Genomic DNA, 72,089 nt, shown 5'->3' on the forward strand with positions numbered 1-72,089 from the left:
CTTGAGTTTACCAGACTTGCTCATACGGAGAAGTCCCCTATTCTGTGAAAGGTCACATTGAATTAGGTACTATTCATGCATCGGGGCAGCAGAGTGAGACCTAACATTTGAATTGTTTAGTTATCCAACATTAAGCATTAGTCTGCAGGGTAGCAGTGTTCAATGACCTTTATAATCAGTTCTTCATTCCTCTGAGCGCTAAAGTTGGGCTTCTTTATGTTTGGGCTGCAAAGACCCAAACAGAGACAAATGTTTTGCAGGCCTGCACTGAGGGAGAGCAAAAACAGCAGGAAGCTTAGAAACAATGGAAAGCAATAGCTAGAACAGGCTGCAGAACTGAATTCTTATGTGAGAATGCTTTGAGCAGTGCCAGTTCAAGTGCTCTAAAAGGGTAACTAAATAAGAGAAAAGATATTTCATAGAAAGATTTGTGCCCAGTATTATAAGTTTACCTTACTGATGCTTTGTCTTACCTATATTTTATTGATTTGGCACAATCACTAGTTAACTGCTTTCAGCTTTACATGTCTCCCTCAGCAGCAGAAATGTCAAGGAATTCTGAAAAAATGGGCATGGCAAGAAACAAACCAGTTTTCTCCAATACACTCAAGCATGATCTGCTTTTCTTCCCTGCAAATCTTACCCCTCACGGCATACGAAGGGCCTGATTCTCACCTTCTGTATGTTGGTGTAGGCCAGTCGTGACTCTGTCGAGGTAAAACTAGGGTACACGTTGGGAGTTTCTCAGTGGTATTGATTCTAAGTAGATACAGGTGTGGTAAGTTTTGACATGTTAAAATGCAAAGAAAAAATCCTTTACAAAAAAATGTGAGGCTCTTTCATGATATTCCGTCATTCCTTGTTTAGATCCTAACGGCAGTGCACAGTCCTCAAAGGAGAGGGGCTGGAAAGGGCAAGAGTGCATCTAAAACTACCTCTACACCTCCCCCAGTCCTGGTGCTGGTGGTGATTGAAGCTGGTGGTGATGCAAGCCACAGGGCCATTCTAAGATAGAATAGATAGAAAAGCCTCCTAGAGACGGTTTCACTGGCCATGGTTGGGTGGAACACATTGTGATTCAGCTCTGCCTCTTTTCACGTCCAGAAAATACCCACTTGGTCCTGAGTGGCCCTGACATCTCAACAGCGGTGGAGGCAGTAGGGACTACATATATAGTCAGCTCTACCAGCTTTTGACAGCTTCCTTAGGAGGAGACAAGCATAGTGAGGGATGGCACTCAGAGGGAAATGGACCTGCCCAACATTGTTTGGGGGTGTCCTCAGCTGCCCTTTGAGAGCAGCTTTAGCTGAGTAGAGAATCTGACTTGGCGTTTTTGTCCGTTACGACGGCTTACAAGTGAGTTTCTTTTCATCCTCATGAACGGTCAATGGGCCACCGGTCTGTAGTGTCTGAGCAGCAGTCACTCTCTCCCACACACAATAGGTCCTATAAAGGTCTTGTCTTCACTTCTAAAAAAAGGTTTGTAATAGTTACCCTGAGGTAAAAAAATACACGAGACAATGAAAACCAGGCAGTTTAGTTTTACCATGAGGTAAATTCATTGAGGTCAACCCCTGGAGGAGTAACCAAACAATTAGTAAGCCTAAATGTGAAATTTCAACAACAAATTAATGAATTAATGGCACAGCATCTATCAGCTGTTGCCACAGGGTGGAGGACAGCAGTAGAGGTAAACTTGCAGTTAACTCATTGGGCAGGGGACCTGGTGACATGGGTAGAGGATGGCTTCAGAAGACTAACATGGGGAGAAGTGTGCGTAGGTATTCAAAATGCTCAGTTAATAATGTTAATGGATATTATGAGAGATGCTTGGTCAGAACAATGGCCTTCAGTATTAAATTGGGAGGCTAGCCCATATCTATCCACAATTGCAAAAACATACCCATCTACCTGGAAAATAACATCCCCGACCTGTGGGGAGAGTTCTTGTGTAATTGTTACTATGATACCATGGGAAGGAAATGCAAATAAGGTGGTTCCCTTGAACCCTATGGGAGTAAGTAGGGAAGGGGGAGCACGTTGGGAGCCACTAGGGAATAGGTGGGGGGGATGGAATGGGGTAAACTGGACTGTCATCACATTAAGCAGTTGTATATCCAGAGGAGGAATATGGATGTGCCCCTCTCCTATGACTATGGAGGAGCAGGATCAATGGCCTATTGCAAAGGGGGGGCATTTAGGGGTAATGTATATGGGGTACGGTGTATTCTGTTGGGAATGTATGCAATCCTGCAATATGACACTAGGAGGCAAAATCCTTCCAGTGTATGACAAAATTATGAGCTTCTATACACTGCCACCTGGACTATGGTGCACCAATGGATCAGTGGACTTAATCGTTGTAAACATTCGAACCAGCACCTACTACCCCATACCGTACCAAGTAGTTGAATTGGTTTGGACAATACCAAATTTCACTGTGGATATTCAATGGACACACAATATGGACAAAAGTACACAAAGATTACAAGAGCAACTTGCTGCAAGTGCCAACAGTTGGACACACTTACAATCCACACTACAGGATGGCGCTGACAAAATTTTAACCTTATCAAAGGAGGAGAAGCAGTGTTTTTGGTGGTGGCCAGGATGTTGGACCATACTGCAGTGGTCATGACTCTCGGTGTTGCTGTGGATTATCATAGCAGCTGGTATATTGTTAACTATATGTGTGTTACATTGCATATGGAAATGATCAAGGGGGGCACAACCCCCTAGAGAACAGCCACTAATTATAACCTATAAGTAATGTAGTAAGCCCCCCCAAGTGTACTAGACAACCCGGACCCAACCTTCTCGGGCCCACTATACTGGGAAGTCTGGAACACTAATTGGAATAGGTGTGGTATGCCCGTACGAGAGAAGGTGCAGGGCATGGTACTACACAAGGGGCAGTGGGACAGATGGAGCATCGACACCTTCCACCTTGATGCCTGGCCCTATCAGGAAATGTGTCGCCATATGTCCTATGCTTTTCCAGGGATACCTGGGCAGGAGGATCCCAAAAGAAAAAGAAAAAAAAAAAAAAAAGGGGGTGGAGTGTTAGGATATAGATATTCAGGCCTGTCTGTAAAGGCCTGTACTTTAAGAATTTAGGGGTATTCTTATCACTTGGCTAGTTCTAGAGGTATAAAAGAAAGAATCAAAATCACTGTCTGCTGGTGTAAGGGCCTTCTCTTACTGTGACAGTTTGAGGCCCTGTTCTTAGGCTAAGGCCTTTGGCTAAGCAGCAGAGGCAGCCATAAGCCAGGAAGCGAACAGTCACATCCTCACATTCCAAACTAGTCACATTGAAAGAAGATGCTAGTGGGCTGTTAGGAATACAATCCTGTCCTGAATACAATCCTGTCCTGATAATTCCTATCACCTCCAGAGAAAGGGAAGTGCCTAGAAAATGTAAAAGGAAACTTAGTTTGATAGCATCCTGTCTGGCAAGAACTCACTTATCAATAGCTGGGATGTGAAATCCTCACTTCTGGATTGTTTTGTCATTATAGTTCCCACTTTGCTATTGTTCGTCTGTATAATCTCTGTCTGGTTCTGTGATTGCTTCAGTCTGCTGTATAATTAATTTTGCTGGGTGTAATCTAATTAAGGTGGTGGGATATAATTGGTTAGCTACTCATGTTACAATATGTTAGGATTGGTTAGTTAAATTTAGTAGAATGATTGGTTAAGGTATAGCTAAGAATATTACTATATAAATTAGGGGCAAACAGGAAGTAAGTTGGGATTCGAAAATAAGGAAAAAGGAACTTGTATTTAAGCTTGCTGGAAGTTCACCCCAATAAATATCGAATTGTTTGCACCTTCGGACTTCGGGTATTGTTGCTCTCTGTTCATGCGAGAAGGACCAGGGAAGTGGGAGAGTGAAGGAATAAGCTCTCTAACATCGGGCTTTTTACCTCAACATAAAACTAAAGTGCCTGGTCTTCATTGTATTTTTTTAATGTCTGGATAGCTCATACAGGTTAGTTGTCCCAAGATGTGGGGTGGGGGAGAAGAAGAGAAAAATCACACCTTTTTAATCAGTGAAGACAAGGCCTAAGACTTTGACCTGGTGGGACCTATTTTAGTGAAATTTCTCTTTCTAGCAGAGAGAGAGAGAGAGAGAGAGAGAGAGAGAGAGAGAGAGTTTACTGAGACTGAAGATGTTCCATACACCCAAAAGCTCAAAGAATTTGGCATGTGCAGCACAATTATTAAAATGCCCAGAATAATCATAAAGACAACCATTATCACCCCTAACTGTGAAACCTGAATCTCCTACTGGTTCACCAGCATAGCCATTTTCTGCGGGCAGTTGCTCTTTTCCAACTTGCGTCCTTATAACAGGGTGGGCTGTTTAATCCGGGGGCCTAGTGTTCCAGGCCTGACTCCAGTCTGTCATATTGTCACAGGGTGCTTTAGTCAGCTGGCAGGCCCGCTGGCCTTGGCGTCCGACTCCAGCCCTTCTATTAGTCTGAAGCAGGGTTGCTTGGGTGGTCAGCAGGCCCTTTGGTCTGGGCCTCCAACTCCAGCCTTTAGTTCATGGTATCCCCATCCACTGCATGAAATCTTAGGTGGACTGGCCTCTTTGATGGGAACCCCCAGCCCTTTCCTCCTTGGGATCAGAGCTGTAGTTCTAGGCTGGGTAGGGGGACCTGGGCCCTTCCTCTCCACCAGGTCCTGGCCCAGCGCCCCGAAAGTCAATCTGCATGCACCAGCCTAAGTTCAGATGGTCCACTTAGTCACCTTCCCCTGGGCCACTTCCAACCACCCCTGCATCTCAGTTTTGGGGGGTGGTCACAGTGCACTTCCAACCCTCCCAAACTATGGGAGAAGGCTGCAGACATCAGCAACTCCTGCCCTTGACTCTTCCTCCCTCTTGAGGAATGTCTAGAAGGATGTGGGAAACTCACAGTCAGGTCCCCACGATAGAAGCTTACTCTCCTGTTGCTACAGAGCAGAACTCCTCCAGGAAAGGGCCACCACTACCTGGGAAAAAGATTTGGGGGTCACGGTGGATAATCAGCTGAACAGAAGCTCCCCATGTGACACCAGCCAAATGAGCTAATGTGATCCTGGTTGCATAAAGAGGGGTGTCTCAGTTAGAAGTTAAGATCTTCTTTTACCTCTGCATTTGGCACTGATGTGATTGCTGCTGAAATACTGTGTCCAATTGTGCTGTCCAGAGTTCAAGAAGGATGATGATGATGAGTTGGAGAGTGTTCAGAGAAGAGCCATGAGAATGATAGATGGTATAGAAAAAACATACCTTCTACTGATAGACGCAAGGAGCAATCTATTTAGCTTAACAAAGAGATGGCTTGGGCTGACTTGATTAAAGTCCATCAATATCTACATGGGGAACAATTTGATAATGGGCTTTTCAATCTAGGATTATGTTGTTACACCTTTCTTTACAATGGTTGGAAGCTGAAACTACACAAATTCACCCTGGAGATAAGGCCTAAATTTTTAAGTGCGGGTAATTTACTCTTGGAGCAATCTCCATCACTGACAATTTTTAAACCAAGATTGGATGTGTTTCTAAAAGATCTGCTCAAGGAATTATTTGGGGGAAATTCTATGGCCTTGGTTATACAGGAGGTCAGACTAGATGATTACAGTGGTCCCATCTGGCCTTGGAACCTGTGAAGAGGTTAGAATTGTATTAGGGATAACGCCTCATGCTTCAAGGCATGTTCAAGCAGGCTTCTAAACTTGCTCCACCAAATGTTGTGTGCTTATTCAGGCAAACAGGCGGTATATGAGTTTAGAGGCTCATCTGAAAATCTGGTACTTACTGTCTATTTTAGTATATTTCACTAAAGCACTCAGCAGCTTTCATGATGGGTTTCACAGCTTCTGTCTCAGAATGTGATCAACAGTCCAGATGCTACCTCCAAGCAGAGAGAAAAGGTAATTGTTCTTAGGGTAGGCTGGGAGCAGGTTCTGATTTGCATGAATATAACTGCAATCAGAGTCTAGCCTTGTGTTTGATAGATGGGGCCTGATCCTAAAATGTGCTGAGGAACTGTAAAATTTGAGAGAGCTCAGAACCAGTCTGGATTGGTCTTCATATGACTACAGAGTCACTCCCTCACAGATGTTGGCAAGGAAGTTTCTTTTTAAATCCATCCTCTTTACCATCCTAACAGGCACATTCAAGCTTTGTGAAAGATGTTTTCTTCATGGGAAAATAGCATTTAATTTGTGAACTTTGACAGGATTGTTTTCCACAGTTTGCTGTAGAGGTGAACAGTTCACTGAAGCTTTGATGCTCACCCAAACGCAATTATGCGGATTACTAACAGCAATTCTTAATTTTTAATTGTGTGCACACAAACCGTGCATTCATGTTTCACCATAGATCCAAGACAGAGAATAACAGAAATTTTTCAGATCCATGAAGCCCATGCAGGGTTGGAAAGGTCAGAAAAAGCTAGATTTTTTTTCCCCACACAGCAGATTCAGATTGACTGTAAAAGAGGTGGATTTACTACAATGACAAAAGGACCCCTTCCACTGATGTAGTGTTTTACACTACAACGGCACAGCTACAATGCAGCTGCTGTAGCATTTCTAGTGTAGACATGCCCAAGAAATTTACAGTCTAAGATGCCCAAACTTGCACTTTGATCCCTGTGTCTAGATCCCTTTGTCTACATAGAATCCCACTGTGGTCAATGGGGCTGCAGGGGTCAGGCTTTTTGGATTAGATTGCAGAATTGGGAAGTGTGTCAGACAAGAGGCAGTGGAGGGGTACAAAAAATGATGTGAAGCAGTTATGGGAGAAAGTATAAGAGCTAAAGCAATGAGGTTAACAGAAGCTAGCGTGGTGGGACACAATTTAAAAAAAAAAAAAAAAGATCTAAAATGCCTTTGTTGACTCATTTCTTGCGGGTATCCTGGCAAACAAACGTGAGACATACTTGAATGAGGAGTGCATAGTGGGAAGAGGGCAGGGAGGCTAGTTAACAGATAACTTTTGCTCCTTGTATTGGACTACAGTGCAGAATGAAGAGTCACTACATACTTTCTGGGAAACACCCTTTTCCTTACAGATTGTAATTGAATAAAATACTTTTATTGCTTCATCTTAAACTATCCATGATTGAAACTGACTGCATAAGTATCCATTTTAATCCAAACAATTACCTTTTTCAAATTAAAAATTGCCAATATATTTAGCAATATCTTCATACTAAGAATATCTATGTGGCTAAAGTGATCTGCCACATCAATGTTTAATATGTGTGTGTTTATCAGAAGCACAGAAGTACATCTTTTGGTTTACAGTATCTTTCCTTATTATTAGTATATTGCCTAATTGCATATGATTGATTTTATTGTCCTAGGTTATGCAAGGCATCAAGGGCAGGAAGACAGGCTGTGACTCTAAACTACTCCCATAACTATGCATGGACAGACAGCTGTAGCTCAGTTACAGCTCAATTGGATACCATTAATTGAAACTGAGAAATCAGATTATCAGCAGAAACAATTATAAATAGAGAGACTTAACATAAAGTCCTTAAATATTTTGTGTTATACTACACAAACTAATTGGCAGGAGCACACACACACACACACACACACACAACTAAATTTAGAAAAGCACAGAAACCAAGTGATTTACAGCTTGTGTGTGTGCACAAACAAGTCCCAGATTCTGCCCAGAGTTATAATATTAGGTTTCAGAGTAACAGCCATGTTAGTCTGTATTCGCAAAAAGAAAAGGAGTACTTGTGGCACCTTAGAGACTAACCAATTTATTTATGCTCAGATAAATTGGTTAGTCTCTAAGGTGCCACAAGTACTCCTTTTCTAGTTATAATATTGTGATTCCTTGACTTCAGTGGAGCTCACTTTCTCTCCCTTTCCTCCTGGGTCTCAGACGCACTCTTTCTCCTTGCAATCACAAGTTGGTCAGCTCCCCACTCCCTTTGCCTCTGCTTTCTCCCAGTTGAACCCCACTGCTGCTCCAGAGGTGTGGGCAGAGAACTATACTGGGGCTGTGCTTGCACCATCACTCCTTGGGGATACCCCCTGATTCTGCCCCAAAGAGGAATGAGAAGGCAGCCAATGTGCATGTGCCACTCTTAGCACTGCTGTATACTTTCAATGGAGGGAGGAGCTCTCAGGGACTGGAGTGTACTAGTCCTACTTGCTCCTCCATTCATGGACTGCATTTTATGGTACTAGTATATTGGATATGCTAGGAGAAGAAGTCAGCCCCTCCTTCTCCAACTGCATTCTATGGGACATATTGAAGGGGCTAGAATCTGTCATTCCTCCTTCCACCCTTTGTTGTACTGCTGGTGAGGAGAAAGGAGCAAATTGTCACCAAGGGGTTTTCTTTAAAGAAATAAAAGGGACTGGATTTAACAAGTGGGGCTTAGCTCCTTGTTACAAACCACCACCACCACTGAAAGGGGTGAATTTCACCCTTTAAGGTGTATTGTGGTGATGCAACCATGTTGGTAAAAATATCAGAATATTTTTTGCAGACCGAATGACACTGAAAAGCCCCTCACCAGGTTTCTTACACCATAGTGGTCACAGTAGACTCAAAGCAGTGAAAAAATATTTCAGTCAAAACAATTCATTAAAGTCACTTATGAAAAACATCCAGTTATTAGGCTCAATATAAGGCAAGTGAGTGCTATTCTATGGCCTATATCAGAGTAGATGATCTAACAGTCCCTTCTGGACTCAGGTATAGGCATCTCTTAATCTCTTCATTGACTATGATGTTTTACACCAGCTGATGATTTGCCCCTTTGCCTTTGGTAGAGCTGAGCAAATAATTTCTTGGTTTCATTTCCCCTTTGTTTGTGAAGAGTCGAGAAGCACCTTATGATTGTCTCAGATTGATTTGCTAGTCAGTCAGATCAGAGCTAAGTTTATTCTTGAACTGGTACGCTGTACTGTGAGCATTTAATATTCAGGAGCAGAGCTGAGTGGCTGGTCACCTACATCACATGGCAGGCACCTGATCAGAATTTAAGATTTGCCTTTTGTGATCATTTTCCAATAATTGTTTAGTTGTCTATTTCCAAGAATATTCCTGCCAGCAGACTTATTCACTAGAATATTTTCAGAAAATGAACATAAAAGGGATGTGTACACCCCCAAAGTGAATCTCTTGAAAAATATGAATATATGCTTAGCTCTAACTTTATGCTAACAATGGTCTCATGTTAAGGTACTAGTAGCTGAAAGCCTGTGCTGTTGCTTGGTTGTGGTAGTTGGGCCAAGTAATCCACCATTTCCCTCATACAACCAATGAAATTATTGCATGCAAGTTAGCTATAGAGTAAGGGTGGTGATTGATTGAGTTACCTCTGATATCAGAAGGGTCTAGAACTCTTGGCATGGAATAGATTCCTGCGTTACAGAAGTACACCATGGTGGTGTAATTTGAAAGCAAAAATGAGAGTGTTAAAATTGGATGGCAATAGATAAATCCCAGTAATGATCGAACCCGGTGATATGCTGAACAAAGAGCTCTTAACCATGCTTATACCCGTTTCCCTTACTTCACAGACTCTGACATTCTAGGCTTCAGAGTGACACACAGACAGGTATAGAGTCTATTAGGAATATTTCTCCTTTTATTATAGGCAGAACTAATAGAGACACCTGTAATGAAGGCTGCCCTACACTTCCATCATAAGACACTTTTCAATTGCTTACAACTTTTGCCAGAATGTAACCATTTGGGCTGCATAAGGGGCACCATCCTCAAGTGTGCCCTCTTATGGCCCTGAAGGCTTGCAGCTCTCAGCTCCCTCTGGCACCTGCAATCCTTTACTCAGAACCCAGAACAAGAGGCCCCCTTTGTGAGTGCTAATTTATTAGCTCCTTTCACAGAATACAAAAGACCTCCTTGTTAGCCCCCCAAGTCCCTTTTTCTGTCCCTAGGCAAGTGACAAGTTCAGGAATCTCTAGATTTCTGCCTGGAACTAGGTTATTATCCAAAGTCTCAGTCTCCATAATAATCATGAGTGCCCAGAACTGAATGATGCTTCAGACCAGCTATAGCACCCAGTCAGCTGCTTCCTAACCAACCTCTTTTTACTCACTCTTTTTGCCTGTCAGCTTGGCAAGGGGCAGGGGAATAAGCCTCCAGATTCTCTGCGAGCTCCTGTCCTTAAGAGCACTTCTCTCTTAACCGAGCACTGGTGCTCTTGAATAGGTCCAGGTGCTTGTTAATCAATTAACTGCCAATCAGCCACTTAGTCAATAAGTTGTTTACAAGTGGACCAAGATGCACTTGTTCCTCTTAATTTAGCCCACCACAAGTAGACTGGGCCCTCGCTTCTCTTAAGGGGGTCAGCTACCTGGTGGCAGGCTGAAATTGTCCATGCTGATGTCTACTTAGGCTGGGGTTTTCTGGAAAGTTTCAGAAAAAAAATCCAGACATTTCTGAGTGAGAATGGTGGGAAAAAATTTTGTTTTGCCCATGTTAACATTTTGTTTTTATAATACTTTGATTGATAAACTCTAGCAACTCTGTGCTTTGGAGCAAGGATTTGAAATTTGGCAGAATGGTCCCCCTGGTGCCTTTTGCTGTTTCTATGAAAAACTGCCTAAATAGAGACAAGTTAAAAGCCTTTGAAAAATCACAGTTCACATATGCTCAGCAGAGACTGTTTAGGGTTTGGCAGTTAAATTCTTGGAAAATTCCATCTGTACTGAACATACTCCAGCCCAGGGCTGTAGGAGCTAAGCAGAACTCTGTGCCATTGCTGTTCCTAGCAGCCATTGTGGCATTGGGCACCAGGACACAGAGCAGTGAGGCTGTTTCTCCATACTCCCACTGCTGGCATCCAGGCAGTGAGGAGGAGGAAACACCCTGATTCAGCTCTTGACCTGATGTAGGGGAGAAACTGGGACTGAGAGCTGGTGGGTTGGGGGTGGAGTCTGGGACTGGGAGCCAAGAGGTGAGAAAACAGGGGAAAGGAAGGCTAAGATCGGAGGAGGACTCCTCTAGGGTCAGAGGAGGAGAGTGGGACTGGCTGTGCTAAGAGACTGGGAGAAGGATCCTGGTGAGGAGACAGGGACAAAGAGTTGGGGCACGGAGACAGGATGAGGAGCCTGGGTGGAGGGAGGGAAGAGACTTGGACTGGCTGGGCAAGGAAACTGGAACATCGAGTTTTTTTGGGGGCAGACTGTGATGAGGATCTTGAGGAAGTGGGGGGGGAGGGGTGGAAGGATAGCTCAGTAGTTTGAGCATTGGCCCGCTAAACCCAGGGTTGAGAGTTCAATCCTTGAGGGGGCCATTTAGGGATCCGGGGAAAAAAATTGGTGATTGGTCCTGCTTTGAGCAGGGGGTTGAACTCGATGATCTCCTGAGGTCCCTTCAAACCCTGATATTCTATGATGTAGACAGGAATAAGAAGCCAGGGTGAAAAGAGATTGGGATTCAGATGGAGAGCACTGGAGGGAGAATGGGACTGGCTGGGCAAGGAGGCCAAAAGTGGAACAAGAAGTCTGTGGGATGGAGACTGGGACTGGCTAGGTGAGGGTACAGGGACTTGGAGCCACGTGGGTAGGGGGAAAGAGACAGGAATGGGACATGAACAGGTTGGAGGGAACAGGGACAGAAGGGTCTGTGGTCATGAAAGAACACTTCCTTCCTGAACCTGGAATGGAAACCAAGATTCCTGACTCTCACCATTTCTCTGCTGTGAGCAAATATTGATGAAATACACTGGCAAACAGTGGGTCTCATGCCCATCTAATGGCTGGTCCACACAGAGGATGACAATCTACTACTGCTATCAATTACTTTGTTAAAGTGCTTCCAACTGGTGATTTTATCTTGTGTTGTGATACTTGTTTTTGTTAAAGCCTCAGATATAGTAGTCATGGCATTACCTAAGAATCTCAGCTTTCACTTAAAAAAAAAAAAAAGTTTGTGGTTTTCCCTCCCAGTTATATAGAAAAGCTTGGAAACATGACCTGAGTGCCCTGCAAAGGCTCAGAAAACAGAAGTCAAATGAAAAGAACCCCAAATGCATTTAAAAAAAAACAAACACAAAACGTGATTTTAGGACAATCTCTTGATTTTTTGGGGCCCTGACTCATGCATTTTGAACACTTGAGGATGGCAATTCTGCCATTAGCTTGGTACCAGAGGTCTGACCTGTGGATCTAAAATTCCAGTCCTGCTGATGACCAGTGTGGGTATCATGCCACATAATGGCATTTCTATTTGCTTTTCTAAAAACCTAGAAAAGCATGTCCAAAAAAGCTACATTGAAAGAATTGTAAAGTTTCTAAGTCAAGCATTCAAAAGTGAGGAAATGCCAGCATTAAAGGTTGTCCATGCATATGCATTAACATACAGTCTTTAATTACATGATCATAGTTTATTTTCATAGGACTCTGCCTAGCTCAGGATGGACCAGCTGTGGGGACGAATCAGAGTTATGTAGTGAAGGAGGCTGTTGTCTGTAGGACTTCTGCCTCCTTTGTTGCATAAGTTGGAAGGTTTCTAGTGAATGAGCCAGGAGAATGCAGGAAGGGAAAGGATGGTCCCCTGGTTAAAGCAAATGATGGCACCTGGATAATTGCCCAGGAAATGCCAGAACTAGTTGCCCATCTTTGAAACATTGACTTTGCAACCTTACTATTTTAACATAGTTTTCTGGGTGTAATTGAGATATACACTGGGGCTGATTCTGCTCTCACACTGATATAAAATACTCTTAAAGTTACAGTATGTTATTCCACAGTGAGAATGGAGTAAATTAGATTAAGATTATATTATACAAACATCTCATAGACCCAGTTCTTCCTTGCAGCTTGTTCCAAGTGAATGCAGGGTAAATGGAAAACACTAACACTGGTGTGAGGTGAAAATTTTGGTTTGGTAGATTTACACCCAGATGCAAATGACTACATAGTGTGTGGGGCAGTGAAGATTCGAGGCCAGAAAGAGCATTTGGTTAGGATAGCATGCTCCTTCTTCTTCGAATGATTCATGTCAATGTTTTTCTTGCTAGTGTCAGTAAAAAGCTGTTTGTTTTTACCCTAGTTTCTGCCAAACTTCTTTTCCTGTCTCCTGCCTTGACTTTAGTTCAATGTTTTGCTTCTGTCTGCTGTTCCAGCTGGTAGGCTGCAGTTACCTCAATGAAAGAGGCTCTCTTCATACGCACATTACCTACACCCACAGCACTTTCCATGCACACACATGCTGTGGAACACAATAGTTTTACGTACAGGATGCTCTGCATCAAGAGGGCAGGTCACACAACCAAGGGCCTGGCAGAATCAAGTGTATTGCATGTTTTAAGGAGTAAGTTAGTTGCTATCAGTAAAAATCAGTATCCTGGAAAAGGAAACCATAGTCCCTACTTCAGCAGCAGGAAGGAATCTCCCATCCTGAGGAAGAAAGATTACATTCTCTCTGTGTATGATGCCCTGGAACAACTTCCCAAATTACAACGCATGAAAAGTTCCCAATTTAGTATGTTATCAGGGTAAGACTATTGAGCTGCATGCAGAATAAAGAACTCACATTCATTATTATTAAGAAGTCTAATTTTAGTAACAACTATTCTACTTGACTCAAAGGCAGAGCTATGTTAAAATTGGATAGAAAACTGAAGAAAGGTCATACCTACCTATGCTTCTTTAGATATAATACACTGTAATAACAATGTGATTAAATAAAATGGCCTGTGTTGATGGAACTGGGAGTTGAGTACATTTCTCTCTCTATATATATATAGATGTACACACTAATATGCACGTGTGTTTATGATTGAATTTTACAGGATATTTTGATGACTCTCAGTCTTGTCGATGATTAAGTCATGTATGAGGAAGGTAGAGACACCAGCCTCCTCTTTGGTAGATAAGTGTCAGAAACCCCAGCTGTCCAGGCTGTGGAGGTTGTTGAGAGAATAATCATGGAGAATAATCTTGGGAGAATTGTTCTGGACAGGCACCGAAAATAAAAATATAGAAACAAAGGACCACATGATATGAAACTCAATGGCGCTTCTGAGAAGATATTTAGGGGGATGTAATCTGGTCACCATTTTTAAAGGTGTCTTCCCAGGTTTTGTATTGTCATTAGGCCTAAGTAAAACAAAGAATCCCCCCCCCCCCCCGCTGTTCCTCAGACGTTCTTGTCAACTGCTGGAAATGGCCCACCTTGATTATCCCTACAAAAGGTTCCCCCCCGCCCTCCTGCTGGTAATAGCTCACCTTACCTGATCAGCCTCCTTACAGTGTGTATGGTAACTCCCATTGTTACATGTTCTCTGTGTATATAAATCTCCCCACTGTATTTTCCACTGAATGCATACGATGAAGTGAGCTGTAGCTCACGAAAGCTTATGCTCAAATAAATGTGTTAGTCCCTAAGGTGCCACAAGGCCTCCTTTTCTTTTTTCTGCTACAAGAGCTCAAAGTCTTTCATATAGTCTTTCCTTCATTACAGAAATTGTCTACTCTTTCTGCCTAATTTGAGAATGTTAAGTCAAGCACTTGAAGATGGAAGGTATATACCTACGGCTTGTAACAAAGCCAATGACTATTAAGGTTGGCTGATTAAAGCCATGGTTCTTGATGATAAATGGCTTGGAGTGTAAGATAAAGCAAAGGTACTTCCAGTGAAATCTTTCATGCCATAGAAGAGGAAGCAAGATTGGCAAATTTCAGAGAGGACATAAATGATAGTTATTGGATGCTATTTATAACCAATGGCACAGGAAGCTAATTAGTTGCTTTTCATTTGCACTCAGTAAGCTGAATCTGATAAGACATACGTTCATACAAGGTTTTCTCAAAAGATAAATAGAAAAAGGAAGCATCATCATCACCGACATGTACACTACCTCTAATGTCAATACTGAGTGAAGTCAGAAAGGGAAATTAATTCAGTTGCCACAAACTATACAAATATCTATTGGAAAAATCACTGCATTTCATTACCTTCGGAAAAGAAATGTGTTCTATGTAGGAAAAAAAAAATCATATATTGGATTCAAGGTACCCTGCAATATCAAATGAAAAAAAATTGGACTTTCCAGAAGAAGCAGTGATTATACACTGTTGTAGGAGAAGAAAAAATAGATTCAAAATTTTTACTTATGATATGAAATGAGAGACTGGAATAGAAATGCTATAGCAAGATGAATGAGAAGAGGTGCAAAAAGCTTAGATAGGAGACTTTCTTCTTACAGTTTTCATGCATCAAATTACTTTTTACAAGAGAAACTGGTAGGAAATACATTTTCTGCTTATATATTATGTATGAAGGTAACATACATCTGTTGAGTATATTTGATTCTTCACTGCCTGGTGCCATGCATTGTCATTTACATCTATGCAGAGTTTGCATAAAATGCTATCTAGTGCAAATTCTCCACTCACTCCCATCATCAGTAGCATTTTGTACCTACTATGAGTAGGTGTAAATGACTACACAGGATTCAAGGTGGTAGATAATCAAGCCCACATCTTCTCTTGTCCTTCTTGTTTAATATTAGACTAGTGCTTAGGAAGAATTTTCATTACTGGAAAATGGAGGCGAGTTGGTCTATGCTCCTGAAGTAGTTCTGTTCTTTATGAGAGAGTGGGTCACAAGCCCTGGTCAAGATTTTCACTGAATATGGAATGCATCTCTACAGAGAATTTCAGTCTTATTTCTCTAGGCAGCTGTCAAGAGAAATGCAGCCACAGCGTGTCCCAAACAAATGAATGCAAAGCATTTTCCTCAAATTTCAACTGATTTATGAATGCATCAGTGAATTTTTAATGTCATTAAAGATTTCAGATGAGAGAAGTCATTCAATAAATCAGAACAACAAAACGATTCAAATGAGAACATTTTGGCTCAAAAAAATGTTATTGCTTTTGATGAGATTACATTTTAGCCTTTCACTTCAGCTAACATTACATTTTATTCACCAGGATTCTATAAACAAAATGCATTCAGTTAGGATGATGACTAAAATGTAATATTTAAATCAGCACAATCTATAACAGATCCCCCATAATAAAATATATTATCCATCTCCTTTAGCAATATGCAGAAGCCAACATAAAGCAGCTGCAAGAATTAATTTTCTGAGTTGGTTGACATTTCTGAGCTGACTGCCTCTTAGAGAAAATGATCTCATTCTCCAGCAGACTAATGACAATTGCCAGACTGACAAAACACACTCTGGTAAGATTCATTGCCCACCCAGCCCTTCCCTTTTTGTTGCAGTTAGAAACTGACCCAAACAAAATCCTGTATCAGAATATCAAAATCTGTGAAAATTCATATTTGGACTTACATTTTGGGACTATTTCTAGTGATAGTCAGTGGAGATACTGGTAGATTTCAGTGGAACGCATTAGCATTTTTGTGTTGCTTTTTTACAGGAGAGAATTTCACTATGTAGAGGGCCCACACCACGGCTATGCACTATTTAAGGGCTTGTCTACACAGTCAGTTAGAGCACAACATCCAGGGTGCATATCTACAGTGCTCGAGCCTGCCACGGCCTAACTAGTCATGTGAAACCTGCTAATGTGCACTAAAAGTTCTGTAGCGTGCTTGGACTTACTGCTGTTTCAAAGAGCAGGACGTCAAAATGCACTACAGAATTTTTATTGCATCATAGCAAGGACACAGACTTACTGTATGGCAAGCTAGTCTGCTATGCAGTTCAAAGGAAGCTACAGTGTGACTAAGTCTCCATGTGGAGAAGCCCTCTGTGCCGTTTACATCCTCAAAAAGGGGCTTGTGTAGGAAATAAAGTGGCGCATAGGCCACTTTATTAACAGGAGTGGATTGCATTCTTACTGCACCATGAAAGGGACAACAATTTTTGTGGGGAATCAGCATAAAATATTTTTCTTGTGTTCCAGACAATTTAATTCCCCTAAAATTTTGCTTTTCTGCAAATTTTGAGGAGGTTACTCTTTTGCTTGGTAACAGGCAAAAAGCTATTTTCCACTGAATTTTGTGCTTGTGTAATTTTGTGTGAAAGTGGCTTATTTTTTAGTTCTCTTTTTATAGGGATTCATGAAAACAAGTTTACAATGAGCACACAGGACACTAGGTAGACAAAGCCCCCATCAGACACCACACTGTTTCTTAAGGCATGTGTACACTACAAATTTAAGTCGGCTTGTGTTAGGTCTACTTACAGCCACCACAGTTGTTCATGTCCATGCTGCCTTCCTTTTGTCAGTGGTGCATGTCCTCATGAGGAGCACTTCCACTGAATTAAGAAGGGCAATGTGGGGGGATTGAGGGCCCAGGCCCTCAGCTCTGTGCAGCTCCCTGCCGGCAGCCAGGTTCCCTCTCCTCCCCACAGGCTCTTGGCTCCCTGCAGGAGCCCAGCAGCTGCCTGGGTTCCCGATGGGAAGCTCCGAGTCTGGGCACAGGGAATCAGGAGCCTGAGGGGCAGCTGGTCTCTAGCTGGAGCCTACCCCAGGGTGACAGCCCAAGCTGTAAGTGGCTTTCTTGTTAATTTCATGGCTCCAGCATGAAGGTATGAAATTGATAGCTACCAGCAGTTGTAAGTAACCCACAGTGTCTACATGGGCACTGTGTCGCCCTAACTACATCGACAGAAGCCCTACACCTCTCATGGAAATGGAGTTATGTCAGTGTAGTACGGCACTTACATCAGCAGGAGCATGGCTGTAGTGTGTACACTGACATAATTAAGTCTACGTAAACTGCCTTATGTTGACCTAACTGTAGTGTAGACCAGGCCTTACTTTGTGGCCTAAGGTCACAAACTCAGGGAACAGTGAGTAACTGGTCAACCATGCATCTGTTGTCTCACTCAGCTCATACAACAGATTACATGAAATGGGCCAGATTGTCCCTAATCAGAGGCCTGCATTAGGGATTGTGTGGATCGGTACAATCCCAGTAGGAGCTGGGCAGGGTTGTGTTTTAGGAGACAATAATCCCTCCCTGACATGGGTGGCGCAGAGAGCACTATCTCAGAGAATGGTGTGAATTGTACCCCTCACTTTGAAGCCAGCCAGATCCACTGACCGATCCGGAGGATAATCAGAGATGTAAGGCTGGAAGTGACCTTGAGAAGTCATCAAGTCCAGGCCCCTCTGCTGTGGCAGGACTAAGTAAACCTAGACCATCCCTGACAGGTGTTTGTTTAGCTGGTTATTGAAAACCTCTAGTGTTGGGGATTCCACAGCTTCCCTTGGAATCCTTTTCCAGAACTCTACCACCCTTGAGGTTAGAAAGTTTTTCTAATATCTAATCTAAATGGCCCTTGCTGCAGATTACACCCATTACTTGTCCTTCCTTCAGTGAACATGGAAAACAATTGATTACCAATCTCTTTATAACAGCCTTTAACATATTTGGAGACTTATCAGGTCCCTCTCTGCTGTTATACTCAGCTGGCTAACTCCCTTAGTCTCCCAGCTGCCTTTGTCTCACCAGCCACCTGTCTGGTGGCTCCAATTCCTCTCATCTCCCTGTTTTCCTTGAGTTGGAGTATGTCCTCTGTGGGACAAGTGAAATCTTTGCACTCCCATGAGTGCAGTAACTGATCATGCACCCTGCCAGGCAAGGTCCAGGTGTATAAAGTGGAATGGGTTCCTTGTGCCATACTCTTCTCCCTCCTTTGCCCTACAATGAGTGGCCAAGCATAATCACATAGAAAATGTGCAGTGCGGCCTTGTGACAGGGTTGGGGCTCACCACCACGGCACCTTCCGTTGATAACTCTGGGAATTAACTCAGTCCATGTGGAGCGCCCTCCACTGGTGGTGTGCAGTCTCTCGCCCTCTGTTGGCATCCAGACCCACGTTGCTCCCTTCTTGCGGCATCCTCTTCATCTCACTGCCCTCCGGTAGTGCCCCCTAGTCCACGCTCACCCCCTTCCGGGGGCAGGGTTAACAGCAGACTTTTTGCTTTACCCCAGCCGCAGTGGTCAACCACATCCCCAAAGTCTAACCCCTCCTATCAGGGGTCGGGTGCAGTCTGCTATGGCCACTTCTAACAGACAGGTGTAGTACAAGGGGGTAGGGGGGAAGACCCAGACCCACTCTCTACTCAGGGTCCCAGCCCAGGGACCCTCTGGCAGCAGCCTCCCTGCCCTCCTTCGCTCCCCTTGTCCGCCTCTCCTCCCTGGACCACTTCCCCTTCAGCCCCCTTGCGGGCCCCAGCCCCTTCACTCAGGAGACAGACCTTCTCCCTTGAAGGTGTAAGAGAGACTGCCTGCCTCTTGCCTGGGCAGCCTTTATATAGGGCCTAGCCTGGCCCTGACTGGCTGCCTCTTGCTCAGCCCTGATTGGCTCCCCACAGGCCCTCTCTGATTGACTGCCTGCGCAGCTGCTCTGGCCTGCTGTAGCACAATCTGGCCTGGGCGTGGGCACCGCCCCACCACAGGCCTCCTGCTGAATATTGCTGCTGTTGCACTATGGCAGTAGTACCCCTTCTCCCTGTTCAAATTTCAGCTCTGAAATCTGGCCCTGTGGCTGCTGACACATACAAGATTAGAAATCATCCAACAACCAGCCCATATGCTAGGGTTGTGAAGTGAATTTCCCCCCACCCCCCACACAATCCTTCCTACATCAACAAATAAAGATGGCAGTAAATTGAATACCAGCATTCCTGTTGGTCTGCCAATAAACACAGGGTCCTGCACAGGGTCCTGAGTGGGTATAATGGAATTAAGATCAGGCAAGACATAGTGATCAACAGGATAACTCTGCTGCAGACAGCAGCTCCAGAAGGATGAAAAGAGCATGCAGAGATTACATGAGAAGACATAAGTACAGTTTCACAGACTGAACCAGAGCAGCTCTTCAGGGAAGTGGCTATGTCTTCATATATGTTTGTACAGTGGGGCTGTAGGCTGCTGGCATGTATCTCTAGCCCAGGAAGGATTAAAAGCTCCTCCTAGATCTCTTTCAGGCCCTTCCTGGAGGATACAATTCAAACAAAAAACCCTCACAAAGTAACACAGAGCAAAGCTATTCTGTCCTGACCCACACAGGCTCCAAGGGCCCAGAGGCCTTTCACTCTGTGCCTATCTCTCTACTCGTTGGGCAACCTCCCTCCTGCAGCTCTCTTCCCACTGTCTTCTTTCAGTCCCTTATAGGGATGTTGTGAGCCCTACCTACCTGGATCTGACAACTGGATAGGGCTCACTGGCCCCCAGCCCTTAAGGGGCATACCACTCTGTTACAGGGTGCTGTTCCTGAATGGGGCCTTTGGGCATTATTGCAATAACTATAAGTACCAGGAGGGTTGGACCCTCCCAGCATTGTCCTCATGAAAGATTGCACTCTTAATGGAAGCATCAGTGACCTGTGCTTGGCACTCGGTGAGTGGAATGAACAGCTGCCACTACATCAGCAATGATTCTGAGAATGAAAAGCAGAGAAAGAGAAATGGCAGCAGTAATGTCATCAACACGTGTTTGAAGGATGTGATGCTGCTGGTGCAGTTTTTGCTCTACCTTCTCAGTAATGGACGTGTCTGCTGTGACATACAACAACATCTGGGTAAGATAGATTCAGCTCTACACCACCGTTATGGGTCCCAACTCCTCACTGTCTCCCTCCTCCTCCATCTGAACAGCCCTTGCACCCCCATTTTTCCATATTAGTCCTGAATCCTCAAAGGAGATACTATCCAGCTTTCCAAGGAAGGAGACTGGAAAAAAGACACCATGAAGACCTATCAATCAGTATTGCTCTAGAGTTGGCCACATGGGTATTCTCTATTCCTCAGGAGCAGAGTGCATTGCCAGAGTACTCCAAACCACTATCAGCCAGTCAGAGAGCAACCAAACTCAGATCTCCTGAGCCATAACTAGACCACCAGACTGACAAAATGGTATGGGCCTTTAAGAAAAAAATAAGAGGAACTCACTTGCACATTTGGGGTAGAGGAAAACAAGGTTGTTTATAGCAATTGTGTCAGAGAAGATATTAGACTAACTGTTTCAGTTGGAAGTCCCATTGTGCACCAGGAAACCCTCATGTATGATGAATACTGAACATTTGCACTCCTGAATCCTTTACACAAAATCAGTAATTTTCCTTGTAACTTACTTAAAAGTCAAGCTGTTTATAAATGTTGATATAGCGCCTTTCACAAGCATCAAGGCCCTTTACAGAATGACAAAATGTATCTGTCTATGCAGTTTTTACTATGCTCATCACCTTGGTATCTGAACAGCTTATAAATCCAAAAGATGCTATGAATGATCTCTTAAACAGGGACTGTGGTACTCATTTCATCCACTGCTAATGCCACTAGCATGGCGGGAGGCAGGGTGGCTAGGTGTCCGGTTTTTGACTAGAAAGGATGGTCAAAAAGGGGAACTGACAGAGTCTAGTCAGATCGACTCACCAGACAGGCAGGCATCACCTGCGCCAGCCTCTGCTAAGCTGGGGCAACCTCTTACCTGTGTCAGGCAGCTGCAGCTCACAGCCCTGGCTCCGCAGGCAAATCCCTCCTGACCCAGACAGAGGGGAGGGAGCGGGAGAAGAGAAAAGCAGTGAGCGAATGGGGGGCGGGGGGGGGGGGAAGAGAAAGAAAGGAGAGAGAAGAATGAATGGGGGCAGGGACTTCGGGGTGGGGGGGGGGAGGGGAGAGGTGGCCTGCTGGAGTGGCAGGTTTTTGAATATTACAAAGTTGGCAACTCTAGAGGGGGCAGCCATTATAACAGCTTCAGCAATACTACATAAATTAAGGACAGGAAGTGAAGAAATATCTTCTCCAGTTAATGTGACAGAGGAATTTAGGTTGGCAGAATGTATTTATTCATAAAGGGGGCAGAAGTCATTCACCCCTCTCCTTCTGCCCCATACGGTTGCACCTCCACTGTCCACACGCTTCTCATTTCCCAGGAGACCTATAAGTATTGGATGGACAGCCTTCATTGAGAAAGATTTCTTTGGTGCAAGAAAGTCTAGCACACAAGAACAGGAAAACTTGAAGCTGTTTCAAGGACAGGTGGAAATTCTGATCTTATAGTATTCAGTAACTCTAAGAATATCCTTCACTCAATAAAACAGCAGAGCTTCCTTTCTCTCTGATTAAAGGAAAGGTTTTAAATTGCTCAGGTAAAAAGAACTATAGTGATGCCTTCCTAATCATAGATAAGTATCAGCTACTTCTGATCTGCTATATTGTCAGCTAAGTAATGACTCATTTTGTGCATTGTTCTCCCAGTACTGAAGACAACAGAAGAGTAAACCTTATCCACAGGCTCCTGTTACACTTAGACATTCCTCTCAATCAGAGGCAGGCATTACGAAACCACAGTTACTGCATTCACAAATTAAAAGGAGAGAAACAGTGAACATTTACATAGGCTCTTGATATACCTATCTGATTGTCCCATTAAACTTCAAGGCTGTAATGGAACATTTGGTTGGCTTTAAAAAAAAAAAAAAAAAAAAGGCAAACCTAGGAGACAGATGTATTAAGTGGGCCTGCAAGCCACATTAGTGACTGGAAACTATTTTTCATTTTAAGCCTGGTCCCATCCCCTTTTTTTATAGATATAACCTGCACCTTTTTTTAGGGTGGGCAGGATATAATTTTTTGCAACCTCATGTTGCTAATGCCATTCATATGCTGCTGAAAGATCAGAGAGGTCAATAGCAGGTGAACCTTCTTGTATACCATAGACCACTCAGACTGCATACATCACTTTTATGCTACTCAGACAGAATCCCCACCAGCCAGAGAAATGGGAGCACAAATTGTGGCTCAGTCACCATGATTTCCCAGTACCCATGGCCACAATGGTCACTATTAAAGAGTCAGCATTAGCCACCGGTTACCACACACTTCCATCTGAGATACCACAATTCCCCTCTGCACTTAGAATGGGAAATCTCATCATCCCCCCAAAAGGGCTATACACAAGATCCTCCTCATGGCTCTTCCCTGTCCCAGAGAGATGAAGTAGGAGCGGTCCAATAAACTGGTGATCTGTGGCTAGGGAGAGGGAGGCTGAGGAATTAGATGGGTAACCAGAATTCCACTCTGCTTCGGAGACTCCTTAGAAGGGGGCTTTTGGGACAGCCACTGGTTTAGAAGCCCCTAAAAATGGTGTTTGAATGGACTTGTGGTGCCCAGGAGCAGGAGGGCCCTGGAAGTACTGCAAGAAGCAGCACCTCTAGGTATATGGCTCTGAGCTCCTGGAGAAGCCATTGGACCTGTGAGCCTTGAGGGCTGAACTGCTCCCCATTTGGAGAGGGCAAATCTCTCTTCCAAAATGGAATGATTCAGTGAAAATTCCATGTGGAATGCCTGAAGAGCCCCTCCCCCACAGTTCTATTGCAGGGATATTTCCTCAGGAAGGGGTGATTTAAGTCTATGGTAACTGTGTGGGAGTTATTGGCAAATGCCAAGTTTTTAATAGCTACTGTATATATAGAAGCACTGGTTCAGCCTCCTCTACACAAACTCCTTGTATTTTGAAGCATGCTCAAACATGAGCTCTTCCTAACTGGAAAAGAGTGGTTCATAGTTCTACCCAATCCTTTAATTTCTTACATTTGAAACCAGAACTGATGTCACATCATCTGCTAAATTACAGGATTAGATTTCAGGTTTCCCACTGCTCAACTTCATTTCCACTCTCTGCACTGGAATAACATAGGAACCAGATATGCCAGATTACAAAAATCTGTATGTGTGTCATTCTCACTTTGCTGTCACATTGCATTTTACCCCCGGGTTATAATACATATCCTGTTTAAGATGAATTGGTTCCTTAGTGTGTTCATTTTCAGAGATTCACAGCTAACTAAACAAACTGCTGAAACTTGTTCTGCAAGTTTAACATGGTAACTGCTATCTCTTGCTTATACTGCATAAAAAAAGTTTTTAAATGTCTTGTTCCACAGGATAAAAAAAAAAGAGGCAGAGCAGTTTTGAAGCTACTGTGTTACTAGTGCTCTCTATGCCGCCAACTAGAGTATGCTTTACTGGCAAGAAAACAGGTTATGGTTATTTATATGCAAACATTCATTTATTTTCATTTCAGAACTGCAAACAATTATTTAGATAACCAGTAGTGAAAGCAAGTAAATTTCCACCTCAATAGTTTGCTTCTACCTGAGAAGAAACTCAAGCAATTTTGATAATGCATTATGTGTCTACTGAAGTAATTTCTCTGTTCCTGGCTTTCAAAGAAGATTTGTAATTAAATAACTGTGGAGGAAAGTATTGAAGGGAAAACATAGCAAAGAGTAGAACATGTGTTTGGTATATGAATGCCAGTATGGATGGTCACTCAGGCAGCAATGCCTAATCCTGCTTTATAACATGGCATCTGTACACTGTCCAGGTTTTGCATGCATACATCAGAGTTGGCAACACAATGGCTTTGTAGACCTTCAGTTTTGTTTGACAACTAATGCCTCTGCACTCTCACATTTGCACGTAGTCTGCCATAGGCCACACTTGCTTTGGCAATTCTGGAATTGGTTTAATCGTCGGTCTGAACTGCACCTGACAGCATACTGCCAAGGTAAGTGAACTTGTCCACTGCTTGGAGGGTTTGACCATTCACTGTGATAGGCTCTACATAAGGCTTTCCTGGTTCAAGCTGGTACATCGCTTCTGTCTTCTTGATGTTGATTGTGAGACCAAAAAACGTGTCACAAGCTGAAGAGAAATAGTCCATGCTCCTCTGCATGTCAAACTCTACTCCTTGGACCTTTATCTTGTTATGGTGGAGAGGCGTGTGTATCCCAATGACCCTCAGAACTTAGTCATCTGGAGTCTTGTACTCCTGGTAGGTCCACCCTTGATGAACAGGTCTGAGGTGTGATTCCAGATGAAGCACAGTTCAAACTTCTCAAGACAGGTCAGGCTACGCCTGCTACCATAAGTAACAGTAGACGGTACTACCTGCGACTTTTGACCAGAGTGGACAGCTACACCTGGCTCCCTCTAGAAAGATTTCTCTGATGGACCAAGCAATCAAGCAGATATGCTTATCTCCCCAGCTATGAAAGTGGATGGTAAGAACTGTGTAGCCAGCCTAGGGCATCAGTTCAGGTGCAGTAGGACTTGATGGCCTCCTACCGCATCCAGACCTGTCTCCAGCCGTCTTGACATTGTTGTGCCAATGGATTCAGACAGGCCTGGATGAGAGAGAGGGCAAGACTGTACAACTTTGTCACTTAAATCCAATTCACGTGCTAGTCATGACATCAAACTACTAGACACCTACAAGTCTCTTTGACTTCAGGATTGGGTCCTAAAACAGCTAAACAATCAGACTTCAGTTTCTGAAGGTGATATTACCAGATAGTAGTAGTAGCACTGTGTGGGGTTACACAATCTGCTATTTTTCCCATGAGTGGCCTGATCCTATAGCCCTTAATCATGTGAGTAATCCCATTTAAGCTATTCACCATTTGAATGAGAGCCGCGGAAAATTGTTTATGGAAGCAAAACTCCTATGCATGTATTTATGCAGGCAAAACATCCCATGGGAGTTCCTTGGGTGCCATTCACCTCTGTGCAGAGGCTCAGCACAAGCCTTATGCAATACTTAAGGACTCAATTGGGATTTGAACAGTGCAGAGGCTGTGTGTTCAGAGATGAACTGCACCCAGTATGCCCATGGACTGCAGGATTGGTTCCGTCTGATTAAACAATGTACAAAACCAAATCAGAAAGATCAAGGAAAAATATTTTTTTAAAAAGAAAAGTGCTCCATTGTTTTCTCCTTTTTTGGGGGGAGGGGAGCTACAATGTAGTTGTAAAGATTAAAAATAAAGCAGTCATAAAATTATTTTACTTAAAAAAGATTTTGATTAGATTTTAAGAAAAGTTTCCTTTGAACAAACAAATCAGGGGAGGGAAATACATTAAACATTTGAAAAATAGGCACCTAAAATTCCACTTCCTTCTGACTTTGTTTTGCATGTATCATTAAGAAAAGGGCTATAAATGAATAGGAGACTCATTCATAATGAAATATGATCAAAACTAGATTTATTACAAACGATGCAAAAGTTCAGGAAGCCATCATTAGGGTGTGCAAATTGAGGCCTGCCATTCTATTGAACTGGTGAGGAGTGTTCCATTCAGCAGAAAGGTAGGGAGGCAGAACTCTGTCTAGCACACCAACAATCATTCTTATCCTCATTATAACATGACCCAAGGCTTAGCACAAAACTTTTTTTGCCCCAGAACATAATGAGCTTTGTACCATAATGTAAGTGCTTGAAATTGATTTGACCGCAAATGTTATAAAAGTATCAGATCAAAGAAATCAGCAAACACCCCAAAATGGGATTAAAATGTACTTTCAAAATGGGAAGTTGTGGTGCTATTAAAAAAAAGTAGGAAATATATCCCATCAGGCATGTTGATCCTATCGTGTTTATTGTGGCTAACTGTATATCACTCACAAACTACCAGAGAGTGCCAGATGAATCCAAGGATCATTAGTGAGAGGAATATTCTGAATCCTGATTCCATTTCAATCTCATTCCGTAGTGCTTTTGCATTGGTCCTCTATCCATGTCATGGGGTGCACCCCTCCTCCCTGCCATGCTAATTTGTAAAACAAATTTTACTGAATGCCATCTAATCGTATTGCCATAGTTACAACCAAGAAATCGAAGATTGCTGCACTGAGCTGAAAATAGCTGACTTTATACAAGAAAAAGGACTAATTCTTATGCAAAGCTCTGTACTCAAATACAATCTCTTATTCAAAGAACAATGGGAAGTTTGCTCTTTGGAAGCACGACCTTCTAATGTCTTTTCTTTCTCCAACACTATGCTGCAAAAAGGGCTGAATGAAATGTGTAAAAATGATGGGAGGTGTGTATCTCTGAAGCCCAATGTTCAGAATACATATTATTCAATCATGAAAAAAATTAAAGCAACAGTAGCACCTACCTTTATAAAGGACAGAGTTTAACCATTCAACTCCTAGTGACTTTAATGGGTGTCAGATAGCTAAAAACCTTGCACGATGCTTTAAACAACTAAGGATAAGGGGCTGATTTAAGCCTATAAAAGTCCAGAAATTCAGCATTTAGGCTGAAGTTCAGTTCTTATTCCATTTCTTCAGACTTTTGTATTGCAGTAGTTTTAGTACATTATGAAGAGGATGGAAAAATGGTGCTGCATATTATTCAAATTATCCTTGATTCCAGTGGTTGAAGTTCCAGAGAAGAAAGGGCCAAATTACCCCACTCTGTGCAAAGCTTGTTTTGAAAGCTCTGTGTGTAGAGATTCTTTGGGGAGACAGATGTGGGAGAAGAAGTACTCTCCCCCAGGCTATGAAGTGCTAGTGGAGTACCTGGGACTGCAGCCAAGGGACTATTGTAGTTTCTGCAGTCACTGTAGCCCCCCACTAAGTAGGGGATTTGGTCCATGGATCCAACCCCTGAATGCAACCAAAAGCTTGCATATAATAAGGGAGGAAAAAATAATGAAAGGAAACTGAGCAGAGAGGAAAAGAAGCGGCTGAAGGGCAAGGCCAAACTCAGAGAATAAAATATATGTCTTGAAGAGAAGAGAGAGGAATAAATACTCTTAAAGAAAAAAAGATTTAAACAATTCCTTTAACATTAAACATTTTAGATAGATAATAAAATAAGTAAAAAATACCTAGCATTTATTTAAATCTTTTAGACCCCAAAGTGCTTTACAAAGGTGGTCAGTATTTGTGAGTAAAGCGAGCCACCAAAAGAAGGAGCCTTCCCTCACCTGAGGATAAGATAGACAGATCTAGGAGTAAAGAAAACAGATAGTACTGTTGCCTATATAAGTGTAAGATTTTAAAATCCCCTTTATATTTTATTATCATAAACAATACTATTTTCTTGTCGGAAGAAATCTGGTTACACTATGTGGAATAATCTAACAGCTAACTGAAATGTTACTGTAGCCAGTTTAGAAAATTATGGGTTCAATTCAGCAAGAGGCTGAGCACTTCCTGAAGACAATAGGAGTTGAGGGCTCTGGGAAGGAGATCAGTACCTCACAGGATCAAGCCCAAAGCTAGAAAATTGTCTCAGTTTTATTCAGTGCAGTAGCACATCACCACCCTCAAGTTCTATATTTTTGTGCTAATAGCACCACACTTCACGTTTTAAATCTCTTTCATAGTTCCAAGAATCCCACACAGCAAAAGGAAAAGAGACCAAAAGTTGTGAGGCGCAGGCATTCCTTTAAATGTGTGACGCAGTACGCCAAACTTTCAAACTAAATTGCTTTGTGCCCAGCCTGAGTGTGTGTCCCTAAAGGGGTATTTCTGAGTATAAAAGGAGTTGATTGTGCCCCTATGGGTTACTTTGGCCATACAAATCCCTTTTAATGTGCACCAATGTATATTTTTGAGTACAAATGTAAGATATCAGAGTGGAATTATGGGTAGCTTGGACTCAGTAGATCAAGAAAAAAAAATCATAAAATCATGCAGTAGTGATAGTAAAATCATAGGCATAAAGCTATTTTTAATGAAAATGGTGCACTGCACCGAAATGATTATTTGGTGAGAATATATAGTACCATTCTGTACATTCCTTGGGAAACTATTGCATGGTATGTATTAGACTGTGTTTATATGGGAAAGTTATACTGCTTTAACTTAAATTGGTTTTTAAACTGGTTTAGTTAAACTGAAATAAAAGTATCCACAGAGGGATTTAAGAGTGGTTTACTTAATGCTTTAGCTTAAACGGATTCCTACTTGGTTAAGCTAACCTGAAATAAACCTGTTTTAAACTGAAATAAGAGTGGGTCAGTTTAAATCAGTTCAAAAACAATGCCACTTTGTCAGGCAGAAAAGGCCTTAGAAATCTGTCTGTAGTTACACGTAATATGAAATGCTACATAACATGAAATTCCAAGGCAATGACAAAGGTTATAACAGTTATTGCCATTGTAGGCAGTATCAACCAGTGTTTGGATAGCTGTGCCTTGCATATTCACATCGAGATAACATAATGACTAGCCAGGTGTTGACTTCAATTTCCCAGGTCTAAATGAAGTCATCCCCATGATATTGATTTCAAGTAGCTTTGGTTTGTTGATGACTGCTGTCATTAATTTATTCACAGGGGTGAAATTCTTCCTCACACGGAACCCAACCAAATGAGTTTTGTGCTGGGAATTAAGCAGGTGACGGGAGAGGAATAAATGGAATCCCACCTTCTCCACCCCCAGCCCACCTCCCAGTCTGCTGCATGGTGCAGGGCTGCAGCACAACACACTGACTTAGTTTCAGACTTTTGGCAAGAATTGTGGCTGCTGCCCTTCAGAACTCCCAATAGGGGATTTCACTGTAAGCATAAATCCAGTGGCCTGTTTGCAACCTCCATCCATGTTGGCCAACTTCAAGCCTTCAGAACACAAGGGCTGCGGAAACTCCTTTGTGCATCTACTTCATTTTTGCCATTTCAATTAAGGCAGCTGGGGGGCTCCCATGGCATAAGGATAATGTGGAAGGGGGTGAAGTTTCCTCAGGAGGTATTAGTGAAAGCCCCTAAAACAAATAAGAGCTGCTTAGAAATGTTGTTGCATTTGATGGATGGATTAAAAATGGACTAAGATTGCTTTAATTTCATGAAAAATTAGCTGGAAGCTCTAATTCCACAGATGTTTACATTTATGAAGATAAAACAAACTATAATATGACATTCAAAGCATTGGGTGGGGGGGGGGAACAGTGAGTTTCTTTATATTTTATTAGTCAAAACAAAAATTATGAAACTAATCTTTGAGAATGTGATAAGATTTATCACATTATGTAGCTCACCCCTTCAGGATAATTAAATAGCTTCATTTAGGTTTTACATATCAGAGCTATGGGAGAGAGTGAAACAGATGTTTGGATAACAACGGGTAGCTATGCAGGCTCTTCAAACATTGAGCCAATTATTCATGAATTTTTAGTAGCACTTTGTATTGTAGAGACTTTAATTACACTGTTACTGCTCTGACTAGCATTACATACACATGTATATGAAGGAAGGGAGAAGGGGCATTAAACTGAGGAATAAGACAGAGTGAAGATTAATTCTTTACCACAATATTCTGTCCTGAATCACATAGTTAGAAATAAATCTTATCCTCCCCTCTCCCCATCTTGGCTCAAAAAGGAAGGAAATCTCTATTTTAGACATTGTGTTCTCTGTATTTACATAGTTTTTATTTAGAAACTGAGAGATTACTTTTTTTTAAATACAGACTCCCCTAAGACACCAATCCTGAAAACATTTAATCACGTGTTTAACTTTTCACAGCTGAGTACTCCTGTTGAAGTCAATGGGATATTCATATGTTTATAATTAAGCACATACAAGAATGTGTGCAGGATCAGATCTAAGGGCCTATTAATAACTAGCTCGTATGAGGGGTAAGCTTAGTTTTCATTATGTGTGGACAAAGCTGCCTCTGACAAGTAATAGGTGGATTTTCACTTAACGGCTTTCTTCCTTTGCATGCTCTGTGTCTTCTACTGTAAATGACAGGCATTCTATACTTGCAGTCAAAATAGACTTTTTAAAGATTACGAGTCTTCAATAGGTCCAGATATGCAGTTCTAAAACCTGCTGATTGCTGCCATTTTAATATGGGGTCTATGTAATCCTACTAATAATAAACCTCTTGACTCTTAAAGACTTAAGGAGCTATATGTCTGGTCTCATAACCATTGTGAAAATGCTTGGAGCAACCATTAGCAATATCATTGCACTCCATTGTTACAGGAGTCATTTCAGAGAGAATGTTAGGAATCACTTGTAACTGAGTGCATGGAGACGCTGAGGAAGGCTTTACTTGAGTCCATATTTGCTAGGAAAGTCCTTTTGCAAATAGTACTGCAGGCCTGGTTCTCATTTACACTAAAGCCTCTTTATATGTTGCAGCAGTATAAAGTAGCTTAGTGTAAGTGAGACCCAGATCCAGGGACTTAGATCTTTGGGATTCCCCATGAAAAACAGCTGGGTAGTTTTGAATTAGTTTGGAGGTTTTATGTTTAAAAGAGGTGAAAGCCCTCAGTGGACTTGCAAACTATTAAACTGGTGTTTATCAACTTCTCTGAGGGCTTGTCTACACTGCGAAGTTGTCGACAAAACTTTTGGCTTTCCCGGGTACTTAAAAAAGCTCCCCCATGAAAGACAAAAAAGTTTTGCCAACGCAAGTGGCAGTGTGAACGTGGCTTTGTCGGCAGGAGCACTCTCCTGCTGACAAAGCTAACACTGCTCGCAGGGTTGGAAGTATTTGGTCGGCAAAAGTACCAACAAAGTATTTACACACGCTGACGTTTAGTGACAAGGCTGTGTCGACACAGCCTTGTCGCTAAAAGCCGCATGGTGTAGAGAAGCCCTGAGTATCGCTTTTGAGTTTCAACTCACCATGTCTACACTTACAGCACTTCAGTGGCATAGATGTACCAATAGTGGTGAAGATACTATGCTGATGGGAGAGAGTGTCAGCATAAGAAAAAAAAACACATTCCCGTGAGCGGCATAAGCTATGTCGGCGAGAGAAGCTCTCCTGCTGACATAGCACTGTGCACACTAGCACTTATGTTGGTGTAACTTATGTTGCTCAGGGGGTGGAATATTCACACCCCTGACTGACATAAGTTTTGCCAAAATAGGTGGTAGTGTAGACATAGTCTCAGTCTCTGAAGATATTCTCCTGTAGAAGGTTGTGTGTGTCTTAGTTTATTTGAGAAAGCAGGAATTTGCAGGGCCAGAGACTCAAAATTGGGCCAGTATATGGAAGCAAAACAGGCAAATTAAGCTATTGCACTGCCCTCATAACCAGGGAGTTCTTCAAAACAGAACTGGTCTCAATTGAATGTTTCTTTTTTGTTCATGCTTAAAGAGTTGCAATATCATAATCTGATTAGATATTTGACATTGGTTGTTTGAGATGTGCTGGCCAGACAAATCACATGGTATTTGCTTCTGTTCTGAGCATAAAGTGACTTCAAATCTGAATATCCATGTGTGTGATTTTTAAATTCAGTTTCTATAAATACTAACATGTGACTGAAATTTCCTTTTCACAAATATCCAGGTCAGTAAAACTTCAGTGTTTGAATGTTTGCAGAGAACAAACACAAAGGGTATGTCTTCACTGCAATTAAACATCTGTGGCTAGCTCTTGTCAGCTGAATTGGGTTTGTGAGGTTAAGGAGCTGTTTATTGCAGTGTAGACATTCGGGCTTGGGCTGGAGCACAAGCTCTGGAACCCTCCCCCCTCACAGGGTCCCAGAGCCTGGGGTCCAGTCGGACCCCAAACATCTACACTTCCAATTAAGCAGCCCCTGAGCTCAAGCTCAAGTCAGCTAACACCAGCCAGCCACAGGTTTTTAATTGCAGCATAAACATACCCTAAAGTAGCATTATTGATGTGATTTATTTTTAAAATTTGAATCAAGATTTGTGAGAAACTGCTTGCATAATATAGGTATGTGGGAACAGGGACTTTATCTTCCTTCATGTTTGTCCTGAGCGAGCAGATTGTGGCACAAATGTATTGTAAATTATTATTATTCCCCCAACTGTAAACATCAGCACAAAGTGGTTTGACAGTGATATGAAGCATAGATGTTTTATCTAGCACTATTGGAGAGCGGATGAACTATTTTTGGGTCCTGAGCCAATGCCCATTGAAATTAATGGACAAACTCCCATGGAGTTAAATGGACTTTGGATCAGCCCCTTCATAATTAATAAACTATACAATCTGTTAAGATTTGCTTTGCTTCCTTATATGATCAAAAGGAGATTCCTTCTGCCAGCATTATAAATGCCTAAGTATAGGGTCAGGCAAAGCCAGCCCTGTTGCTGCTATGGTGCCACATATTTTGGGACTTCAGGGGATGAATATAGTGTTGCCAACACATCCATCTGTCCAAACTGAAGAATCATGTAAAAATGAAGATCCACCCACATAAGTGATATGTTGATGAGCAGGGTCCTAAGTGTTGTTGAAACAGAATTTCACAGGGCAATTGAAAGAGGGAATTATTTATACAAAGCGGCTTGTATTTGCAATAAAAATATTTGTGCTCTCTTGTCGCATTGCCCACTTCCTGTAAATGTGTGTTTACTGCTGTTATTTCACACTGAAGGAAAAAGGTCACACAATGCATGCTGTGCTTTTTATCCTATTAGTTCTGTCATGGAGATGCAATAGACTAAAACAAATCAAAGATGTACAGCCCAAGCATTTGAAGGGTATTCAGTGAATTTAGGAGTGAGCAGGTGTTAGTTACAGTGATGTCGCGGGCACATTAAAAACCTTTTGTTAAGCAATTAACTTGACATCCTCTAGTAGCATGAAATATGGACAGGTTTCCAGTATTTTGTAATGGTTCCTTTGTAGGGAGGCAGAATTATCTGAACAGTAGTGCAGTCACTCAACTCTAATGATTACAAGGGATATTACATCTCATGCTTCAGGGCCTAAGCCAATCTCTATTAGAGATCAGAATAAAGACTGGATGTGGGAGGCAGATTACCCCACACCTGCCTACCACTGGGTAGTTACATCTTCCTCTGAAGTATAGGATACTTGCCACAGTCAGAGACAGGGTACTGTGTAGATGCATTTCTGATCTCATTCAGGATTGCATGTCTGATGTTCCTATGTTTCTATATTATATGGAAAAATAGACCTAAGAATAAGATATTTATGTTATCACGAGGCAAATATTGGAAAGATATCCTGAAAATATTCCTTTCCCTTTTTAAAGGAATTCACTTTGACTATGTTCATGCCCTTGTTGTGACTATTGGAGGCTATTAGTGAGAAGCACATTTGAAATGATCTTTTTGAAGAGAATTCAAACAGGAAATCAGACTCAGAGTCAAGCTCATCCAATCAAGGAGCAGAAACCTGATGCAGGTGACCAATCATACAGCTCACATTTTAAATATCAAATTCTTTTAACAAAGGGCTTGCAAATGAATTATAGACCAAAAATTATTCACAGAAATTTGGTGAACAATTTCAAATAATGAATAAGTGAGGGGAAAAAGAAATCACTCTCCACTCATGGTCAATTTGCAACTGCAACTTCAAAACTTGCATTTTTTTTTCTTGATTACATTATTGTGAACTATTCATTTAGCTCAAATTCAGATATGCGGTAGGCACACACTATTTTTATCTATGCATATGCACATGGGTAAAGAGAATGAAAGTGCCCCTTCTTAAATGAATTTATGACAAAGGAATAAAAGAACCCTAGGAATTTGTTCACTCAGGTAAGTGCTCAAATCATATGGACTTGCTCAAGCAATAAACTTGATAAATGTTGCCTTTTACTGACCATGAAAGTTCTTTTTCAGCATCTGTGTTACAGATAGAAGAGCTTTCAGCTTTGAAACATATATGCTTGCTGGCTGGCTGGTTTAAAAACAGACAAAACACTAAAGTTTAAGATTTTTATGAATGAATTTCCCACAGCAGATAAAAGCAAGAGTCCTGACAGTGATCTACACCAACAGAAACAGACACAGAAGGATGAAAAAAAGGGATCAACTTCTATCACATGAAGATTGAGTAGCTGCAGCCTGATGATTGCACAATATGAAGTTTACCAAGCCGTATTGGAGCAAATAATGCAACCAGAGACCAGTGCTGCTTGGAAGAAATTATGCCAGGAGCATACTACTGGCTCAAGGAAGTCAGGGTTTTCTTGATGACCCACTGGTGATGGTAAAAAGATAAAAGCATTTGGGTTCAGCTGGAAAGTCTAGAGTCCTGACAGCTAGATTACCCAAATTCAAAAAGAGTGCTCTGCAGATACCCCAGGAAGAACCAGTTTATTCTCTGATCAGTACAGGAGGAAACAATGCTTTGAAGTCACTACCAAGATGGTAAGAGTTCAAGGGCTATTAGGAGAAAACTTTTAGGACTGACTTTGGGGTGTGTGTGTGTGGGGGGTGTTAGGTTTTTGGGGCGTGCCATCTTCAGGAGTTGCGCTTTAGATAAAAATATTTTAGGAACCATCATTGTCCTCTCTTCCCCAACACTTCTAATTCAAATGTCTGAGTTGCTTATCGCTACATATTATCATGGTATAGTTGTAAAATACAGTACAGAAAATTTGTCCCCTGCATTTCCCTAGCAGGGATACTTGGTGGTATATTTTTTAAGTCTTTGTGTGAATGTGTGTGTGTTTTTAAAATCAAGAATAAAGTGCTCCATGATGCAAAGAATGATTTCTTCCTCTACTTCCTCCCCTCTTGCTCTTGGGCTGCAGAGCCAAAGGAGAGCTATATATCTTGAGGAACTTAAGGAATTGATGCCTTAAATAAAGGGAAAAGAAGAAATGTGTTTGTGAACTTGATTTCACTGAAAAATTGAGAGACAATTTAATTTAAGAGAGCCATCATTATAGATTCATTGGCTATACTGCTGGTCATAATGAATTTGTTTAGTATTCATGAGATGCTGTATTCATTTCCACAGATTATACGCTTGTGAGACATAGCCTCACTTAACTATTGGCTATTCCTAGCTAGAATGTTAGAGTAAACAGTTTCATCAAATGGTGAATTCCATCTATTGCCAAGTGTTTAGAGTGCAATTGTTCTGTTCAGATAGCCAGAAATTTAGCTTCTTTCTGCTATGGAAGTGAGTGACCTCCCACACAAACATACGATTAACCTAAGGCTATCAACAAATGAGCAGGGTTGACCTTTTTAAAAAAACAAAAAACAAACAAACAAACACAAAAACAAAAAAAACCCCTCAATTATTTAAGAATTTTGGCTATATTTAAAATCACTGTGATTACTGTCATCCTGACAACCTAGAATGCACAGATGCTAGAGCTGGATTGCTTAATGCTGTTACTGAGGAAGTCAAGTGGTGGCCCCAGTCTTCTCACGTGCAACATAGCGATGTTGACACTTTTCTCTATCACTGTGATAGTACTGCCCCACCATGTGAGTTTCTCTGGAGTTGGAGGATTTTTTCCATGAGACAGGGAACTTGTACTGTGTGTCTTACTTGCTTGACAGATTTGTATACCAGTCCAATCAGCTAGGGCTCACTCCCCACTCCTGGACGTAGTGCACAGAAGCTGGAAAGCTGCCCTTAAAGAGTAGCAGATGATTCCTCAAGTCTTGACAAAGAGGAATTCTCAGGCAAAGTAGAGCTGATGTTATTTATAGCAACCCGTGAAGGACTGTTCTGTCCCCTGGCCAGGCCACAGGTGGCTTAAAGCCCCTTTCCCCACACCAATTCTCTTCAGCAGCACCAAGAATCAAGTCAACCCAACTGAGGACTGTGTGCCTAGAGTAGCAAAAGAATGAAAGCACCAAGGGTAATTGTAAGCTAGACCTTGACAACTGTCAGGAACAAGGGCTTGCACATTAACCTGGGACTAGCTAGCTTAGTCTCCAGCAGCAGATGATCACAAGTTCCTTGATGATGACACCTGCAGTTGAAATCATTCCTATGCTTGCCTTGTTTCCAGCCTTGCTCCAGGCATTCTCCTGATTCCAGCTATGAGCCATGGCTCCAGTTACTGGCTTCTGATTCTGGCTCTGACCTTTGGCTCCAATTTCTGGTTCCTGGCCCTGGCTCTGGCTCTAACCTCTAGGCAGGACTCCAGCTCTAATCACTAGTGCAGACAATCCACATCCTGCTTGTGAACAGCATCTGAATATGCTGATGCCCCATCCTGTGAAGGCAAGCCCCCTCCATTCTCATTGACTTCACTAGGAGCAGAGAGCATTTAGCATTTCTCAGAAAGTTCTCAGCACCTCACAGGATCAGGCCCATCATGAGTATTTTGAATGCCTCTTCTTCCTAAGTCTTTGCAATAGACCACCTGCTATAACTACATCCTTGTTTTCTTTCTTAATGCTCAATGTTCACAGTTGGGTTGCAAGTTCAGATATGCTGTTGAAAGTACACTTTTGTGGAAGTACTGGTTTGTTCTCATTGTGTTTGTCCCTTATCTGTAGGCTATTTTCTCCACCCAGTCACCCTTAAATTCACCAAGAATATTCCACTGATTGATAGGCTTCCTGTCTTTGAAAGGAAGCCTATCAGTAGTTTACTAGTAGGAAATGGAGCATAGGTGTCTTACTGCTTAAGGGCCAGTTCCTGAGACTGAGAAGTCATTAGACTCATGAGCTCAACTGAACTACTTATGTGAGTAAGTACTACTTAAACGCAGCAAAGGCTACAGCATCAGGCCCTGAAACTTTAAACTTAATTTCATGTGCGTTAATGAATAAAAGTCTAATCCTCTATGGACCAGATGTCTTAAATCCCCTACTCCTTATTTTAAATACTGCTGCATGAATGACTGTTGTTTAGGTAGTGCTTGTCTACCTACCTATGTATTTATCACTGCCCTATATGAGCATCCTACAGAAGACACAGGAAGGTAACAGGAATTCCGCCACTAAGTGCTGATGGCCCAGTGATTTATGTTTGGGAGGTGATCAGCCATCATGCTACTCTCACACTGCACTAGTACCCTAGTTTAGACATTTGTATGTGAGCAACCATCGTAATTTCAGTCCTGAGTAGTGGCATCATAGTAATTACCTTGGGTGAAATTCATTCCACCGGCATAAGGTCAGAATAATCAGGCTCACTCTGTATGAGAGTGAAGTGAGAAGATTTAGGGTGGTGAAATCCACACTTCAGGACAGTTTCAGTGAGAAGCCCTGGCCTGGAATAGCAGTCATAACATCTCTGTGCCAGCTGCATGGGGTACTGGGGTCTTAGAATCCATGTTTACATGGATCCTGCAGCCCCTTCCCTACGAAAAGGTAACTCACCTCCATCATGGCCTTGTACTTCCTGCCCCTTTCCGTTGCATGTGCAGGAGGAGCACCCCTTACTGCTGCCTAGCTACTCCTCATATATGCCACTGAATAGCCCCTCTTTGGGATTAAGTGATGTGTAGGGCTTTGCTCTGGCCTTTTACATCACAGAGATATTTCACTTCTTGATTTTATGCTTATTAATGAAAATATAAAATACTGGAGTCCAGTCTCCTGCCCTCCACACTTTCCCGTGTTTGTGTACAGAGACTGGTGTATATTTAGAGAAAGTTACATTAACCCTATCTTTAGGCAACTTAAAGAAACTGGTTGCTTAAAACAGATTCTCTAATACAGTTGGAACAAACTTTGTCCAGCAGCAGCCTCTTCCTCCCCAGTTTTAGCAGAGCAAGACTGGAAGTTTTAATACATTCACCTACTGTCACCATGCTTCTCTAAAGAAGATTAGTGTGACCAGTTATTGGTTTAACTACGACAGCATCTCTCTGCCAATAAGATCAACTGGCAAAACAAAGGGGATACCTTTGATGGCAGCTGTGAGGCTGGTAGACCACGTGCCAGCTCTTGCCAAATCTGTAGGTTTCAGCTGAGCACTGACAGATTCATAGCTGGAAACCAGACCAGCTCACCTATATGCTAGTATTGTTTAAGATAGGTGTTAGATTTATAAGGATGTGTTTAGACTCTATAAAATGCCTGTAAGTTGCTGCATGCATTAATTTTCCTTGTAATGTCTGTACCCTTTGATAAATTAATATGTAAATTTTGCTTTATAACTAAATATGGCTGCTCTGACCTGGCGAACCCATTCAGGAAGAGGGGTTCCCCCACCCCTCAAGAAGGGCTATCAAAATTAAATGGGCCATTGTGGAACATCATGATACAAAGTCTTGGTTAATGGCCCTTTCACATGCATCAAGGTGCTACTTGCAAGAGAGCCCATCCCATCAACTTGAATACTGGAGGAAGGGGATAAAACGTGGACACAAGAAAATCCCCTCTCTCTTTTGATGTTTGGACTGTGACAGGGCCAGAGACACTAAACTGAAGCATATATCCCCAGGGTTTCCTTGGGTCTGCCCTGAAAGACATTTTGAATTGGCAGATTACAACTGTCACTTTTTAAAACAATAGATTAACTTGTTTGCGTATAGATGTTGCCTTCTTTAACCTGTAAATAAGATTTCTTTTTCCTAGTTAATAAATCCTTAATTTACTATAGGATTGGCTACAAGCGTTTTTGATGAGACATCTGACATACAAATTGACCTGGGGGAGGTAACTAGTCTCTTGGGACTGGAAGCAACCTGAATCTTTTGTGATCTTTACAGACATGCCAAACCCATGGGGAAACACCCCCCCACCCCCCCACACACACACAGAATTTGGGCTTGTTTTTGGTTTATGAGTTGCTTGTTGGCTAGTTTGTAGCTTGTAGCATGTTTGGTTTGCAGCTCGTTGCAGGTTCTGTTTTTTGGATCAGCTCCCAAAAGCAAGGGCAAGGCAGGGGAGTCAGGGGTGCACAGCAGGCCCATCGCAGTCCCAGACTGCACACTGGGGGGGGTGGGGGGAGATCTAGTCACACAGAGTGTTGGGGTTCTTAGAGATTGGCTTGTTTTGAAATGGGATTAGCTTGATTTTTGGCTTATTGTGAAAGTCAGGATGCTTATTGACTACATTAAAGGTGGCAACTGTGGCTCTTTGGTGTATGCCAACCAACTATTACTAAGTGCAGCTTGCTTGGATAACAAGATAGACGGGAGTGCCCAATGAGACTGTGTGACACCATGGTAAAACTGTTACAGTGCTTCAGGAGTTCACATTTGTTACTGGGTTGGTGCAAATCTAATTATAGAACATAAAACCAGTTTGCCCTGCTTTTTGACAGTCTGCCGTGAGGTTGGTACTCATGGTTGTGAGCCACTCCAGACATCGTGACAGTGACTTCTGGCAGGTAGTCACAAGCTAACAGTGGTCCATATTACGAGTCTGTCTATTCATGTTAATGATTGATCCACATTAGAAAGAGCTTTATTACTACTCTGTTGTATTGCCAACTGGTGGGCATGGCTTTTAGTCCAATTCTCAGTTTATAGAAAAGCCCGGACACCATGGCACTATTCGCTCAACCCTTCATTTTTCCAAGGTAGACTGTGTTGTGCCTTACAATCTTTTTGGGGGGTGGAGGGAGAAGTCTTTCAGATGAGACTTTAACGGCCAGGCTCAGTTCTCTGTTTCTGGACATTAAGATTGCCCATGACACTTTTCATAAGGATAAGTTTATCCTGATATGTTTGGGCAACTTCAGGGATGTTGCTGAAAAACTCAGGCAAGTAAGAGCCCATTTTATCCCTGCAGGTAGATTACTCACCATATAAACCTTAAACAATAAGTCCTTAAACTTTATCCTTTAATGATTTTGCACAGACCCAATTACTCTCAATTCCACAGTCATTTTAATTGGTGCCACCTTTTAGCTATAAATATCTCCAGAAATGTTGGGAAATCATTCTTCATCTCAATTTTTCTAATTAAATAAAACACAGATTAATTCAATTTATTAAATTTTGTACACACAGAAGAACAAACTAAGGAATATTCTTTATTTGAATGCAGCACTTATTTGATTTATTAAATTTCCCTATAATTTTCAATATTCTCTTTAGGATGATACCTCTATATATCCCTATGGCTGTTAGCTGTGCAATACTGAGCAGCCTAGTGGATAAAGCGACCCTATATATTACAGTGCTCTTACAACTGGGGCAGCTGCATTTTTATTAGACTTTTCGTTATCAAACTATACTTCATTATGCCAAAATAGGCTGTTAAGGGCCAAATCTTGCTCCCATTGAAGTCAGTAGCTAAATTTCCATTGGCTTAAATTGGACTAAGATTTGTCCCTTAATAAAAATCTTCAAACATTTTTCTTCAGGCAAAACTGACTATTCTTGCAAGTTTAACTTTCATGACATTTTCTATGCACTTAGATCTTTATATGAATTAGGGAATAGGCTTTGTTTGAACTGTGTCGTTCTTATATTTGATTTCTTAATGATTTTTAACTTGTTATACTCTAAAGATTGGTTATAATGAGGGAATGTAGGTGCAGCTAGCATACCACCCAAAAGCTCTTCGAGATAGGATAAAAGACTATGTAGCCATGTGGATAACATACCTGTTTCCTATTTCTAAGGGTGGAAGTTCAGAATTGCAGTTGTACTTTTATTAAATCTTGTATGAATTTTGTTTCCATCTAGGCCGTTGTAGATTAGTCTCTGCCACTCCTGAAAAATTGCTCATTTGCATTTAGGGTTGGGTAAGAGTTTTTGTACATAAATTAGAAGAAAAGAAATAGAAGCAGGCAGTATATAGAATCATAGAATCATAGAATATCAGGGTTGGAAGGGACCCCAGAAGGTCATCTAGTCCAACCCCCTGCTCAAAGCATTTGTAGCAATCTACATTTGGATCCAAGCATAAAACAATGCAATTATTTAACAGAAAGAATAAAGCAACAAACTGATTTCAAGGTGTTGTAGATTTTAGTACAACAGCCTGAAAAGTAGAAATTCATCATAGCTGAGTATTCATGGACTTGCTGCTCCCCTTCTCTTTATGCTCATATAGGGAACTAATATGTAATGTATAGTAGGGGTGGTAGCAGCAGATCTGCAGGGAAAGGAATCTGCGATTCTCCATCATACTCTGTCCCCTTATCTGTAGCAGCCCCTTGACATTAAAGACCTGATTTTCAGGGATGCTGAGCACCCCTACCTCCACTTGTATTGGAGCTGTAGCTGCACAGCACCTCTGAAAATCAGTCCCTAATGGTTGGTGGTGTTTGAGCCTGGAGCATAGTCAGTAGAAAGTCAGAGCTAGATAGTGTAAGCAGCTTGCCCTCCTGGGAAAAATGCTATATCTGTGGAAGATTGTAGCAGACAATGCTGGTTGGGCTGGAATTAACGCTTTTGCTGTGTCATTAATTTACCGCAATGGGGACTGCATTATACAACTGCAACAGGGGAGCATATGGCAGCATAGCTTGGGAGCTGGACCCGTGGGGCCCAGGGTTGTCTGACACAGCTGCAGGAGTCATCAAGCATTTGCTGTTTGAGCCTGATTTTACAGCAGATTCCCCACCTAAGCCTCCCTACCTCTAGCCTGAGGCTATCATCAACTCATATCTGAAGGAATGGTGCAGAAGACAAGACATGATGAAGCACTCATTTTTAGGGTGACTAGATGTCCCGATTTTGGGGGGCTTTGTCTTATATAGGTGCCTATTACCCCCACACCCCCACCCCAATTTTTCACACTTGCTGTCTAGTCACCCTACTCATTTTAAAAAATATCCCCACCCCACATTCTGTGGTAGTTGTTTTAGGGGCAGCGCTATTCTACTTAACAAAGGTATTAAGATGCAAATACAGATATATACTGCTGGAGAATACACTACATAATCCCACTAAAAATAAAAATTAAGTTCTTTTGCAGAGCAGAACATGCTGTATCAATGATCAGAAGTTATAGAGCACAGACATGCTTTGCTATCCAGTATTCTCCAAGAGACAGATGTTTTCCAAGGGTTCAAGACTTAGTCTCAGTGGAGAAAATTGCCTGTCAAAAACAATAGACACAATACACTTTGCTACTCTGTATGGAATCCATGTGTTTTTGATGAAGACTATTTTCATGTTGTACAACCTACTTTGAGTTCACATGACCAGGACTGATATGCAATATAAACCCAGGGTAAGGTTTAGTGTTAATATGTCTAGTACATGTACCATTTTTCCTAAATAAAAGCAGACCCAGAATATTTAATATGCAAAACAGATTCAAATTAGAAGTAGATCAGTTCAGTTATATCAATATGTGATCATTGCGACAGCCCCTTGCAAGAGTAAATGGTCAAGTTAATGTGACAAAGTTAGAGATAAGAGAATTAAATAAGTTAAGGACAGTGCCAAAGCCCCTGGAAGTTAATGGGAGTTTTGCTACTGATTTCTAGGACAGTTGGGCTGAGTCTTGAGGCCCTGATCCAAATATTACTGAAGTCAATGGGAACCTAGTCATTAACTTTTAGGGGAGTTGGACTGGATCCGTAGAGTTTAAAAGCCCACATGTTAGAGGGAAACACATTAGCATGAACGGTGTTTTGATTACGGAGCTTGTAAAGTGTACCTGTTTTTAACCAGTTAGATGTTTACCTTCTAATTTCTATACATAGTGCTCTATTAAAGATCACTTAGTTTAAAATGCCTCCAGTTCTTATGATTTAAGTATAAGACAATATAAATGCCCCATTTTGCTAATTTACACTTGTGTGTGTGAAATATTTTAAATGTTTTATTGAATATATAATTTTCTCTTACACACATTCAGAAATTAGATAATACCTAAGATAGTATAACTAGTAATCAGCTTTGAGAGATCTTGTGAAAGGACTAGTCTTTTTCTTATGTCGTCCTATATTTTCAGCCCACTGGAAACCTACAGGGTTTTTTGTGATTCCCCCCCATTTTGGCTGGCTAATAAGAGGCAGTTCTCTTAGTGGTATTGATTGAATGTCACTTTTATAGCATTTAAGAATTTGAACTCAATCTTTGATCCAATTCCATCTATATTTAACTTGGTTGTTCTAACCATGAAGGAGTCCTCCCCTACCAGCTATTGGCCTGGTATGTGCTACCACAGTCTCTCAAACAGGTTTATTCTCTTTCACAAGCACATAAAACAAACAGAAACTCACTCTTTGCTGTCAGGACCACCCATCCCAGGGGTCCCCAGCGTCCTGCTCCTGGAACCTTCCCAGTTCTGCTCCCTTCCTGGAGCAGTTGTACTAGGGCTGTCTCCCTAGACACCTAGCCCTTGCTTTAGGATCTCTCCCTTATGGCTTTTTCCTTTTCCAGATATAGATTAGCCCTATCACTTACTGCCTCTAATGCCCTTTATAGGCTCAGGTGTAGCCCCTTTTAATTGGTTGGATTGGTCTCACCTGCTCTGACACAGGATGTGAGTCCAGTCTACTCACAGGGGCTAGCTACCCTGTGAAAGTTGCACAAAAGTATAACCACAGCTTAGTCAACGCTTGTTGTCCATTTTTCTTCAAGAACTGTAATGACATCCTGGTGCATGACTGCAATACAAATAATACATAATGCTGTTTCATATGATTCTTAAGATGTGCTTATCAGTTAAGTCTATCTATTTCTGGGGTCTTTGTAGTACTCTGTATAGTTTACTCTTGAAAGAACTTTCATTTTGAATGCTTGTCTGCTACCTAGTAAAATTAAGAAAAGAACATCCTGTCTATTTGAATCATTGTTTATTTTTAGGGATAATTTACTGTAATTTTGCTCACTGTGAATGCCTTTAGACTCTTTTAATTGGCTCATAATATAAATATCCTCTGGATTCCTGCCACTTAGAACCATACATTGTCTTTGTTTAATTTATCTTCCTGTCTATCCAGAAATGTAGCCATAGCTTTATTGTTTTTAACAGTCCTGGGTCTCCGCAGAAGCAGGCAACTCCCTCCTAAAAGGGATCTTCCTTCCCAATGGAGTCTTAGTTCGTGGGGGATAGGCTGAGTCACAACCAAGTAGCAGCTCTTGGCCTAACTACTGGATTTTTGGGGTCTTTTATTTTTATCATCACTCCGTGTATTTGTTGCTTCTTAAGAATGATGCAAAATGATGGACTTCAATAGGAGTTGGGGATGCTCAGTACTTTTGAGAATTGGGTTATATATCATCTCACATTGTCATATTCAAAATATGCACCTGTCCCAGTCCACTGAACAGCTCAGACATGGTAAACAAAGATAGTGGCCAATCCTGCAGTGTAGTCTCTTATGCACCTAACTAAACCTTACTCAAGCAAGTGATTTCACTGACCTCCAGGAATGACGAGGATAATGTGAAATAAGAGTGTTAGGGTTGGGCCCTATCTTTACTTAGCCTGTCCGAGTTGTTTAGTTTTTAATACTAAGAAAATCAGTTGACTCTGAAGGGACACCCTTCTTTCTCCCTAAGTATGTGCTGCTGCGGTTAGGTTCACACCTTGTTGAGCTGCACACTTGCAGTGGCTTGAGTGTCAGATTGCTGCATCAAGCCCATAAATCTTCACATTTGTCTTTCTATAAAAAAACCTGGACACAATCTGCAGGGACAAAAGGATGAAAGTTAGCTGAAAACAAACTACAAAGTCTTCTACTTTTTCTGCAGCACTCATTGAAGTGCACAATGAATTTACTTTCATCCTATTTTGAGCCAATTCCTGACAAAAATATCAGCCTCCAGTTTCTTTAATAGGCTTTATTTATGGTTTTTTAATGTTAAATAAAATAGAATTATTTTTAAAGTGCCAGTTTATAGTTGTGTTTAAAACAAAGTAAAGTGATTCTGGAGTAGCTGAAAAACATTGGCATTTTCTTTTAAATGTTTCAAGACTAAATGTTCAGGAGTGACAGGAGATACAGAAATGTTCACAACCCTCAGATATTCCCTCTCTCTTTTTAAGTTGTTCAAGTACAGTAGTTGACACAATTTCATATAACATGTCTTGAAGACACTTTGGATACATGTGACTGTGTACTGCAAATAGGAAGATTTCACAATAAGGGAGGCAAATATTTGGCTGGAATACAGCTATCCTTGCTTTCTCTGACTCAATTAGGAGACAACCAATGAGCTTTGTTTCAGTGTAGCCATACATTTTCTTACTCGCTTCCTGCCTGAATTAATATTACATTAAAAACTGTTTGTTCCCTGGATAGGAAATTTACTCACATTGGGCTTAGAAGTACAAATTGGTTGTTGGATCTGGAGACAAAGATGAAGAACACTTCAGTTAGCTCCAGGAAAATATGAAGGAAACTAATTTTGTCATATGATGAGTACAACGGATACCACAGTGAACATTGAAGAGTTAATGCAGAACTCTTCACGAGCCAAGGCTGCAATGCCACAAGGCTGGTTAGAACCAGCTCTGCTAAGTAAAACCATAAAGGCTATCTCTTCCCATCTGTTTACTTTTACTTATCACACAGAACTTTAAGAAAGGGAAGAGACTAGCAGGCACAGCACAGATTGTGACAGAAGAGCGAAAGAGGCTAGAAGCATAAAAATACTGAAAAGAGCTTCATCAAAATAGTTGGAAAATGCCACTTTGATGAAAATGAATTTTTCCCATGAACTTGTACAGATTTTGACATTTTGTTTTGAAAAAAAAATGGAAAAAATATTTTGAACTCATCAAAAAAGTCTCATTTCAACATTTCAGAATGAAATGTTTTGATTTTCTGTTTCAAAAGTTTTATATAATCTTGAGATAGATGCTTTGCGGGAGGAAAAAACATTTTTCCAACCAGCTCTACTTAAGATGCTCCTGAGCACTTATCGGCTGAGCATAAATGCACTGTGCCTTCCATGTCTTCTCAGTCCTATTTATCCTTATGTAGTCATGTACAGCCGAACTGTGTCATGCTGTTCTGCAGGTGCCCAGGACAAGGGAAGGGCACAAAGCGATTCTGTCAGGTTGCACTGACTGGCAGCAGGGCACATTAACAGTCCCCGTGCTTCCTGGAACGCAGGGAGTACTCCCTCTGTGTACTCCTTGGGGTTCAAGATGTCTCAGGAGTGGAGGAGCCATTGCTCCAACCCCTACACATCAGCCAGAAAAGCTAGGCAGTCACACAAGAAGGAGTGTTTTGCACCTGCTGACTGGGTTTAAGAGAGTGCCTCCTCCCTCTGTGCACCAGAAGCTCAGGAATCAACCTCCTTGAGAAATAATTCCTGCAAGAGCTCCCCCTGAGATGGCACATCTCTCTACCAACCCCAAGTGCTGAGCACTGGAAAATTTGATCCTGAATGCTCTTGAAAATCTTGCCCCCAAGGTACAATTAGGCCCTTAATTATTATTATTAATCATAATTAATTGTTTCTCCCCATAATCTAAAATGGTACTAATTATTTATAGGGTTTCAACATATTGAGGACAAACCAGAGAATTAAGCACAGTGAAGTCTCCTAAAAATATGTTTTTTAAAAAATTATACACCATAATACCAGAGGGTTTAACTTCCACAGCTCTTAGTAATAGGACTATTTTTATAACCCAGAAGCTGCTCCAAGGATTAGAAATGAAAGAAACTGCAGTGACACAAAGACTTGCCGTGAATTTTTTTTTCCAAAAATGTGCATTGATTTTTTTCATGAACCATCCAAACTATGGGCTATTAAACAAAGTCCTGAATTTCTCAGGGAGTCTGCCTAGGACTTGCACTACATTCTGTATTCCAGGCCATAGCTTTTTTTTAGAATTTGTTAGACCCTGAAATGTTGAGAGTCACTTTTACTAACATTTGTTTTTAAAAGAGCAAGGATCATCCATCTACTTCAGGGTTCGTTTGGTGAACTTTTAAGTAGTGATGGATGAAGCTACAACAGATTTAGAGGTTTTGGTATGAATTGGAGGAACCCCTGAAAAATTTAGGTACTTTCTATGGATGTGAGATAGTATTTACTATCCTGAATTTAGGATGATTGTAATACTCACAAAAGCTGAAGCTGTGACTGAGTTATGAAGGTCGTTCAAATTGGTATTGATAAATTATTTCTCTCACAGCATTATTTTTTGTCATACTTTAAAAAAGAAGTTATTTTTGAAATGTTTAGGGAATTAAAATATATTGGGTTTAGGTTTTTTTTATCCCTCCACTTGTAAAGCAAATACCTTAGCACTCAGTATAAAAGAATTGTAGAAACAGAGGGAGGAAAAGTGAATAATAATATTTAAATTCTAAAAGTGATATAAAATAGCTGAATTATCTCATGACTGATGAGGGCTAGAAACCAATCACTGCTCAGCATGGAATTTCAGCTCCCAAATAGGATAATTAGGTAGATGTTTCTAGCTGGAACGGTTTACAAGATGTCAGACCCGTTTCAAATTTCAGTAGGTCTATGGCTGAGTTTTTTCAAAATCAGCCTTGGGAAGAAGGGATATTCCAATCTTGGGAGAAAGGAAAATTTTGCTTGGTTCTTTTTATCAAACACAGTAGCAGCTGTTTTAAGTTGTCCAGAGGTTTGAATTTTAGTATCATAGAAATGTATGTCTGGAAAATACCTCATGATGTCATCTAGTCCATCCCTCTGCACTGAGGCAGGACCAAGTATACCTAGATCATCTCTGACAGGTGTTTGTCTAACCCGTTCTAAAACACCTTTAGTGATGGAAATTCCACAGCCTCCCTTGGTAACTTATTCTGGTACTTAACTATCCTTATCGTTAGAAAGTTTTTCCTAATATCTAATCTAAATCTCCCTTGCTGTAGGTTAAGCCCATTACTTCTTGTCCTACTTTCGGTGGACATAGAGAACAATTGATCATCATCCTCTTTATAACAGCACCTAATATATTTGAAAACTGTTACCAGGTCCCCCCATGTCTTCTTTTTCCTGGATTAAACATGCCCAGTTTTTCTTAATCTTTCTTGATACGTCAGGTTTTCTAAATCTTTTATCATTTTTCTTGTTGTCCTCTTGACTTTCTCCAATTTGTCCACGTCTTTCTTAGAGTGTGGCACCTAAAACTGAACACAATACTCCATCTGAGGCCTCGCCAGGGCTGAGTAGAGTGGAATAATTACGTCACCTGTCCCCCATACTCCTCCTCCTCTTCCTTGTCCAACACCTCCTCACTGATCACTTCGGGGGCATGATTCCAGCTCACCTGAAGTATCCATGGGGCTCTTTGGGGTAGTGGTGGGGTCGCCGAGGAGGATGGCATGAAGCTCTTTATAAAAGCAGCATGTCTTTGGCTCTGCACCAGAGCAACTGTTAGCTTTCCTTACCTTCTGGTATGCATGCTGCAGCTCCTTCATTTTGATGTGGCACTACTGCATGTCCCTCTTGTAGCCCTTCTCCATCATGCCACAAGCTAGCTGTTTATAGATATCTACGTTTCTGTGGCTGGATCGGTGGTGTCTGCACAGCCTCTTCTCCCCACAGACCCAGGAGATCTACCACCTCCTGTGTACTCCAGGCAGAGCACGTCTTCAGTGTGGAGCCAGCACGGTCAGTTGGGCAGTTGCTAGGTGAGTGCTCCACGTCAAGCAAACAGGAAATGGAATTTCAAAAAATTGCAGTGCTTTAAAAGGGGAGGGGCATGTACCTGTGTACCTGGCCATTGGGCAGCGGAGTTCAAAATGGTAACCAGAGTGGTCACGGTGGGGCATTGTGGGACACCTCCTGGAGGTCACAAAAGTCGATGCAAGAAACACAGTGTCTACACCAGGGGTGGGCAAACTTTTTGGCCCAAGGGCCACATCAGGGTGCAAAACTGTATGGAGGGCTGGGTATGGAAGGCTGTGCCCCCCAAACAGCTTGGCCCCCTGCCCCCTATCTGCCCCCTCCCACTTCCCACACCCTGACTGCTCCCCTCAGAAGCCCCGACCCATCCAACGCCCCCCTGATCCTTGTCCCCTGACCACACCCTCCCAGGGCCCCCTGTCCCAAACTGCCCCCCCAGGATCCCATCCCCTATCCAACCGCCCCTTCTCCCTGTCCCTTGACTGCCTTGACCCCTATCCACACCCCCGCCCCCTGACAGGCCCCCCCCCGGGACTCCCACACCCTATCCAACCCCCCTGTTCCCTGTCCCCTGACTGCCCCACCCGAACCTCCGCCCCATCCAACCGCCCATGGCTCCCTGTCCCCTGACTGCCCCCTGGGACCCCCTGCCCCTTATCCAACCACCGCCACCTCCGCCCCCTTACCATGCTGCTCAGAGCAACAGGACCTCGCAGTCCCACTGCCCGGACAGAGCAAGCTGTGCTGCCTGTGCAGGAGTGCGGCTGTGGTGGGGAGGGGGAGGGAGGCTAGCCTCCCCGGCCGGGAGCTCAAGGGCTGGGCAGGACGGTCCCGCAGGCCATAGTTTGCCCACCTCTGGTCTACACTGACACTGAGTCACCCTGACTGTGTCAACCTAAGTGCAATGCCTTTTGTGTAGATGGAATATTAAGTCAGTGTAGTGGGCAAGTTACATCAGTGGGAGCAACATTTTAGAGTTGACGCTTACGGAGTTAGGTCAACGTAAACTGCTTTGTGTTGACCTAACTCTGTAGTGTAGACCAGAGATCTGACTTTCCTGTTAATGAAACCCAAAAGGTCATTTGCCTTTTTTGCAGCTTAATCACACTGTTGGCTCAATTTGTGATCCACTATAACCACAAGATTATATTCTTTCAAAGTGCTTGAATCCCCAGACTCCGAAGCATGGTGTCATCTAAAAATTTTATAAGTATACTCTTCATTCTATTATCCGAGCCACTAATGAAAATATATAATGGTACCAGATACATGTGGGAGTCTATTAGAAATCTCCTCCGATTTGGACAGTGAAATATCGATACATACTCTCTAAGTATGTTTTTTCAACCAGTTGTGCATCCACTTTATAGTAGTTTTAACTTGACCACATTTCCCTAATTTGCTTATGAGAATGTCATGAGGCACTGCATCCAAATCTTTACTAAAATCAGGAGAAATCATGAAGAAACTCCAGTTGATGAATAGACAGAGTGCAGGTGAGGAGGTGCAAAACAAATGGAATTTAGCTCATGATATCATGAGCACGTGTGCAGTGTGTACAGTATAGTTAATCGGTGCAGTTGTGTGATATATAGGCTGCATTGTATGTGAACTTACAAGTTTTACCTGCTCACCAGCTGTACTAATTTTTGTAAAGACAGAAACCCTCTGTGTGCTCCTGTAGATTTAGTGATAAATACATTGAGAGGCAGCAAAGAATAGCGAACAGAGCATGGGACTGGGAGTCAGGAACCCTTGAGTTGTAATGACTGCACTGGCATTGACTTGCTGTGTGGTCTTGGGTAAACTCACCTGTCAGTGACTCTGTCTCCCTCTCTGTAAAACTGGGACAAATATACCTCACAGGGCTACTTTGTTTGAAAGTGCCAAGCCCTATATCACTGGATAGTAATTCCATGCTCTAATAAGAATATAACAGTAGGGATCTATTATCAACCACCTGACCAGGACAGTGATAGTGACTATGAAATGCTAAGGGAGATTAGAGAGGCTATCAAAATAAAAAACTCAATAATAGTGGGGGATTTCAAAAAGGCATTAGAAAAGGTTCAGAAAAGGGCAACTAAAATGATTAGGGGTTTGGAACGGGTCCCATATGAGGACAGATTAGTCCTACAGAGGCTAGGACTTTTCAGTTTGGAAAAGAGGAGACTAAGGGAGGTGATAGAGGAATATAAAATCTTGAGTGGTGTGGAGAAAGTGAATAAGGAAAAGTTATTTACTTGTTCCCATAATATGAGAACTAGGGGCCACCAAATTAAATTAATGGGTAGCAGGTTTAAAACAAATAAAAGGAAGTTCTTCACTTAACGCACAGTCAACTTGTGGAACTCCTTGCCTGAGGAGGTTGTGAAGGCTAGGACTATAACAGGGTTTAAAAGAGAAATGGATAAATTCATGGAGGTTAAGTCCATTAATGGCTATTAGCCAGGATGGGTAAGGAATGGTGTCCTTAGCCTCCGTTTGTCAGAGGGTGGAGATGGATGGCAGGAGAGGGATCACTAGATCATTACCTGTTAGGTTCACTCCCTCTGGGGCACCTGGCATTGGCTACTGTCGGTAGACTGGATAGTGGGCTGGATGGACCTTTGGTCTGACCCAGTATGGCCATTCTTATGTTCTTATGGCCTAGTATAATTAGTCATCAGTATTATTAATGGAGTATTTGTCTCCTTGCCTGTCCTCTTCCCCTCTGGCAGCAGCACTGATGGCAGATTTGAGGGGGATCCTTTAGAGATTTGCTTTTTCCACTCTGTTCTCATAATACTGCCAATATCTACTACTTTTATTTTTTCTTCACCGTCACAAGGTCCTCTTACCCTGCTCCCACACCATCCGCACTCTCACTGTTTCTACAACCACCCAGCATCTTAGGCTCTCCAATTACCGACCCCACAGACCATTCCTTGCTTGGTTGGTTTACTGGACTCATTATGAAGGACCAGAACTTCAGAAGACATTATTTTCTTTTAAGTGAAGACTTTCACAAGCCTGACAGGAGTTCAGCGGGTACATGGATGTCCGGACCCTGGATATTTTTTTTAGGAGAGGGCTGTTCAGAGTTTGAAGGAAATCTCACTGCAGCTTTACATTTAAATCAAATTACCCCTTTGTTATTTATAGTTTGCACCAATTAGGGCAAACCTAATTGCAGCTTGCAGAGACAGGTACTTTTGTGAAAAAAAAGTAATGTGCTAAACTATGCTTAATATATACAACTGCATGTGAAAACATTTAGTAAAATAGAGGCCACAGGCCACATTAGTTCGTAATTGGATCAGTCATACTGTAAACATGAGCTTAATTTAAAAATGTACCAAAAGCCACAGATGGAGACCCAGATTCTTGGCTGTGCTGTGGCTGCTTCATGCTGACAGACCAGCACAGGGGAGCCATAAGCCCAGCAGATCCCACCAGTGGAGAGTTCCTTCCTGAAAGGGCAATCCTCAGGCGATATGGGGCTGCCATAACAACTCCTATGGTGCCCCTTCTCCCACTCTCTGGTATAAAAATGTATAGTGAGGGGAAAAAGGCCTGCCTGGGTTGCCTGAATGGGTTATGGAAGCCACTGGAAGCTGGCATAAAGTAAAGAGCTGTGAAGCTGCTTTTCCCTGCTCTCAGTACTGGACCAGCAGTCAGTCAGCACCAGTATTGCGTGGTGTTGAGCACAGACTGGACTCAGCCCAGAATCTGGACCAGACTCTTTATTTTATAGAGTAAATAAGATTTTCTCCTTAATATAAGCTATTGGCAATCATTCCCCATCATAAAATCAGAGTCACAGGAATTAAAATAGCTGATTACATCTCAGCTAAGTGATATCAGTCAAAACCCTCAAAGAGATCTGTACTAATTATTGTGCTCACTGTCCTCCCACAACAAAATGAGAATAATCAGACCAAGCATCCCCCAGATTCAATCAACTTACTGATTTATTTATTTATTTTTGGTCATGGCTTAATATGTTCCTACAGGACACACATGTAGGTGCTTCATTGATGTCTTTCATTTCCTTCACTGAATTTAAGACCTTAAAAACCAACTTATTTAATGAGGCCTTCAGTAAGTAATTTTATAATTAAAAACCACATCTATATCTCCCTGACCTCTGGATATCCTCGAGTCCCTTCCTTTTAGATTGTAAGTGCTTTGGGAAGGGACAGTATTTTCGTGTAGCGTATAATGCTAAACATGTTGTCCTAACAAGTAATAAAGAATAAGTAACTTGCTGTTTTGAGATTACATTTTTGACATTTTATGACCTATAAAATGTAAAACAAAGAACAGAAATGAGTGACTCAGTACAAGCGAGCAGAGAAGGAAGCTTGCAATTAGGTGGGATTCTTTTTTCAAAGTGCAAGAATATTTCTATAATTTGGCATTTGTTCTCCATTTACAGCGATAGATAGTCAGACAAGACTAGTTGGGAGGGGTGAAGAGAAATTTCAGTCTAAAATGAATCATTGTTAGATGTTCAGCAGTATGTCCACACATGCCAGTTGTAAGGAAAAGGTGTACACAGGATTAGATACATTTTTGTACAGTACTCTTTATTTCTAAGTTAGAATCTACTAGTGAAATGCATTTATTGGCAAAACACTATCCAATAGATGTTCATACAGAGGTGTGCACATTAATAGGTGCATTGTGTCTTGTACTACACATCTGCTCAGGGGAATACCCCCCAACCTCACCCATACCTCTTAGGCCCCAGTATAGGCTACCTGGACTTTAGTTCTGGTGGCATGCGGTAAAAAAGAGTGCCAGATATCTGCTTACTCCCTCCATCGGGCAAGCAGAGCAGTAGGTTGATGGTCAGGCAATGAGCGAAGCCAGGACTCCACCCTCCTGTACTTGCTGGCCAGTGCAACTGCGTTGGCACAGTAATGGTCATAATGTGCTCAGGGTTGTGCCTAAAGTCACATCTAGCTCTTAGAACTTGACCTGAAGGAGGACAGATGTTGGTTAGCAGAGACAAGCATTGAGCCACTAGAAGAGTTGCTACTGTGCATGGACTAGGCTCTTTAGAACCATCAGTGAAGAAAGATCGTGTGTATCCATATAGTGTGTGAAGTTTCAGCAAGAATATTGCAGACCTGCCCAATGTGGCAGATGCCATAAAGCTTTCCAGTGTTTTGAGACATTCACTACCAAAGTTGCTAAAAGCTGCTGGATAGTATTTTGCACATTTTGAAATAAAGTGTTCAGCAGAGCTGAAATTTACAAATGTTGAATACTTAGCCATCTGGAGCATTAGATACTTAATTACAGCAGAAAGAGTTGTGAATGAACAATAGGAGACAGTTTCCACTTTACATTGCAGGTTACTGATTAGTTTTGAGCCTTTTATGCCTTATTAAAAAAACAAACTATGCAAGTGATCATGTTTTGCTACTCTTAAGACTTTTGTGCTTCTTTTTCTTTTCACGAAAGCTTAGGTTAAAAAAACCTACCTAACAGTGCTAAAATGCTCTCTTTTTACAAAGCAGTGAAGACTAACAATCACATATAGATGGATTTGGAACAATAGTCAAAGAAAGGTATTTTGTTTCTTGGTTGTAATTACACTTCATGTAATTCTTCCGCCCACCCCACACTCCCACCCCCATTGTAAATTACTTGCTTTTTTGTGCTTTCACCATTTTCAACTATGGGCTTGTCTTCACTACCTAAGGGTAAGTCAATCTAAGTTACAGTGCTTCAGCTACATGAATAATGTAGCTGGAATCGATGTAGCCTAGGTTGACTTACCATGGTGTCCTCACTGCCCTGCGTCAATGGCAGACACTCTCCGGTCAACTTACCTTCCTCTTCTTGGAGAACTGGAGTACCAAGGTCGACAGGAGAGCATTCCGTCGTCGATTGAGTGGGTCTTCACTAGACCTGCTAAATTGACCCCTGTTGCATTGATTGCAGCAGCGTCGATCTTCCCGTAGTAGTGTAGACAAGCTCTATTTTTCATCCCTGGGCCAAACTCTTGAAACAATATCAAATTAATGAGTTTACTCTGATTGAAATAAGGAAGACTTTGTCCCATATACCCTAGGCAAGTCAAAGTATCATACCCTTCCCTTGTTTGTCCATGTCGGACAACAATTAGGCCTAATGCATTCAAACATGACATTTGAAATAGAAGGAGCATTGAGGTGTATGAACTATGCACTGTAACTATAGATAGTTCTTTACAATACAGAGATAAATTTACAAGTTGTTGCTTCAACCAAGCACTTGTCGTTGTTTTTCTTTTGTCATTATTTTGTAATAAAGAATGAAACCTACAAGTTGCTTACAGCAATTTTTAGTGTTTAGTATGGGTGAGTGAAATTTACAAGTTGCTTATTCAGGACTGCCATACAAAGCATACTTGCTTTTCTTGGTTTTCAGAAAGTGAATTTTACTAAATATCTTACAAACCTCTTTTGTTTTCAGTGTGATCATACAGTGCCGATTATTGGACTCTCCCACAGTGGCCCAGGGCATATCTTGGGACTATGAAACAGTCCCCTGCCTGCATTTTGATAAATGGGGAACACTGCTAAAACAAAAAGAAAAGGAGTACTTGTGGCACCTTAGAGACTAACCAATTTATTTGAGCATAAGCTTTCGTGAGCTTCATCGGATGAAGTGAGCCGTAGCTCATGAAAGCTTATGCTCAAATAAATTGGTTAGTCTCTAAGGTGCCACAAGTACTTCTTTTCTTTTTGCGAATACAGACTACCACGGCTGTTACTCTGGAACACTGCTAAAACAGGTTTTTCCCGAAGAAAAGTTGTCTGATAAAGCAGATTCCTCTAACCTTCAGTGCAGAGTTTCAATCCAAGAGTCCCAAAATGGTGATGCATTTATTTTGTGGTGTCCAAAACACAGTATTTGAAGTGGCATAAGCTGCCCACAACCCCCACTGTACTGGGGCATCAGGAACCGGCAGACCCAATCCAAAATAAACTGAGGCCACACTGGCTAGATGATGCACTGATTCTGCACATCTATTGGGGAACACTGAACATAAATTAAGCTCCCTTGGAAGAATATGAGGGAAAGGTTTGGTAGTACTGCCATCTGGCCTCTCCCAAGCATGAATATCCCCACTAGGCAGCTGCTTCATCTGTTGGCAGACCTCCCATCTATGCTACTAGGAGTGCCATAATCTGGATCAGTGGAACTGTGTAGACTATAATAATATTAGCAGGGAAGTGATAGTTCAGTATGGTAAGGACATCTAGTTGACAAAAATGAAGCATATAACAAAATACTCTTTTTATGTATCGGAAATGGTCCACAGGCCATTTTTCCCCCTTCAAGAGACAAAACCACATATATTTTTTAAAAAGCAGTGCAAGTATTCCAGTGGTACACAGAGAAACATACTTTTGCTCTAGTTTTTGGCCATTCACTGATAGAGAGGGGGGTCTGGGGGTAATACTTAACTTTGTAAATCACTCTACAAATAGGGAAAAGTAAGAGATGTAAAGTGACCAATCTTATTCAAACCACTCAGCTGGTCACTGGCAGAAGCAGAGGTATAATTTAGATGTTTCCTATTCTCCGTCCTGTGCACAAACTACTAGTCCAGGCTGACTCATATCTCGCTATCTAACAAATCTCACAGAATCTTCTGTGTTCTCTTCTGTGACAAAAGGTTCTTACTGGATTAAAAAAGCTATATGGTGTGAGATATTAGGTTACACTTTTTTGTTAGCTATTAGGTATTAGTACAAAGGCAGTGTCTTCTGATAATGGTAAAATGGTTTTGTTATATTTGCACATTGCACAAATTGAGGGAATATATTTTTTACTGCCGTCACCCTAAATCCTGAGATACAAATTGTGTGCTAACTGCCGTGGGCAGGATAGTGCAAAAATTTAATTTGCACTCACTAGCCTGAAACAAGGGGAGTGCAAAATATACTTGTCACACCAATTTCACATTTTACAGTAATTCACCCAGCATGACTTCCTGGAGTTGAACCAATTGTCTTAAAACATTCAGAACTAATGCCACAGCATACAGTAACAGACAAACTCCCTAGCAACACAAGAGACCTCCAAGAGAAGACAAGAGTTTCTTAAAGGCCACTGAAGAGTTCTCTAACAGATCTCTGAAATAAAACATTGTAACAGGCATATGACATGTTATGACAAATATTTAACAGATACAAACATTTTAGGTGCCAGATATCCAGCAACAATCTGAGTTTTGCCGGGCATCCTGAAGGTATGGTTGGGAGTATGGTGGGGAGAGAGAAAGAAACCTGACATTTAATTGACTGACTATTAGCCACATTCAGGGCATGAGCCCCCTTCCCTCACTTTATCCCCTTTTCATTTGCTACCCTTCCCTACAACTGCCTTCAAGTTGAATCATATGATCAAATATTCAAAAATGGAGGCGCAAAGTCCATGTACAACAAAACTGCCCCTGTAATTGCATGCGTGGCTTCTGTCAGTATAAGTGCAAATGGGGCAAACAAGCATGTAAAATGCTAGTTCAGCACTTCTCACCCAGTGAAGCATTTAAGCACATGCTTATTTTTAAGCATGTGAGAAATCCTGAAGTCAAGCGATATTAAAGTCAATGGGACTACTCTCATATCTAAAGTTAAGCACATGCTTAAGTGTTTACTGGATTAAGTACCTAACCAGCAATTTGTCCCACTTGCTTAATCAACCACATTTTTTTTTTTTTGCACACTGATTTTGTGTTTATGAAAGATGTAACCATAGTGCTTAATGCTGCCACTTTGTAATACCTGAGAGTTCTTTAGCTCTTGAATTTCCTCAGTGTGGTTTTGGTCTATTTTTTAAAACTAGTTCATTTGGTTCTGCAGGAGAGGAAAAAGAAAGGGAGAGTGTTTGTATTACTCAGCAGTCTCTTTGGTTTTTTTAGACTGGCAAACAATGTGACTGCTAAGCTTTTCTTCAGCATGTGTCATTTTGCTGGATATTGCCCAAGTGAGAGTGGAAATAGCAGTAACAGCAGGAGAGGTTTAGCAGCAATAGGATTACCAGATTTTCCATGACAGTTTTTGGGGGCTGATCTTTCCATTGTGTTCCAGGAGAAGAGAGCTGTGACCTGCTCAGGAAAGTCTCAATTTCAATTTCTCTTCATCAGTGTCCTGGTTTTTCTTTCAGTGTGGCACAGATTGCCATGTTTTCCTTCCCACCTGCTTCACTCTTGCATGACTCATTTCCCTTATTCTGGTGCTGGCACACACATTGTTTGATCTCTTGGATTATTATGCTGTGTTCTCTCACTCTCCATTTAGAATATGTTGCTGAGTGCTTAAAGTAGTCTGAAACGTGACATGTCTATCATCACTCCCACATCTCCCAGTCCCTCTGGCCAGCAATTAACTCCTGCCTTCCAAAGCCCAAATCAGTCCCTGAATCAGTGCTGCTCCCTCATCAATTCTGTTCCTCTAGCCTCACTTCTGCTCATTCTTAGATTCTTCATTTCCCTTTCCCAGGCCTGGGGTGGTTGCAGCAGGATCTCTCTCCCCTCCCAGGCTGCGTGTTGCAGGGAGGGAGGAACAGAGGAGTTGTCCTAGTGCTAACAAGTAGGGACAGGGAGAAGGGAGGGAGCCACCTTCTTTCTGCTTCTCCTCCACTCCTGTGAGAATGGTGTCCATTCCAGAAGGAAGGGAGAGAGAGCACTGTCTAGTATCAGAGGGGTAGCCATGTTAGTCTGTATCCACAAAAACAATGAGGAGTCCAGTGGCACCTTAAAGACTAACAGATTTATTTGGACCAAGAAGTCACTGACTACAGAACAGGCCCAACAAGGAAAATAACAAACCACCACTGGCCATCACGTACAGCTTCCAGCTAAAACCTCTCCAGCACATCATCAATGATCTACAATCTATTCTGGAAAATGATCTCTCACTCTCACAGACCTTGGGAGGCAGGCCAGTCCTCGCTTACAGACAGCCCCCCAACCTGAAGCAAATACCAGCAACTACACACCACACCACAGAAACACTAACCCAGGAACCAAACCCTGTAACAAACCTCGTTACCTACTCTGTCCCCATATCTACTCTAGTGACACCATCAGAGGACCCAACCACATGAGCCACACCATCAGGGGCTCGTTCACCTGCACATCTACTAATGGGATATATGCCATCATGTGCCAGCAATGCCCCTCTGCTGTGTACATTGGCCAAACCGGACAGTCGCTACATAAAAGAATAAATGGACACAAATCAGACACCAGGAATGGTAACATACAAAAGCCCGTAGGAGAACACGTCAATCTCCCTGGAAATTCTATAACAGATTTAAAAGTAGCCATACTTCAACAAAAAAACTTCAAAAACAGACTTCAAAGAGAAACTGCTGAGCTACAATTCATTTGCAAATTTAACACCATTAATTTGGGCTTGAATAGGGACTGGGAGTGGCTGGCTCACTACAAAAGCAATTTTCCCTCTCTTGGTATTGACAGCTCCTCATCAACTATTGGGAGTGGACCACATCCACCCTGATTGAATTGGCCCTGTCAACACTGTGAGGTAACTCCCGTCTCTTCATGTGTCACTATAGTTATGCCTGCATCTGTAATTTTCACTCCATGCATCTGAAGAAATGGGTTTTTTTTTACCCACGAACGCTTATGCCCAAATAAAACTGTTAGTCTTTAAGGTGCCACTGGAGAGCTCTGTCAGTTTTCTACAGCACCTCTTATTAGTTGCTCTTCTCCAGGAGGCTGGCAGGTGTGGAAAGCAGCCAATCAGAGGGGTTTTTCCTCCAAGTGATGCTAAAAATGGGTGCCTCTCAATGACCTGGCTCCAGTGGCACCCACAGCTATATGCAAGTTACACACAGTGTATAGAATAGGCAGGGGCAGAGCTAGGGAGGGCAGCAGCTTTTCCTGCTCTCTCGAGCATACTTAGTGGCTGCAGAGTTGCTCAGGGACAGAACACTTGGGTAGGCAGGGCTGGAAGGAGGGGCTGACTGTGGCATGGACTCAGGTGGTAAGGTGCTGGGGCTAGCAGTTGCAGCAGGGATGGCTCCACAGGGATTGGCTCTCATTCCTGGGATCTCCCCGGCTCCCCCATGCAAGGCTTGGGAACTGCTCAGTGGGTGGGTGACTCCATTTTGTTTCCTTGCTCTGGTTGGGAGTTTTGTGGGAGAAGAAACTTTGGGCTATAACCCCTGGAAGTTCCATGTGTTGTGCGTACCATATGAAAAATTTCTGGACAAGGCCTTGCCAGGCTTACTACTTGGACATTTGATTTCCCAGGTCAGTGGCACTGACATTTCCACATCTGCCATCTTGCTGAAAAGTGACATCATGTGAACAGCCAATGCCCTTGACTACCATATTTTCTTTCCCACCAAGAGAACGTCTTTATGTGGAAATTGTCTTACTGGTCTCATCCAAGTTCTGTTTCCAGATTTTCCAAACTACCTATTCTACTAATGGCTGATCAGTGAATAGCAACATGCCCCCAAATACCCCAATTAAACATCACCTTACCTAAACTTTTCTAAACTTGTTCCACCTGCCTATTTTTGCTTAGACAACTCAGACTGCTTGGTGTCTTTTTCAGCATTATCAGTTCTGAAACATTACCCTTCCTGTTTTTTGGAGTGATATCTGAATTGGAGTTTTGACATTTGAAGCATAAACACAGTTTTAAGCCTTTGGCATCTGGAGAAAAAACTTCCCATGCAATATGCTAATGTAAAGGGAATGACTAGTGCACTAGCAGTGGAAATGAACTTCCGTTTGACTCAACCGTTGCCACTTCCAATGTGATTTTATTTAATAGCAAACTATAATTTGGCATTAAAACCTAAAATTAGAGGCACAGGGAAAGGAAGTCATGCTTTAATTCTGAGCAACGTCCAAGACTACATAATCCTGATATCACCCCCGAAACAGTGGAACAAAAAGGCTGATCCCTATATTGACTTAATCTCCATGGGTCTGTGGCTAAGAATTCCATATCCATGCTATTCCACTTACTATGACAGATTATTCGGATTTTTTTTAAAAATTGCTGTTGTTAAAAACAGTCTCTGGATGATTGCCTCAAGAGGTTACTCAATTATTTATGATGCTGATGCAGAAAAGCAATATATCCTGAAGATGACATACCATTAATTAATGTATCTTTGTGCTTATCACTGCCTTTTTCACATTTTAATCCCATTGTCAAGCCTGTTCTAATTCAATAACAATATGTTTTACCTCATTCCAGAACAGCAACATTTATTGTCTGGTATAAAAATAAAAGTGACTGGTAAATTATCTCAGTTTGAGGAAGAGTCATCGCTTTAACTTGATGGCATATGCCATTACATCCTCTGCAGTCTTTCTTCCTGTTAGTTGGGTATTTATCTTGACATACAGTGGTAGGCTAGACTTAAGCAGTGGTTCCATGACATTGTACATGCTGGAGAGAAATAAGGCTGGAATAAGTCCTCTGCCTATATTCTAACTTTTTTTTCTTTAGGGAATTGCATTATTGATGGCCCTCTCTTTCCCTAAGTCACAAATCACTCATTTCATTCAGATCTGCAATCGTATTGCCCAGACTAATCAGTCCCAAACCGCCAATTCAATCAGTGATGCTGAGATAAACTCATTGCCCTTGTGTGCTGAGCCAACCGTTTCACCAGCTTGCATTTGATTTGTGGCTCCCTAAAATGTTTAGAAAGTTGAAAATGTAACGTTTCCACTTGACATTTTATATATTAAGAAAATGTCAATTGTCCCTTTTAGCTACTTAATCTGTGTTAATTTAAATGGGGATAAAAAGCCGCCAGCCACCTGAGGGCAATAACAGACTCTATGCAGAGATGTCTTCATCCTATTCCATAAACAATGCACAGTGGACTCAGACCCAAATGAAACAGCATTTAGGACATTAAAATGAAAAGAGACAGCATGTTTTGGGCCAAACTTTTTGCAGTGCGCCAGAGGATGAATAAGGATGGCAGAATCTGGCCTTTTCATTTTTTTTTATTCATCCAGATAATCCCTAAGACTGTACAAAAATTTTTACTTGGAAAAATAAAATGCTCCAGATACAATGGGTCAAATTCTGTTCCCCACTGCAACCCCTTCAAATCCCCCCCTTCATAATGGAATACAGGAGAATATTATGGTATATTTTCTGGTGCTAAGACTTCTACAAAAAAAAACAATTTCCCCACACAGAGTTTCTATTCTCTTTCAGGATAGAGCCACAGGATCTATGCTGCACAGAGAAGAGGAAGCAGATAAAAGAGTCCTGAGGTAGTGCAGAAACACAGGGCTTCTCTCCAGATCCTGAGGGGGCAAACTACTTATTCATGCCATGCTAATGCAGACCCTGTTCATTAAGGAAATAATCCGAAGGAAACTCTGCAAGTGGAAGCTCATGGAGTTCTCTGTCAAATATGTCATTCCTGCCTAGGGAATGATCTAGATCAGTGTTCCCTGAACTCATTTTTTAAATGGACGGAGAATAACACAGGTTTAAATGTTTAGTTTGTAGACAAGACAGCAAATGTACATTAAACCTATTTTGATATCATCAGGATAGCACCCAGCAAAACACCATATGCCGAAGAATAGCCTGATTGAAAGACCCTGCTTTCACTGATACCAGTCCTTTAAATTTATTCAGGCCACAGTATTATAACCTCCTCACACACAATTTCTTCCCTGAGCTTTCCTTTGGCCTCAGGGTCCTAAGGGCCCAAACAATCTGCTGATCATTCTGGCACAGTGCAATATAACGGCCCCATTGGAACAGTTACAGTCTAGCATATCAAGGCCTTGTTGGGGACATTTTAATTCCGGTATTAATGACACAATCGGTTGTAACTGTTCTTATGGAGCCATTAAGATCTACTGTGTCAGACTGTCATGTATTAGCCTTAACTCTGTGTACTCAGGAGCCATTTTATGTTCCCAATTAAAATAAATAAATAAATAAATAAATAACATTACTGTGCATGAAGTGTAGCTGCTTTTCCAAATGAAGTAACCTGATCAATTTTAATTTATTTCCCAAAGTAGGAAAACCAATTAGTTTCCCATGGAACCAATCACCTGCAAAATTCCATTAAAAAAACCCCAAACAAACCCATTCCCCCCCAACTGTTTTCAAGTTTTCTCAGCACAAAAAGCACCTGAAACCATAAAACTTTCACACAGTTCAAAAATAGGCCAAAGAGATTTAAACTCAGTTCATAAAAGAATATTTCATTCACCTATAGAAACCATGCGTTCAATTGTCTGCTCAGTGATGTTTAGTATGACTTGATCACAAATATAAATGGGAGGAGATGCATAACTACAACAATCCTTTCAGAAATGCACAGAGTTAACCTGATTTTCAAATTTGGGATTGGAAAGAAATTTCTCTCCCAGCCACATTGGCATGGGCTTTATTTTTTCTCTATTCTCCTTTGGAGCAAAAGGTAGAGATTAGGTCAATATATCCCTCAGAGTCAATTTCCTGCATTTACAGGGGGATGTGAACACTCCTGGCCCTTGGTCCTTCCTGTTTTTCTTCTTCTATATCTCCAGTGAGAGTCATGTGTACATATCAAAGGGATCATATTTTAATATGCACTTTTGCATGCCAAAGCTGAGCCTCAAGCAAATTTTTATGATTGTAACCCCTGAAAATAAGCAATTCTGATGGAAATGCTGACAGACCCTTACTTGTAGCATCATGAAAGGGTGGGGTTTATGGCAATATTTTTAGCACAGTGCTTGGGAAATAATTAGACCATTTCTCCCATAATCACTTCTGATACTTTCAACTGAGACACACCTTTCTTTCCTCTAGGGGTGAGAATGGTATATTAACATCTCTTCTAATACAGGGATTACAGGAGTTTTGAATACAATAGTAAAATCATCTGGGTCTGTTTCCTGTATTTATTCCCTGTTAAAGACCAGGTGGCTAAACTATAAACTGGATAGCATGAAAATCCAAGATGATGATTGAAAAATAATTATAATATAGGTTAGTACAGTCTCACTAAATACAAACTGCAGACTTTCTCTCTTTTGATTCAGTTTGTCTTACAGCTCACCTATGCTTTTCATATTCTATGCTCAAACAGTCCCAGCATGCATGCAATGCAGTTAATCCTTGGCTACTATCAAATGTATTTCTGGAACATTTCACTTCTACTCAAAACATATAGTTTTTTTTTGTTGTTGTTGTTTAAATCTTGAGTGCTTTTTAAAGTTTGCAGCTTGGTGTTAGTACTGGAGTTTTAATTAGCTGCATTTTTTTGGCACTTATTAAATGAGTCTTTTTACTCATCACAGCATGATGGGCTGCTGCACCATCTCTCCGGCATATGCAAAACCATGCATCACAAGAGATTGTAAATTGCTTTTCCCAACTACCCTAACAGAATTGCAGCTTGACATTTTCTGTTATCAGAAAGGCAGCTCCATTGAGCTAGAGGTCAGGAGAAAGTATGTACATAGACTTGGGATCCTGTCCTATCTACCTCAACCCATTGCTCTTCCAGTAGTTGCTTATTTAAATGTATATTTGGAGCATCAGACTCATATGTGCATGTATCTATGACTTAGTATTGCTAGAAATAGAATTTTCCTCAGTTGTTTCGTTCTGATCTAAGAGGGATGACTGCTTTTTTCTCTATAATCTTTGGACTTAATCTATGACTGTCTGTGTTTGGCAATGCAAGAGGGAACAATATCAGCTAAAACACCTCCAAACCACCCCAAATATCTTGTAATTTGAGCATTTTGAGCTATTTACAGTAGTAGTCATATCACTCCCACTCAGACAGCATCGATATGTCCCTCAAAAGGCAAGAAAACATGTTAAAGTTTCTCTATATGGTTTGTTTTCCCTATTTTCAATGTGTATAAAACACTGGCACCCAGGCCTATCCATTTAGTGACAGCAGATTGTGCTTTCATATGATGTGAATTTGGATTCTGAGCGTGGTCCCTTATTCCTGATGCTATAAAGAAGCTCTGTGGAAGCAAAGTGATTAGCCCTGAGGATGAGGCAGGCTCTCTGTCTGGATGCTCTCAAGTGACCCTTTCTGACTGATCCAGGAGCAGTTTAACAGGCTATGAAGACACACAATTAGTGGCCAATTATCCCTATTGTTTCCCCACAGGATCACTGCCTCATTCAGAGCACAGGATGGACTGTGATCACGATGTGTAACTATTCAATATTACTTTTTGTATTCATCAATGTGGGCTCCATCTCTAGAGTACTTAAGGCATATCATCCAAACCCTGCACTGAATACAGAATTGTTATTTTCCTCATGGGCTTTCCTATGGTGCTTATCGCTCTAGAGCATCTGAGTGATTCACAAACATTAATAACTTTATCTTCGCAACACCTGGTACAGGATGTGGTTTTATTTCCCTCATTTTACACCCAGGAAACTAAGGCACAGTGATATTAAGGCGAAAGTTGTCAAAAATGTTCACTAATTTTGGGTGCCCATTTTGAGATGCAAGGGGCCTGATTTTTCAGAGTACTTAGCATCATTAGCACTTTACATTTCAGAGCTGAGCTTCCATTGACTTTGCTGGCAGTTGTGAGTGCTCAGCACTTCTTAAAATCTGACCCTACATATTTCAAGTCAGGCACCCATTAAAACAAGGAATACACAATTAGTGGCTACCCGTGAAAAGTTTTGATTTATGAGACTTGCCCAGCATCACATAAGGACTTTCTGTGTCAGAGGCAGGGATGGATTCCAGTTCTCTAGAACAGCATTCCACTTGAATGGGACAGGAACTAGCTTTTCCATTTTGCAAGAAATTCCAGAGTTTGAATCCCCTCCTCCCCAATTTTGTGTGAAAAGAAATTCTGGAAAAATATTCATTTGGGGTTGATCAAAGCATTTTGTTTCAATAAAAGCACCGAATATTGTTCAATCATCCCTGTAAGAGAAGCCTTATCCCTGAGGCTCATTAAAATAATTCTTCAGAACATACAAGTATTGGCAGGTATTTAAAAAAAAATAAAGTGGGAGAATACATTTAAACCCACAGATCCATCGTTAAAGTTCACAAATTAAATGCTGTGCTAGAATGTCAATACAGTCAGTCGATTTTTCAAGAACAAGATATAAACATTTTCAGCATGTGGCACTTAATGTTTTCCAAGTGGCACTTTTGACTTCTTTTGTAATGAGATAGGAGTTTTGTTTAAATTAACAGATACGCACTACTGGTCACAGGGAAAATGTATGGTAACCCTTGTTAAAATACCTGCACTTCATCTCTGCAGTACTGGTGCACTAAGGAGAAGTGGTAATGACATCTTAAGGTTGCACACTGGAAAGTGTAGGATCCAGAATAATATTTTTGGATTTTTCCCCCTGAAGCAGTGTTTACTCTGAGCCCAGAGATAAATTAAATGATTCCAAGATACCTCCAGAAGTTCTCATAACAAATTTCAAAGATGAATGAAAAATATGAAAAATATGGATACTAAAAACAAAATCATCCCTCCCAAAGAGAAACAAATATTTGCTTAAGACTGTGTCTCAAAAGAGCATCTGGGGAATTTGGATGATCTTTGATGAGAAAAGTCGGGCACACTAAAGATTTTAGCCATCTTAGTGCCAGAGTTTTTTCTTACCACTCTCAAATCCCTCTTTAATACAAAATCCGCCACACACTAATCCTGGAACCAGAAAAAGCAGTAGATTGGATGGATTTTCCTAGGAGAAAGGGATAAAAAGCAGTAAGTAGCCTATTGGGGGAAAAGCCATAGACTTGGGAGGTCTGTGTAACAGTAACACTATCCACTAGAATCAGTGGATGCTGACCTCTGCCATATAGCAGTGGTATAAACTTGTCATGTGATTGGGGTTAGCGAAATAAAGACTAGTCTCTTACCAGCACTCCTGTCTCTTTCACTCTTACAGGGGCGGCAAGTTATATGGGCCCATGGTGCCCGTGCTCCAGCAATATTCAGGGCATGGGGGCTCTGCTCCGCCAATGTTCGGCGCTGGGTCTCTCCCCCGGCCCTGCCTGCTGCCCCTGCGCGCCACCCCCAAGCATCCCTGCCTGCACCCTGGGTAGCTGGCAGCTGTCCTTGCGCTCCACACTGAGCTCTATTCTGCCGGCTCCTGGCATCAACTGCTGCCGCAGGGTCCTAGCGCTTCCCAACCACTCGTGCCAGGGCAGGCTGCCCCGGGCTGCCCCTGCCCCTGCCCCTGCCCTTCTGCCTCGGACAGACGGGCCCTTCCATTTTCTGGCGGGACCCTATCAGCACACGGGCCCCCCCCACTTGTAGTCACCACTGCCCCACACTAGGCAAGGGGCAGCCCCATCCTCTACCCCCAGTGAGGCTACAGTGAGGGGCAGCAGCAAGGGAGGAGGCGCACACATGATGGCAGCCCCCCCCCCCACTCACCACAGGGGAGTTGAGGGGGCTTCCTGGACCTGAGAGGGGCTCTAGGAGCACACGCAGTGATAGTGGTGTGAGGTGAGTGTGTTGCCGGGCGGAGAGGGGGGTCCCTCCCCCGGAGCTCGCTGCTGCCGACAGGAGAGTGCTGGGGGTAGTCCTCCTCTCTGACCCCAGCTGGGGACAGCCTGCCTGCACCCCAAACTCCTCATGCCAGGCTCCGCCCCACCCCACAGCCCGCACTCCCACCCGCTGCCCCAGCCCTGAGCCCTCTCCTGCACCATGAACCCCTCATATCTGGCCCCACCCCGCAGCCCTCATCCCCACACCCCAACCCTCTGATCGAGCCCCTTCTGCACTCTAAAACTAAAGCCCACCCCAGAGCCCTCACATTTTTACATTATTTTAAAAAATATATATTGGCTTACAAGGCAGGTGTGTGGGGGCAGGACTTGGACCTTACACCCTTATAATGGATGGAATACCTCTGGAATCATTGAAACCCAAAACTTAAAGCAAAATGTGAAGGTGAAAGAGACGGGTGCTGCAAATCCACAAGCATAAGAAAGGAAGAAAACACTGGCAAGTTTACAATGCTGGACTCAGAAGGACCCTGAGGTTCTTATAGCTGTCAGTAGCTTGCTGAACTTGCTTCTGGTACATGCCACAAGCTAAGCTACTGTTTCCTTAATATATCTTTGAAAATAACTCAGCTACGAATGAAGATTCTCTTAAAAAAATTAATAGTAATGCTGTTTTTTTCTTTCATCCTATAAAAGCTTCCTCCCTTTACTTATTGCTCAGTTTAACTTCGATAGTTACTTACTTTTAAATAAGAAAAGAACAATGGTTCTGGTATGTAGCCAAGTTTACTGGAGGCTTTAGGATCCTCAGGGTCCTGTGGCCTCCAGTGCATTTAAATTAATTTTAAATATTTAAATACCATTAAAAATTCAAATATATGAACATATGTGTTCTCATTAAACCAGATCATTTTATAAAATATACAAATGTTCAGAACATTTTTAAAGCAGATATTTTACGTTTTCAGAGACCTACTCTATATTAAAAACAAAACATAGCAAACAAACAGCATTATTCAAGATATGAGGCACTGGGTTTTTATCTTGTACTTTTCAGTACACTCAAGGAATATTTATACTATATTCAAACTTCATTTATCTCAAAATGTAATGTGTAGGGTTAATCTGTAATATGATGTATATGAATGCCCTTAACTCAAAGGCCACTGAAATTAATGGAAAGGCTCACATCAATTTCAATTCAATGTTGGGTCAGGTCCTAAAGACTTACAAAGTCCTATGCTTACCTGAAGTCTTATTTATCTGAATTAGTGTGAACTCAATTTTTGTTTCATGTACTGCATGATAGTTATAATATGAAATAACTCCACACTGGTAAAACTAAACTGGCTCTTTATTAAGAGAACTGTTTACAGAAGTGCTGGAAATACAGCTAACATTCCAACCGTGTGTACACAGACTGACTTTCTGTTGTCTTCTCCAAACTCTTCCCTTCTGCAGTCTGTGCTTCTCCCTTCAAGTTCCATGCAGCTTGCTACATCTTTCCCTTTAACAATGTTTGTTGTTATGTCTTTTGCGCAATGAATTGCTGACTTTCTGGGGCCTGCAGTTACTATTATATAGCCCACCACACTATGACTTTTTAGACCTTATATTCCTTCAACACAATACTGCTCTTCGAACCAGTCTCCCACTTCCTGTCTGTGTTACTGCCATTCATGGGGGACTTGCTTCCACCCAGTTACTGCCTTTTTTCTGTTGGATGGTGTCCTGTTGGTCCTCTGTGTTACTCATACCTTGTTTTAATTACTCTACTACATCAAGCCAGCTGATGGCTGAGGCTCTTTCTATGTCCTCTTGGTCCTGGCCTTGACCCTGACCCCATCTGTCTGGATGTGCCAACTGTCTGACACTACTCCACAGCTGTCCTCAGTTTAATCTATACTGCTGTCCTGAATCTGTAGCTACCTCATATGCCCCATGTCCCACTGCAGCCTAGACTGTTGCCTTTTGTTATTACTTTGTGTGGCTATTTGGTAGTTGGACCTAGACCTGCTCACCTGGGTTTAGCAGCCTCAGGTCTTTGGTTCCCTTTGTTGTAGCAGACCGCCTGCTTAGCTTGGCGCCTTTGCTTCTGTGTACTACCTGTCCTTCCACCAGTGGGCTGCAGCAGACTACCCCTCATGGGAAATAGAGTCTTGGTTCTCAAACCAAACAGTGTCTGTGTTGGGCTACTTTCTAGTCCCTGGGAGGGCATATTGCAATGGTCTTAGAGCTTACCCTCCAGTCTGTTTCATCTTTGTCATCAGTCTCTTGGCTGTCATTACTGCCAGCTCTGCCCTCCCATTGTTTTGTGGGTACCCAGGGGAAACCACCTTGTGCTCAAATTTCCATGTGGTGCTGGATCATTTGAATTCTGCAGCAGTGCACTTTGCACAGCATGTCAGGTTTGTCAGACCTTGCAAAATATGCATTCAGTTTTCTGATCATAATTCTTACCTGAGTTTCCTGCAGATAGTCCATCTTCCAGAAACTGGAGCAATAATCTACTGAGACCATGTAGTTCCAGTTAATTAAAAGTGAACAGTTCTGTTCTGATATTTTCCAAGGATTGGGTAGGTATTTAATGAGGTCATAGAGTATCCTGTCACTATACTCTTTGCACACCTCACACTGCTCCATGTATGCTCTCAACTGGGCCTGGCCAGCAGATACACTTTCTGGTTTATCTCAAGCATGCCACTGTAGCCAGGTGTGATGTGTGTATTCATCTCATAATGTCAGCTCTTAAATCTGTTTGGATTACTGTTTAGTTCCCTTTAAACAAGATTATATCTTGCCCATACAGTTCATCCCTTACCTGGTAATAGGGGGTAAATGCATATGGCATTTGCTTCTTGAGATCTGGCCAGCCTGGGGTATGAACTACCTTGTATCACTTCATCCTGTTTGGTAATTTGTTGGATTTCCTGGAGCCTCCCATCAGAGCTATAAAAGTATTGTAGCATACTGATAGACTAGCTTTTGTCCCACAGAACCATCTGTGTAGGACTCTGGAAGGTATGCACAGTTCAGTGTAACTGTTACCAGTATTGACTTTCCTTGGCAATACCATACCCTCACCTCAGAGTGATGGCATCTCAATAACGTGTTGTGGTCACTTGTGTGCTCTCAGCAGGGGCTCCTTCATGATGCTTTCCAATGGCTTGTGATATGACTGCACGTCCGCCTCCTACCCAAAGATGAGCTGATGGAATTGTTCCATTCCAAAGAGCACAGCCAGTAGCTTGTTTTCCTATCTGCGCATATCCCCTTTCTTTGTCTGTCAGGGACCTAGTAAGAAATGCTACGGGCTGCCAACTTTTACATGTGTGTTGCTCTGAGGCATCATGCTGTAGCTCTAGCTGCTCTGCAGGGCTGTAGTATTTTATATCTGGTGCCTCACTTATGATTTTCTTTACTCTTCCAATACCTGTTTTTGGATCTCTGACCATTCCCATACTATATCATTGTGTTTTAACTGTATCAAGGATTCACAGGCTTCTGACAGGTGTTTGAAGAATCTGGAAAGATAGTTGGCTATCCCTATAAATTGTTGGACTTCATTCATATCCTTTGGTCTGGGCACTTTCTTAATAGCTTTCAGGTTCTCTGGGTCCATCCAAAGTCCCACAGAAATCAGACGTCTGATGTAGGGAACCTCAGTTCTCCTCAGCTTCAGCTTGTTGCATTCAGCCTAATATTCCACACGCAGCACCTGTTTAGGAGTTGCCACTTGATAACCTGCCCCTTGCATTGCTCTTCTGTGAAATCACCTTCTCCTACAGTAGATCATCCTACAGTATCGTCAGCTACAATGTTGATGTCACTCAGGGAGGCCCTATTGTCCCCGGTTCAGTTTACACTGGAACACCTCTGGGGCCAGAGTAATGCCCATAGACATTTGCATCCAGTGGTACCAGCATAAAGGTGTGGCAAAGATTGTCATGTGGTTAGATGGATCATCTAGCTCAATTTACTAGAACCTATCCTTGCCATCAAACCTATCCTTGCCCTGCAAAATCATGTAGTATGTTCTCAATCAATAGTGACAGGTAGTGACTTCTTGTCAATGCTCTCTTCAGTGGTTTGGATCAATGCATATCCCAAGTTTAACTGAAGGTTTTCTCACCATTACTAGGCTGCTGATCCACTCCACACTAGTTTCCACAGGTGCAACGATGCCTCTTCATTGCAGACTTGCAAGTTCCTTCTTTAACAGCTCCCCCAGGGCTAATAGAACTCTACTTTTCACTAATCACACAGGCTGTATGTGGAGATCTGCTTCTAAGTTCAGTTTCCCCTGTAGGTGTCCTCTCCTTGGACTATGTCCATATATTCTGTTATAATGCTGGTCAGGACCACATTGACTGTCCTCCCTGCTCTCTCACTTTGGGGATATTCTGCAGTTGTACTGTCATGTAATTCATGACTTGTACTGTCCCACTGCCCGGGTTGCCATAAGTACTGATAAAAAGGACTTAAGTTCCAAGCACACCATTGCAGACATACTTAAAAGTATAAGTATGCTATGGAAATAGTACTTATGTATTTATAAGTAAAAGTACAAGCACAAGTACTTCCCACTCCTGTATTCCCTGCAATTGTCTGGTGAATATATGGACAACTACTTAAATAATATAAGCACATAGTGGAAGAGAAAGAAAAAGAGCAACAATGAAAGGCAGCAGGAGACTAAGCAATTCCTTAGGCC

At 42.0% G+C, this 72,089-nt stretch overlaps 1 long non-coding RNA gene across 1 annotated transcript; it reads left to right on the top strand.

Moving 5' to 3' along the window:
• The first annotated feature begins 5,090 nt into the window (after window positions 1-5,090).
• LOC122465884 lies at window positions 5,091-31,217 on the top strand. The gene is made up of 4 exons (XR_006291010.1): window positions 5,091-5,104; window positions 6,481-6,487; window positions 11,737-11,739; window positions 31,062-31,217. It is a non-coding gene; the product is annotated as an uncharacterized LOC122465884 (long non-coding RNA).
• Window positions 31,218-72,089: the final 40,872 nt, after the last annotated feature.

Source organism: Chelonia mydas, chromosome 5 (genome assembly GCF_015237465.2).
Source record: "Chelonia mydas isolate rCheMyd1 chromosome 5, rCheMyd1.pri.v2, whole genome shotgun sequence".
Taxonomy (NCBI): domain Eukaryota; kingdom Metazoa; phylum Chordata; order Testudines; family Cheloniidae; genus Chelonia; species Chelonia mydas.